The sequence below is a fragment of the Lactuca virosa genome, chromosome 2 (genome assembly GCF_052849685.1).
Source record: "Lactuca virosa cultivar CGN04683 chromosome 2, Lactuca_virosa_CGN04683_v6, whole genome shotgun sequence".
Lineage (NCBI taxonomy): Eukaryota > Viridiplantae > Streptophyta > Magnoliopsida > Asterales > Asteraceae > Lactuca > Lactuca virosa.
Genome location: NC_136427.1, coordinates 241,270,421 through 241,342,509, shown reverse-complemented (window position 1 = coordinate 241,342,509; position 72,089 = coordinate 241,270,421). Strand labels below are relative to the sequence as shown.

Genomic DNA, 72,089 nt, shown 5'->3' with positions numbered 1-72,089 from the left:
TTCGAGATATTCTATAACATGGGGTACAACGACATTCTCACTACTATCACCAAAGTTAAGAAGTCTCGCCTTCCTCCTCACTGGAATGGATTGTTTACTCTTCTATCGAAGAGTTTTTCTGAACGTGTTGCAGGTTCTGATGGTGCTAGCAAGAGTTTCATGACCATTCTCTATGGTCTGTATCACGGAATCAACCTTGACTATAGGTCGATTCTCTGGGCCCAGTTGATTCAAAGTCTAAACTCTTCATCTCGTCACACTGAGATATCTTGTGGGCGATTCTGGACGATCATCACACAACGAGCAATGGAGAAGTTCCAAGTTCTAGTTATGGCGGATTCCTTGAAGTCAGCGATTGCCACGTTTCACACCACCAAAATCATTATGGCTGATTTCACCAAATTTCCTTTTATTGGCTCCATTCCAGAGTCCGTGTATTCGTGTGTCTCAAAGGCCAGCAAACTAATCAGTGAGTACAAAAAGCTTCCAGCTTCTGGACCGAGACCATTGACCCTAGAGATGCAACAATCGCTCGATATTGCTGATAAACCAGCAAAAAGGGGCAAGAAAGGGGATTCGAGGAAGGAAATTCAAGAAGGGCCTTCTTCTAAGCCTGTCACTCCAAAGAAGCGAAAGGGTTCCACTGCAGACCCTTCGGCTCCAAAGAAGCGCAAAATGAAAAAGATGGCTACCAAGGTGAAAGCTCCATCTTCTAGTGATAGTGAATATGTTCCTTCAGATCAAGATGTTGAAGATGAACAAGAGCCGGAGCAAGATAATTCTGATGATTCGGTCCGAGAAGTCACTCCAGAGGTAATCTATACTAACACTGTTTCATCTCCACCTCCTTCTCCTCATCACACCACTGTTCCTATTTCAATCGCTCCATGTCCTCCACCAACTTCCACTCAAATTTCTACTTCAACACCTCTACCACCACCATTATTCACCGAAGCCACCACCACCACCACAACTTCTACTGTTCCTACACCTCCTGTCAATGCATCTGATGTGGGGGCACAAACTTCCGGTGTGTGAAACCCCTATTACCTCAAAACCTTTATCGCCAATCAACTCAGACGAATCAGATACTGTTCTCGGTGGAACTGATATGGATTTCGACTCTTTTCACTACAGTCCCTATATTGTTCAAAGTGATGATGATGATGATGATGCCCCTATCACCAAGAGGCATCTCAAGGAGTAAAATGAGAAGTTTGATACTTTTCTCGCTTTTTCATCTCAACCCTCCACTTCGGCTTATTATGATGCTGCTATACAAGCTTTAGTAGCCACTTTGGTTTAGCAGCATGATACTTCAATCGAAAAAGCAACAAAAGCCGTCGATGAATCCACTAAGACAACGACCGAAAAAGTCGATAAACTAATGGTCGATGCTAAGGCATTTTTACAGTCTCTTCAAGCCGAGTCACAACAGCATGTCAATACAGTGACTTCTTCTGTCGAGAAGCTTATTTCCTCTCTCCAAGCCGAACTAGTCAAGCTTGAAACTGTTCGGTCTGACATCCAAACTGATTAATCAGCCCTCACCAAGTCAATCAACTCTCTCTTGGATAAACTCTAAGCTGATCTGGATATGGAAAATAAAGTGATGGATGAGGTTACTCGTCAAGCCACTCTACTCAAAACTCAGTCTATCAAGCTCAACCAAGCACATAAAGAGATTGATGATCTAAAGACTGAACGTATAATTGTCAAAACCTATGTTGCTGATATTCACGCTCTTTTGGTTGATCTCCTCGATGCTCATGATATTGTTCTCACCACTACTATCAGGAGACGTTTGGCTGAAAATTGCGTCCTGCACTTGATCTTTTGAGCCGAATCGAAGGTGTTTCGGAGGCGGACGTCCCTCCAAAACAAGGGGGAGAAGCAAGTAAAGATCCACCAAAACAAACCTCCAAAAGTCAAACAACCGAAAATCCTCCACCTCCTCCTGTTAAACCAAGTGTCACCACATAACCGAAGGATAATGAAGCTTCGGGGTCAACTGTTCAAGATAAAGGAAATAAAGTTGTTGGTGAAAGTGGAGTCAAAGATGATGTGAATCAAGAGGAATTGTTAAAGCAAACTCGTGAAACCGAAGAGAGTGAAAGGAAAGCTAAAGCTGCCCATGACATTTTGGAACGAAGTAAATCACTTTTTCCATTATGGACATTGGAAAACCTTCTGAAGGAAGCGATTGAATCCCCGAGCACTCATTGGCTTGAACCAGTCATTTCCTTTGACTTGGTTAATTCTAAAGATGCGCAATTTGATATGCCAATCACCCGAAGGGCATTTGTCTTTCATTGTTTTGATCCAACTGCTGTTGTTCCCTCACCGGACCCGAAAGTTGATAGAGAGCTGATCGATTACTACCTTGCTTTCTCGCAACCGCAGGTACTCCTACTCGGCGAGTAGGTACTCCTGCTCGGCGAGTCCACGTATTAACCCGAAAAAATATATATGTTTTTACTATTCTGTAAATTAGAGTTTTAACCCTAATTGGTAAAACACATTCACAATTGCAACCACCAGCCGCTCGACGAGCAAATTCTCTCTCAAGCTTTCATCTCAATTTTCTTGTGATTTCTTTCAATTCCAACCAAAAGGTAACATTTTTCACTTATAATCTTGTTAAAGTTTCAACCCTTGGTATATTAATGACCATAATTTGTGCAAAATCGGATTTTGGAGTTTACTTCAATTCTAGGGTTTTGATTTTTGGTCAAATTAGGTTGTTATAGACGAATTTTTTTGTGGATTAATGCTTAATAGACATACCTAGAGAAATCCCTGGACTAATTTATGACTTTGGATGGATAATTTTGTCCGATTCAGAAGATCGACTCGCACAGTTCATGCGACTCGCCGAGTCTGTTCATGGACTCGACGAGTCCGTGTTGCAGGAGACCATTTTTTTTTGATATTTAACGTTTCTGTGTGTTTGTGGTGTTGTTTTGTCTTGTGTTATGTTGCAGGAAATGTCTAGACGAGGTCAGAGTTTAAGAGGAAGCGGTCATGGGGACATCCCATGGTTAAACTTCCCACAAATTACTTCAAAATCCTCATTAGCCCATGCTAAGAACAAGCTGGACACACTTAGGAGAAAGGAAATCTATGTGCCTAATGAGATCGATTGGAAGTGGATTGGCCAGGCGGGATTCGAGGAGGAATTGACCCCGTACTTGGTCAAGACCTTTGTGCACAATGGGGTGACAATCACTTGTGATGGATGGAACCGGCTGTTTAGAATCCAAGAACCAGTTTATCAAGAATTGTGTTGGTAATTTTTCTCTACCATCTCCTTCCGAGGTGGTAGTGATCACTACAATCCGGGTATCATTACTTTCTGTCTTGGAGGGGAATTACGCCAGTGCAGTATAGCCGAGCTCGCATGGAGGATAGGGATTTATGACCAACACATAATCATGTCTGAAAATTTCGAGTCCTTCCTTGGACACTGCCACAAAGACCTGCCTGAGGGAGTGGTTGCTGCTACTTGGTGGAACACGATCGCCAACCGGGTTCATATTCCTTCTTCTGCTCAAGAGGGAAGCATCCGTTCTTCCATTCACCGTTTGATCCACCGTCTTGTCGTGAGCACCATCAATATGCGAAAGGACGATGACAAAGTCCCGACCCTCGACATTTTCTACTTGTGGAGTATCATTACTCCCGACACGTTTTTCAATTTGCCTTATTGTTTGGCAAAATACTTGGCAGAAGGGGAAGTTAAAGAGAGGATCACCTCTAAAATTAATGGTGGGATGTTCGTGACCAAATTGGCTAGGACATATGGGATCTTGGAACAAAGGGTCGCGAATGTGTTGACAATGATTCCTACACCTCCTTTTAGCATTACAATGTATAAGAGGGCGAGGATTATCGAGGGTTATGGTGGTGGCCACATAGCTATCCACAATGATGATGCAGTTTTAGCGCCCGATGAACCGGGTCGGCGAGTCCGACCAAGGAACGAGCCAGTACGAGAAGACCCACCGGTAATTCCGGTGGATGACGAGCTGCCTATGGACTGGTACAATGCAGAGTTGAGGAGGTACCAGGATGATCTTGGTCGGAGCATGAACTACCATCATGGGTCATTTGTCCATTTGTTTGAACAATTGAATCTTGCACCAAGACCCGGGCCCGAATATCCTTATGTGCAAAGTTGGGAAGAGAGGGTGCGTCAAAGGAGAAATCAAGCCGGAGGTAGCGGAGTTGGAGGGGATGGAGATGAAGATGAAGATTGATATCTTTTGATTTTATTTGGTTTTGTTAAAGACAATTGTTTTTATTTGTTTTTATGTGTTTGGTTAATGTTTAAGCTTTAAGTAGTTAGGATTAAGTAGGACTTTTTATTGTTTTCCTTTCCTATCATTTTTGTTTTGTTTTTGATCTTTTCAGTTGAGGTTAAGGGATGCATGCAAGAGTCAAGAGTCAAAGCTAACCAAGTGAGAAATCGAGTCTAGGCGAGCGAGAAATCAAAGTTTCGAGTCACGATATGAGTCTGATTGAGAGAAAAGTTACTAAGTGATTACTTACTGAAGCAAAATGAGGGAAAATATTAGTCTAATATTCCCCACATACATCAGAAATGGACCTGGCTAGAATTCATTTTTTTCCACTCAGCGGTCTACTCGCCGAGTACACTTTATGGACTCGGCGAGTCCAAGTTAAAATCCACGACTTTTCTGCCAATTACGCTACAACTCGGCGAGTTCCCATACCTACTCAACGAGTTGCTCGTTCTTCTACTATCAAGCTGATGATTTGATGACATTTGCACGGCCATTGGTTATATTCTTTGAAGATCATTTTCCGAGCATTTTTCGAGACTTTTCCAGCATAATTGGAGCTATACCCCACAAGACGAATGACACCCAAGGCATGGACGAGCTGTTCCCATGTCTAAAGTTAATTGAAGATGGAGCTTCAAATGAAGAACATCAACCTCGCGACTACTATCCCAGGGGAGTTTGTTCCAATTCCCTCTTTACTTTTTCATTTTCTATATCATGCATAATATGCAATGAGGACATTGCATGAATTAAGTGTGGGGTAGGGGGTTGGTTACATTAGAATCCTAATTTAGGTATAATTTTGAAATTTTTGCATTAAAATTGCTAGGATTAATTTAGAAAATTTTGGTAAAGCAATTAGGATTCCATGCTAGTGTTATGTTTGATGATTACATGAAGACCCAAATGTTTAGTTGAGCCTATACACGTTCTAGTGCCTTTGTGGCCCCCTTTATTCTAGTGAAATCATGGGACAAAAACACAACCTCGCTTAGTTTGAGGGATGCAATATGTTTAGCATCGTGTACTTGAAATGTATCCAGGAAAATTAATATATTTAACCAATAAAGGTTGAAGTTGAGCGCCCCTGCTTAAGCATGTAGCTTTTGAGTGAAAAAAAGTGAGATACATGTAAAAAAAGAGAGAATTACAAGAAAAGTTGTAAAATTTTTGGAGCAATCAAAGTGAAGATCAAAAGATCAAAGTTCAAAAGTTGAAGATATAAAAAATCAAACAACAAGGTGGTGAATTCAAGAAATCAAAGATTAAATTATCAAAGAAATGAAGAATTCTAAAGAGCTCCATAGTGGTATCAAAAAGTTGTAATTGTCTAGATTATGTATGCTTGGGTTGCTCAACCAAAAATACCTTGAGGCTAAGAAAGTTTTATATGGATGGATTCAGAGGGATGCATAAAATGAGCATTGTTCAAAAGAAGTGGGCGAGTGTTTATGAGGATTGTAAGTATTTAGAATTAAGGGGGTCCTTAGGAAAAATTTTAGACACAAATGCATGCGTTGCGGTCTTAGCATAATGGCTGGGTTGGATTGGGATTGTTTTATGTGATGCTAGTATGTTTAAAATTCAGTTTTGCTTGGGGGCAAGAAAAAGTCAAGTGTGGGGTATTTTGATATGTGCATATTTAGCTATATATTTCGTTTAGAATTTTATTACTTTTTGGCTAATTTATTGCAATTTATGGACAAAAGGTACTTAATTATGTTTAAATTGTGTTTTCATTCTAAAAGATGTGCTCGGAAGCAAAAGGAAGCGGGAAATGCAATCGGGAACTCGGGAATTGAAGAAAGAAGAAAAAGAGTCCAAATCCTGAAGGACTCGGCGAGTTGGACGTCTACTCGATGAGTCCACAGGAATGTTCGCGAAGCAAATACGAAGTCCTTTCCGTACACGGATTCTTAAAAGGGGACTCGGCGAGTCGGTTATCTACTCGACGAGTAGCCCCTGTTTTCTGAAGTCTATAAATAGAAGCCAATTGTCGAAACAAGGGTGCTATCTAGAATCCTTGGGGATTATTTTGCGACTAAAGGTGTTGCTGGAGCTTTGGAGCTCGTGGAGAAAACCCTAACCTTCAATTTCAAGGAGATTAAAGGCAATTTTAGTTTACTCTTTACTTTATCTCTTATTTGAACCATGTTTAAATTATTAGATCTTGTTTGTCAGTTACTATCTGCTGTAATTATGAGCTAAACTTTATATCTTCTGTTTAGGGTAGATAAATTTATAACTATGGATTGATTTGTGGTTGGATTAATTGTTTATTGGTGAATTTTGTTTTATTAAGCTTGTTAAAGAACCTTATGCATTAACCACAACTATTTTCTATTAATTAACAAGTAATTAAGGTGAATTAACATCTCTTAATTGCTTATCTCATCTGATTTATATGAAAACATTGTTATGTGCCTAGGAATAGCGAACATGAAACTAGGGTTAACTAGAAAATGGGTAAATTAATGTGTGAGTTTGTGTGATAAACCATCAACAAGAGGTTAATTGAATTAGTAATTTGATTAGCTAATTACAAGTCTTATTTAACCCGAATAAATAAACTAGGAAATTCATTAGTTTAATCACTTGATCACTGCTTTAATTAATCTGTTTTCTAAGGATTGGTAATAGCGAATGTGAACCTAATCACTTTAATCGGTAGTCAATAACAATTAATCCATTGCACTTTCCATAAAATCAACCATAGGAGCAAATGAATCGAACCTAAACAGAAGCTTCCTTATTATTGAATTTAGTTGGTTTTTACTTGCTTTAGCTGTTAGTTACTTAATTTGCGTGTTAGTTAATTTGTTAAGTTTCTAGTCTTGCAAAACTAGAGAAAACCTTTTACTTTTATTACTTGTTTTAGTTAATTCTAGTCATTAGTTTAATTACCGTTCCCTGTGTTCGATACCCTGCTTATTCAACTATACCACCAATTGACAGGTCCAATACCTTTGTGTGTCTAAATTATATCTTAAAAGTAGGACTAAAACTAGTGCATTTATATACACATCAAGAGCTCATCCAACAGACCAGACAGAGATTGCAGACAACTCAGAGTCGATAGAAGAGTTATGCCGACCGGCATCGATCAGAGTTGGAGTTCCAGGTCGGCAATATAGTACTACTGAAGGTCTCACCCTGGAAGGGTATGATACGCTTAAAGAAGAGGGAAACCTTGGGTCCCCGATATATTGGACCGTTCCGTGTGATCGCCACATTTAATGTCCGTGTTTCTAGGCTAGGCATTAATATTTACATTATAGTCTAGGTTAACCTTTGTAACTCATTTTGAAGAAATGAAAAGGAATTATGTGAATATTATGTGAATTATGTGTTTTATGCTTAATTATTAAGGTTTAATTAATTAAGAATAAAAATGAGCATCAAAAATTAAATTTTAGATAAAGCCGATATCTATTAAGAAACTTGTAGTGGGCGTGACAAGGATTACGGATATATAAAAAATGCCGAAATCCGAGTTATAACGAAGAAGTTATGACCTGTCGAAGTTTCACGACAAAACCGGCACGGTGCCGAATGTCGTAAAAAGTGAGGTTTTGATAAACTACTTTTTAGCCTTAGTGATCTAAACGAAACTCGTAGTGTTCGTTAAACCGAGAGTAGGTATAAAAAGAACGCCTAAATCTGACTTCGTATGAGGAAGTTATGCTTTTTCGAAGTTTCAGCTTAGCAGTAGACAGCTAAAAACTCGAATTTTAGATTGAGTGATTTTTAGCCGACACAACCTAAACGAGAATCGAAGGTCTCGTAAATAGTAGCACAACGGTAAAAAGTCTGACGAAAACGGACGTCGGATGAAGAAGTTATGAATTTTTAACGGATTTCCTGTGTTAAAAATAATAATATAAAAATTAAAGCCAAAATTAGCCGGCGACGAAAGTTGTAGAGCGTAATTTTACCTACGCGTGCATATAAAGAACGTCAAAAACGGAGCTCGTATGCGAAAGTTATGGATTTTAGAAGTTTTGGCGCAAAAATCAAGAAAAATCCCGAAATCCGAGGAAAATCGCATGGACCTTAGCCGACCACGTCACCTCGCACGCGATGATGCCCGGTGTCCGACGCGCGTCGCCCTCTCCGCGCATCCGAGGTGCGGTCCTCTCCTGGTCTGACGCGTGGCCTTGCAATGGCGCCTTCCGAGCTCCGCCTCGTGCCCCTCTCGTCTGCGAGCCACCTGCCTTCCCCGTGTCAGCATGCGAACCGAGCCATGTGCTCCCCTTCGACCAAGGCTCTCCCCTATAAATAGTGCCTGCGAGCCTTCTCGGATAAATTTAGGAAATTCTCATTTTTCACCCCTTTTTCAATATTTTAGCCATTTCCACTTCCCACGAAGCCCTGGTATCGATTATAACCCCCGGAATACGTCCCGAAGTGCCCGAAGGCCCGGAAAATTTATCTTTTGGGTTTCGAAGCCCGACCCTCGCAGAGCCCGGTTTCTCAATAAAACTCCCGGTTTTATTAGAAACAATCGTTTTATGAAACGAATTGCTGCCCGATTTTCATTAAATCAAGTGAGTGTGTAGTTACTTTCACCTTACACATAGATATGAAGTATTTTATATAAAATACGTGCTGTGTGAATATATATTGTTTGTTTATTTGAGATGGGTGTTGAAGGAATGATTTATACAGTTTTTTAATTAATTTAAACTGTATATGTATTTTTATCTACGAAAAATGTTGGGTAAAACATGGGTAGATGAAATAGTGGGTGTGATGAAAGGTGAGTTGGATAAAGGAGATGATCAGTAATATTGATCATGAGTTGAGGGTGAGTAGTGAAATTTGAGAGAATCACTTACCCAAAATGTTGGCCCCCGTCATTCAGCAGAGTATGGATGACAACCATGGACTATTCTAGATGGTCTGTGGAACACTAACAGGCCCGCAACCTATAGGTGTAATGAACTATATGTTCATTTGTTGTACTCTAAAAACCCATTGACATGTATTGCAGGGGGGGAATACCTGTAAATAATACTGTCGATAAATGAGAGCTATGGACTTAGCACATGTTGAATAAACCTTGGCAGCTATGGACTTAGTGCCCGTTGTATAAACCCCGGTGACGAGGTGACTTTGTGTCTATTCCTTAGGATGAATCCTTAGGAAGGAGTGATAGTTGATTCTTAGGGTAAACCCTTAAGAAATAAATAAGATAATGGGGTTGGGGTAATTCGGTTGATTGATTGATGTTTAAGCATATTAAATTATGTATTGTGGGTTGAAAACCCTATATGCTCACCATGCTTCCAAGCCTAAACCACTCAGCTTTTTATATTACAGGTAGTGGACCCCAAGCATAGTCGGATGATGATGAGTGATTTTTGGATTATAGGCCAGTAGTTATAAATAACTGATGTAAGGCTTATAATGTCTTGTTTATGCTTTTGATCTGTATCGGAACATGACATCCCGAGGTTTTGATATAAAAGGAAATTATATATTTCTTAAAGAAAGGTTTTGACAAACTTTTATCATGTTTTGTTTTGGGGACCAATTCCGCAACATCTTTTAAAAAGATTTCTCTGATTTTATTTTAAAAAGCATAAATTAAATCGGTCTTTTCTGGCCGAGAAATTAGGGGATATCACACCACAGTAGGCAAGGTGGCCTACCGGTTGGCTTTGCCCAGTGAGATCAGTCAGATCCACACCACTTTCCATGTTTTTCAGTTGTAGAAGTGCGTGTTAGACGATGAGGCAGTGGTCCCTTTGGATCATATTCAGATCAATGAGCGCCTGAATTATATTGAGAGGCTGGTAGCGATAGTGGAGAGAAAGATGAAGGTCCTATGCTACAAGGAGATACCTTTGGTAAAGGTTCATTGGCAACATCAGAGAGGCTCCGAGTGAACCTGGGAGCCGGAGGCGGAGATGCGGGAGCATAATCTGAAGTTATTCGCAGCACCTGATTTCGAGGACGAATTGTAATTCAAGTGGGGGAGAATTGTAACATCCCGATGACGAGGTATTTTCAATTTTAACCCTAAGTATGAAGAGATATTGCATTTTGAACCTTGGGCTTGAGAAAGATTGCAAGAATGGACCATAGTGGCATTTTGGTGATTTCGACCAAGAGTTAGTACGTTGGGCGTACGTTGTGTATGATAGGCGTACTGGGGCAGACACTAGTACGTTGGGTGTACACTGCGTACGCAGGGATTATGTGGTAAGTCCTCAAACCCTAATTTTTAAGGTTTGGTCTATATATAAGCATCATTATCAACTCAATTCTCATTCCCTCATCAACCTCCATCTGAGAAAATGTCCCTCTAGCTAACCCTAAGTGAGAAGAGTGCATCTTGAGATTATCTTGGTGTTTTGTGTTATTCTTGAAGATAGAAGAAGGTGGTGGGAAGACCTTGGAGCTTGGAAGTAACTTGGATTTGAGATTCTCTCCTTGCTAGCAACCTCCAGGAGGTAAAAAAAGCTCATAACTTGATTATTTTATCTTGTAGATCTAGCCATTTCTTCATTTAGGGAATTTTTGGTCCCAATTATGATGATTCTTGAGCATGGCATGCTCTTAGTCGAATAAGTCATACTTTTAGACCTAATGAGGGGTCTTGAGTCATAAAAATGTGGTCTTGATGCTTAGTTTTTCCCCATGCATGCTCTAGAAGGTCTTAAGGTGTTAAGAAGTTGGGATTTTGTGTATTAAGAACTTAATGGGCATGCAAAGTCATAAAGTTGGAAACTTTATGACTCTTAGTGGTATTTTGGCATTGGATCTAAAATTTGGACATGAGAGCTTAATGCATTAAGCTTTTATTGAGGAAAAAAGATTCTGAGCGTATGACGTGCGTACCCCAGCATACGCCGTGCGTACGTGGTCAACTTCCCGACTCCGGTCAAAGCGCAAGTACGCCCTGCGTACCTTCGAAGTACGCCTCGCGTACGATCCCTGAGTTGACTCGGCTAGGTTGACTCAGTTGACTTGTTGATTTTGACCTGTTTTGACCAAGGGTATTTTGGGAAAAATGTTATTAAGTTAATTGGAAATGTTATGATATTTAGGAGTACCGTTGAGTCGGTTAATGGAGCACATATTTATTTCTACTACATTCAGACCGAGAGGTGAGTTTCCTCACTATTCTTGTGGATTGAAGGCACCAATGCCAGCCCCTTTAGTTATGTATCTGGGTATATAGGATGTTACTATACAGTAGTGATCTATAGATCTGTCTACTAGTATGTTAACTGGTTATATGATTATCTGTTTTTGGATACATGTTATTTGTTATGTATATGTCGACATGGTACTGTGGGACTGAGACTGTACTGCTTTGTGTTGTAAATCAACAGACCGTGTCATTCCAACCGAAAGGTTGTAGGACGGGGAATTGCAACCGAACGGTTATGGGCCGGGTTAATCCAACTTGGAGGTTGTGGACCCAGTCTGTATTGGAAATCCAACCGAAAGGATGTGGGCCAGGGGTAATCCGACCAGGAGGTTGTGGACCCATTATTTGTTTGATTATATGTTTGTATAGTGGTACTTTGGGGGAACTCACTAAGCTTTGGCTTATAGTTTTAGTTTATGGTTTCAGGTGTTGGATATAGTGTCTAAGTCCATAACTATATTTGGTATGTACTTGACACGACCCGGCATGGTCCATTTGGGTTGCATGGCATTGCAATACTTGGATAGACCAAAATGAGAGAAAGGACACTTAAGGTTTATTAATATATTATAAGTACTAATATATTAATAATATTATTTAATTAGTATTGATCAAAGAATTAATCTGGATATAATTAAGTGATCAAAAAGAGACTAATTAAATATATGGGGTTGATTGTGTAAATAATCTATTCTTGTATAGTGGGCTAATGATCCATGGTTTGTATGGATTGGGTTAAAACCCATAAGGTGCTCCATGGATAGTCCATGGAGGTTACAAACCCATGGATCATGGAATATGGAAAGCCATGACAATTAGGGTTTACATGGTGTAACCCTACTTGTGCCACAACTATATAAAGAACCCTATGCAAGCAAAATCGGACTACGACAAGCAAGTAAGAGGGCTAGCCGATTTTTGAGTATAATGAACTTCTCTCAAGGTTATTCCAAGTATTGTGGTGTTGTGTGAAGCATTTGAGGCATCACATTTGGGGTGCTAGGCTCACAAAGTCATCAAGGAATCCAAGCTACTAAAAGGTATGTTATTATACTTGAGTTTTGTATTAAAAGTTCCCCATAACATGCTAGTTAGGAAGTAAACCTTGGAAAATCAAATTTGCATGTATTTTAGAGAAAACATAGATCCATGGGGGGACTCGACGAGTCCATGTGAAAATTCATCCTACTCGTCGAGTAGGTTCTTGCACTCGACGAGTAGGAGCCCCTGAATGCAGTTTTTCGAGTTTTGCTGCTGGAAATAGACTAGAAACATTACCCTAAACTGTTTTGGTGTTTTAAAACTTGTTTTAGATGGTTTAATGCTTATGCTAATCCATTTACAATGGCTAATATCAAAATTCCATGTTTTATATGTGTTAATATGATTCTTTGTAAATCCCCAAACTGCTTGTGTATCAATCAGATCCGTTTGATGGTGTGGAATCCCAATCAAACGGATGATGCCAGATCTAATGAAGAAGAAGGAGAAGAAGAAGATGATGAATCTTGTATGAATTGATATGAATTAAGATCCAGATACAAGATTCACACACACACAAACACACACTAAAGCTCCTCTCTTCTCTCTCACTTTCTCTCTCTAGAACACCTTGGGTTTCACACACTTAAGCGCTCCACCTTTCTAAAATTATGCACTCCTCACCCTATATATAGTAGACATGGACCGTGAGGAGGCTTCTTGAAAAGATTCTTGAAAATTTCGCTTTCAGCTTGAGAATCTTCAGAGAGAATAGAGAACGAAACTTCCGGATCACTTCAGCAGGTACAAGATAGTAGCAAATTGATTGAGGAGGCTTCAATGCAATCTGTCACTTAATCTTCAATTACAGCTTGACCTTGCTTCTGGGGTTGAAGGATTGAATGTTGAAAGAATAATCTTCATTTCTTGCTTCTTCGAATGAGAATTCTTCGATGCCAACGGATGAAGCCTTGGCTCAGAAATTTTCGATTTAGTCTCCATGAGTCTCATCTACATCTGAATTCACTTTTCAAGACAAAACAAAACTAAAAAAAAACTTAGCACACAATATTTTTGGATTTTTTATATTTTCTGAAAATTAAAATAGAAACAAAAATATTTTTAGATTTTTTGATTTTTCTGAACAAAAAAATAAAAACAGAAATAACACTATTTTTGGATTTTTAATTTTCTGATTTTTGTTTGATTTTTGAATTTTTTTTAATTCTCCCCCTAAATTTGTGCATAGAGGAAAACTATGAACAAATATAACATAACAAAAATATTTGGGATCAAAGTTGTCAAGCAATCCAATATCGTTTATCAGCACATGCATGCATGTCTAGATCTGGTCAATCACCGGTATTGTGGTCCACTTAAACACAAAGGATGTTGACAATTTTTATAGATTATAGGTGACAAGTCATTGTGATATATATTCCTAAATGGACATTTAGCTGACGACGACCAAGGATATTGTTGTCCACTTAAATTAAGCAGCAAGATCTACAGATAACCTATTAAATGGTTCAATTTTAGATGTACTAGAACGTGTTTCCCACTTCCTGATATACCCCGGTAATCAAGAACTTCCAAAGAACTCCTTACTTTAGGTGAGTATTCAATCATTAAGAAAGAAGTCAGATATAGAAGTGCATATGTTGTATCCCAGGTCGGATGTCTTCCAATCACACCGAGGGAACAACATATGACTAACATAGATCGAGGGATTGAGAGGTAGAATGTTGCATATACTGTGTTCCAGGTCGGATCATTTCAATCACGCAGAGTAGACATCATATGACTAACAGATAGAAAGAATTGCATAGATAAAGAAGATGCATAGAAATAGAGTTGCATATGTTGCATTCCAGGTCGGATCTCTTCCAATCACGCAGAGGAAGCAACATATGATTGACAGATAGAAAGCAAGAAAATAATTTCCTACAGACCTACTTTATCAGAACCCCCCAGTTGCCCTATCAATACCGGAATTATGGACATGAGTCCATACATCAAGGAAATGTTCAGCCACTATTCTAGATAATTAACTTTTAGTGTATCTCGCAGGCTCCCATGTTTATCTCACTGCTCAGTCTACCCGAGCGTCGTATGGGCAGTCCAAATGAAACTATCTAAGTCTATATTTTCTAGTCCTTTCATGGTCAATCAATGTCTAGTCCTTTTGAATCCTTTGTGCCTACCAGCACATTGAATACAGAGTCTAGACAATTCGGCTTAAGTGCATTACACGCATCATAAATTGCCCTTTAGCACTTTACTTCATATCACTTCTCAAAACAATCTACTAAAGAAAGACATATAAGGAAATAAAAAAAATTGTCTTCAAAACGAATCAGTTTAAGATAAGCTCAGGAGTATAGAGAAGAAAACTCAAACCGTAAGTCACCGATTGAATTTGCATCCAGAAGGTCTGAGAACAACACGCATAATCTCAGAACAGATCCGAAAATTCTTCATGTCATTAAGCGCAAATCCCATGAGTGATCTGTGACATCCCCATTTTCACGGCCAGAAAAGACCGATTTTGTTTATGCTTGTTTGAAAATCAGAGTAACATTTTAAATAAAAGTGTTGCGGAAATTGTCCCAAAACAAAATATGATAAAGATTTATCAAAAGCATTTCCAAGGAAATGTATTTCATTAAAAGACTCGGGATGTCATGTTCGATACAGATCAAAAGCATAAACAGTACAACATAAGCCTTATTACATTATTTCATATCTACAGGCCTATATCCGTAATCCCTCATCCAAAACATCACATCTATGCTCGAGCGCCACTACCTGTAATACATGAAACTGAGTGGGTCAGGCTTGGGAGCCTGGTGAGCACATAGGGTTTTCAACCCACAATAAATAAGTTTATTAATTTCATCAATCAACAATAACCCGATTACCCGTTCCCGTTATCCTCACTTTACGTCCCTAAACACCTATCATAAGGGACCTAGCCTAAGGATCATCATCGGGATGGACACTACTGCCAAGGGGGTTCCTCAGCAATAAATGTCCTAAAGGCAACCATGAGGGGGATGGAGTACACCGGTGAACACATCGTTCACAAACACCTACAGGTTGCGAGCCTGCTAGCGTTCCACTGGACTGTCTAGAAGAGTTTGTGGCCGTCATCCATACTCCGCTAGATGACAGAATCAACAACAACAACATCGAGGTCTCTCATCATTTTATCACACATCGTCTTATTACATCTACCCATGTTTTACCCCAACATTTTTGTAGATATAAAATACATATACAATTTAAATCATGAAAAATGTGTATAAATCATTCATCCAACATAGACAGCAAGTATTCAGATAATATGCACACATAGCACGTAATTTATATAAAATACTTCATATCTATGTGTAAGATGAAAGTAACCATGCACTCACCTGATTAGGTGGTGACTCGGTACTTGAACAGCACTTCGTTATCTCAAAACAATTTTTCCTTGACCAAAACCTAGTATCAATACCACTAGAGTTTAGTTTTAATGTTAACCGCGACTAATTAATAGTCTAGCTATTATTATTATTATATAACCGTTAAATAACACTCAATATAACTCATAATAATAGCCCAAATAATTATTTTAAGGACCTAATAACATTACTATAATTATTTAAAAGTTATATTAAAAATTGTGTAGGCGTAGCTCACTTACAGCGGATTTTAAAGAAAACCGAGCTTTGCTCGGAGCAGCGTTTCCGAACCGAAAGACCCTTTTTCTCGGGACTCCGGGAGCCTCGGGGCTTCCTTAGAGTGCTAGGGATTTTTCCTAGGGCTTAAGGGGTTAAAATGGTTAGTGAGAGAAAGTAGAGAGAGAAAGGAATGAAGAAATGAGTGAAAAATCTGGAAACCCTCGCCCCCCTTTTATAGCCTGCGAGGCCTCGGACTACGCTGGGCGTAATCCTTGGCTACGCGGGGCGTAGTCTTCGGATAAGGCCTCCAGCTGGCTTCGCACGCGCCTACTCTCGGAAGTGGATAAGGCTGAGTACGCCGGGCGTACCCAACTTCGGATGCGGGGCGTAGAGCGAGGCTTCGTGGCGATCATCGGATGCGAGGCCGTGCTCCGCAAGCAACGGCTGAGATTTGGCCACGTCACCACCTCCTTGCAGATTTCGCAATTTTCCTTCCCGACTTCTAAAAATCATAACTTTTGCATACGAGCTCTTTTTTCGACGTTCTTTATATCCACGCGTAAGCGGGAACGTACTCTACAACTTTCGTTTACACTCCGTCGGCTAATTTTGAATTATTTTAAGAGTTATATTTTTAACAGGCCGGGACAGGATTGGTCCGTTAAAAATTCGTAACTTCTTCACCTGACATCCGTATTCGTCTGTCTTTTTATCGTTATGCTACTATTAACGAGATCTTCGATTCTCGTTTAGGTTGTGTCGGCTAAAAACCGCTCGATCTAATATTCGAACTTCGGGTTGTACACTGCTAAGCCGAAACTTAGAAAAATCATAACTTCCTCATACGAAGTCAGATTTGGGCGTTCTTTTTATGGACACTCTTGGTTTAACATTTTCTACGACTTTCGTGTAGATCGCTAAGGCTAAAACTCGCTCTATCGTAAATTCACTCTTTACGCTTCCCGGTATCGTGCCGGTTTCTTCACGAAACTTCGACGGGTCATAACTTCTTCGTTATAACTCGGATTTCGGCGTTCTTTATATCTCTGGAATACTTGTTTCGACTACTACAACTTTATGTAAAGATATCGGGCTTATCTCGTACTTTAATTTTGACGCTTATTTTTATTCTTTATTAATTATACATTTATAATTAAATAATAAGCATATAAATTCACATAATTCACAAAATACTCAAATATCTCATCTTTATTACATCAAAAGAGTGTTACAATAGTTGACCTAGACTATTACATCGTCTAAAATGCTTAGCCCTGAAACCTGGGCGTTACATGATCCCTTCCTTTCTTCCTTTCCCGCAACAGATACATACTCTCGAACAATGTTCTGAGTGTTGTACAGTTGAGAGATGCCTCCTATCTTGTGCCTGGAACAACCACTACCAACAAAACGAAGTCTGATGATATGCCTCCATAGCTGCTCCGACACAGAGCGGGATCAGTTGGTCTTTGGAACCCAGTCCATTTTGAAACTGGGTCGACCTTTGTCATCTTTGCAAGGAACTCTCTCCCATGACATATCATGTTTATCACAAACAGAAGATGAAGAAATATTAGACGCATTAGGTGATTTGGGAGATTGAACCTTTGGTACCCATCTGTAGTTGGGTTTAACCCATTTCTTTTTCGATCCGATGGGTGCCTCGGTACTTGATTTTGAACTTGAAGCCGATCGCTGAGATGAATTTGATCTGACTGATCTTGATTTCGCTGGAGCATCTCTTGGATTGGACTTCTTGTCCGGCATACCCTTCTTGTTGTTGGGAGTTGGATTCTTGGCCTTCGTGGCATTCCAGTCGCCATTGACTGAACGTGACCTTGAGGGGTTTCTTTTGGAAAATCTCCCTCTTGTCGCGTTCTGCCACCCTTGTGCATAGTAGGGAACATATGCGCGATTTGGACAATTTTTGGCAATGTGTCCAGGTGTTCCACAGTGAAAGCAAGTCTTTTTCTTCACTGGGAAATTGTTTCTTCCTGCCCCTGGTGGCGTATCCATGCCTTGTCTCTTATTGTTCCCACAAGCACAATTGCAACAGGTACTCTGTTTTACTGGAATTGGTGGCCTGTATTTCTCAACAGCAGGTTGATCAGAAGCAACTGAGTTCGAAGCAATAGATTCAGAGTTCAAGGAGACATTAGTCTGTTCAACAGTTTTCTCCTTGTTCTCATCTTCCGTTACTTTACCTGCACAAGAAGTAGAAGCATTAGAGTCGTTCAGCTCAACACTTTCTGGCACAACCACATCAAAATTATCAAAGATATCATCAAATATATCGAAAAAATTTAATTCATCAGACTTTGATACAATTTCATTATCAGACACACTCTCTTCAGCTGCTTGCTTGCAATGACTTAGAGGTTGATCTGCAGAAGAAGTAGAAACATTAGTACTCTCAACATTAATACTACCTCCTGACGCAAATCCATAATTGAGATGTGGCTCTCTGTCCATCTCTTCTTTAGTCAATGGTTTAAACTGATAATTATGATTAGAAGGAGGAGGCACTTTGTCATATCCTAAACCCTTTTGCTGATTCTCTTTGAATTTCAAATTAGATTCTATCATGGATGCAACTACTTCACTTGACACATCAAATTTACTAAAAGTAAAATCTGCATTTTCAAATTTGTTTTTCAATGTGTCAAGCTCAGCAGTTACCCCAGCAAGTTGGTCAGTCACATATCTATAATGTGCACTCTTAGTGCTATACTCTTCCTGAAGTTTTCTAAAGTCTTTGGTTTTTGCTTCTAATTCAGCCTTCAGGGGTTTCTGTCCTTTCCTAAGTTGATACCCTTCATATTTCAAGTCCTCGTTCTCTCTACGTAATAATTCTATATGCTCAAGTAAATTTTTGACATTATCAATGCATGTTTGAGAACAAGAAATTTCATTGACTTTAGTCTTTGAAGAACTCATTGTTTTTATAAATATGCCCTTTGACTAAAAACTCAAAAGTCAACCTTAAAAGTCAAATTTAAAAAATCAAACTTAAAAGTCAAACTTAAAAAGTCAAACCGAAAAGCTAAATTTGAAATTTGAAGGTTAAAAGAGAAAGTCAAAGTTTAAAGTCAAAGGTCAAACTTGAAAGTCAAAGTCAAAATTTAAGGAAAAAGTCAATTTAGAAATTTAAAAATAAAAGCTAAAATTTTTGGAAGAAAAAAAATTTAAAAATAAAAGAAATTTGAATTTTGGGCTAAAAGTGTCAAATTTGCGAAAATGAAGAAGTGCAGATACCATATTTGAATTAAGAAGCGAAGGGATTTATCATCTAGCAAACTGGATGAGTTGATTAAGGCGTGTGGCTGATGAATCAAGGGACTCGGGTTCGATCCCCGACACCCTCAATTTCGCTTAGCTTTTTTTTAATAAGACGCGTGCAGGAAAAGCTTGAAGTTGCTGAGCCGAATTCCCTAGCCGTCCACCGAGCCGCAATTCACTAAGCCGACCAAGCCGAGCCGCACACGTTCTGAGTCGTAAACTGCCGAGCCGCAAACGTCCGAGCCGCAACCGCCGCCGTAAACTCCGGCGACCGTAAACTCTGGCTGTAAACTCCGACGACCGTAAACACTGCTTCAGATCGCGAAAAAAACGACGTTTTTCACCACTTTTGCTCCAAAACTCGATCAAAAACTCGTTTTTATAAAAAACACGAAGAACAAACCCCCCTTATTTTGCCAAGATCTATCCAAAAACGCAAGAATCCTTCAAAAGTAAGATCAAATAAGCTCCAGATCTGACAAAATTGACTGATACAATCCAAGCTCTGATACCAATTGTAAGTCCCCAAACTGCTTGTGTATCAATCAGATCTGTTTGATGGTGCGGAATCTCAATCAAACGGATGATGCCAGATCTAATGAAGAAGAAGGAGAAGAAGAAGATGATGAATCTTGTATGAATTGATATGAATTAAGATCCAGATACAAGATTCACACACACACACTAACACACACTAAAGCTCCTCTCTTCTCTCTCACTTTCTCTCTCTAGAACACCTTGGGTTTCACACACTTAAGCTCTCTACCTTTCTACAATTATGCACTCCTCACCCTATATATAGTACACATGGGTCGTGAATGGGTTTACGGCCGTAAACCTGTTCACGACCGTAAACACAACCGTAAACACGTATACGGCCGTAAACACCAAGCTGTTTACGGTCCAAGACACAAAAATACATTTTCCTAGAAAAGTAAAGTATAAACCATATTTTTGACCCAACATTCTTGAAATTTTGATATGAATGTTCATGTTCTTATGAGTTTTAGAAGATCATAGGAATTATGTGTAACTTGCTTGTAGGTATGATTCTTGATCTTAATGGCAAATGATGGAGTCCATAACTTGTCCTCAAGTTATGGATAACCAAAAGTCACTTCTTTAAAATTGTCATTAAAGAATAAGAGGTTACATAAAGTGAAGAGTCTTCACTTTAATGAACCATTAAACTCATAAGTTATGATATGAAAAGTCTTGAATAGTTTCAATACTTGCCCTCAAGTTTTGGAATTTGTAAAGTCTTACACCCTAATACTTTAATTTCCAAATTGAACCTTAGAATTTTAAAAGTTTAAAATTCAACCCTTATACTATTATTATATTAAAAGTTTAAATATATAGATATGTATAAGAATAAGTCAGTCTTACCGTTAGTAGGCCTCATTCACGAAGCCGGTCTATAAGGGGGGTATAAGGTTGTTGCCTATAAAATGGCAGCTTAATGGGTGTCCACTCGCACCCACCGCTTCCTTGACTGGTAGAGGGTCGTTAGCCAAATGGGTAGGACAAGGACTTTAAATCCTCATTAAAAGTATAATGAAATTATAAAGTAACTATACTTTAATAATTCTCAATCTTAGTTACTTTAGAAAAATGTGAAATAGGTGCTAACCCATGAAATTACACTTTGTACCTTACCAAGTCGTTAGTGGAGCGCGTGTGGTTAACCAACACACTAACAAGGACTAGTAAGAGTGGCAAAGGGTAACTTAATTTTATCATAGATCGGTGGAGCGTGTGTGGTTAACCGGCACATCGATTAGGTGATAAAAGTTAAGGGCACCAAGTCAATTTGCATGGTTATTCACACCTTGCTTGTGATCCTCGGCATCCTAGTCACAAACTTGAGAGGGAATAATCGAGATTCAAACATGCCATTGAAAGTTCAATGTATCTCAAAAGATCTAGGAATTTCAAATCCAATAAAACTTAATAATCTATTTTGTTTTCGTTGTGGAAATTGGTAAATCGTCATTTACCTACCTTCAAATATTTTATAACTTGGATTACGACATCCCTCTTCCAACTATAAATAGTTTGTTGGGTCCTAGCCTTAATATTTCATTTGGGTGACTTATTAAGGACTCTTTATCTAATAAAACTTGTCTTTCTTTCTTTTCAGATGTCTTCCAACACTGCTACTGGATCAAACCCTACAGGCTCCTTTTCCCTAATGAACTTGTGTGGGAAAGTCACTTTTGATGGTTCCAATTTCAATGATGGATTAGGAACATCAGAATGATTACTCGCTACGAGGGCAAAGAGTATGTCCTCGATAAGGAGCTAAAGGTTATCGATGAGTCAACTGCTACTCCTGAGGAGATTGCTGAGTACACTACCCATGAGAAAGATGCCACTAAGGTGTCTTGCATCATGCTGGCCACAATGACAGCAGAACTCCAGAAATCCTATGAAGATTTCTATCCTTTTGAGATACACCAGGATCTGATGGATAGGTACCATCAGAGTGCTCGTCAGGAGAGGTATGAAATCATTTCCTCCATGATAACAGCTAGGATGAAAGAGGGAGAATCCCTCACCGGTCACTTGCAGAAAATGCAAAGGTTCGTAGACCGGTTATTGAAGCTTAATGTGGACTTCCCTGAGGACATGGCGATTGACATCATACTCCACTCCTTACCTCCAAGTTATGATCAGTTTCGTATGACTTATCATATGAACAAGGAGGAAGTCACACTAAGCAAGCTTCAAGGACTTTTAAGGACCGCTGAAAATGGCCTTAAAAGTAAATCAGTTGTTACTCCTACTCCTACTACTGCTCCTGTCTTGGCAATTGGTCAGGGAAAGGGGAAGAAGAGAAAGGCCCCTTCGAAGGGTACCAAGGGAAAGTCTCTTGATGGCTCCTCTTCAAGTGGAACCAAGAAAGGTTCCATTCCTCCTTCTTCAAACCCAAAGAAAGCACAATGCTTCTACTGCCAGGAAAAGGGGCACTGGAAGCGAAGCTGCCCCAAATACTTGCAGGATGTAAAGGATGGGAAAGTTAAACCCACCCATGCAGGTATTTACACAATATTGTCTAATAAATCATTGCATTCTAACTCTTGGGTGCTTGATATAGGTTGTGGTATTCACATTTGTACTGATTTGCAGGGCCTACAAAGAAGTGAGAAAGTGGAGCATGGGAAGATAAACGTAATCATGGGAAATAGGAAAGCATCACATGTTACCAAGATAGGAGTTTACTCTTTATTGCTTAATAATGGGTTAATGTTACATTTGAATAAATGTTGTTACTCGTCTGAAATGGCGAGAAATATTATTTCCTTTCATGGCTTGTACAAACAAGGGTTTTCCTTTTCATTTGATAATGATAATGGTGCTATTAATGTTTATTACAATGATGTATTTTACTTTAAAGCATTACCTTGTGATGGTGTATATGAAGTTGTGAATGTTGTAGATAATCTAGGAAATAATGTGTTGTGTATTGATTCTTCAAACAGTTTAGACAAAACATACTTGTGGCATTGTCGTCTTGGACATGTTAACAAGAAGCGCATGGGCCAACTCCAAAAGGCTGGAGTTTTGGAATCATTTGACCTAAAGTCGGATGATAGTTGCGAGTCTTGTTTACTTGGAAAAATGACGAAGTCACCCTTCACTGGTACTTGTGAGAGGGGTGAAGGTTTGTTGGACCTCATACACACTGATGTGTGTGGACCCTTCAAAACTGCCACAAGGGATGCTAATCAGTATTATGTGACTTTTACTGATGATTATAGTAGATATGGATTTATCTACTTAATCAAGCATAAGTCAGAAACCTTTGAAAAGTTCAAAGAGTTTAAGCAGGAAGTGGAGAATCAACTGGGCAGGAACATCAAGATGCTCCGATCCGATCGGGGAGGAGAGTATCTTAGTATCAGGTGATGCTTTCCTGTTGCCCATGACTAAGTTTATCTTCCCGTGCTCCACTTGCTCACTTCTTCTTAGTGCCTGCAAATCAGTACAAATGTGAATACCACAACCTGTATCAAGCACCCAAGAATTAGCATTAGATGAATTATTAGACAATATTGTGTAAATACCTGCATGGGTGGGTTTAACCTTCCCATCCTTTACATCTTGCAGATATTTAGGGCAGCTTCGCTTGAAGTGTCCCTTATCCTGGCAATAGAAGCACTGTGCTTCCTTTGGGTTTGAAGAAGGAGTAATGGGACCTTTCTTTGTCCCACTTGAAGAGGAACCATCAAGAGTCTTACCCTTGGTACCCTTCGAAGGGCTTTTCCTCTTCTTACCCTTTCCCTGCCCAATAGCCAGAACAGGGGCTGTTGAAGGAGTAGAAGTAGCAACCGCTTTACCCTTAAGGCCATTTTCAGCTGTCCTTAAGAGTCCTTGAAGTTTGCTAAGTGTGACTTCCTCCTTGTTCATATGATAAGTCATACGAAACTGATCATAACTTGGAGGTAAGGAATGGAGAATGATGTCAATCGCCATTTCCTCAGGAAAGTCAACATTTAGCTTCAGCAACCGGTCAACGAACCTTTGCATCTTCTGCAAGTGACCGGTGATGGGTTCACCATCCTTCATCCTTGCGGTTATCATGGAGGAGATGATTTCATACCTCTCCTGACGCGCGCTCTGATGGTACCTTTCCATCAGATCCAGGTGCATCTCATAGGGGTAGAAATCTTCATAGGATTTTTGAAGTTCAGGAGTCATGGTGGCCATCATGATGCATGCTACTTTAGTAGCATCCTTTTCATGTGCAACAAACTCCGCAAACTCTTCAGGAGTAGCAGTGGCTTCATTCACAACCTTAAGCTCCCTATCGAGGACATATTCTTTGTCCTCATAGCGGGTAATCATTCTGATGTTTCTGATCCACTCATTGAAATTGGATCCATCAAAGATGACCTTACCACACAAGTTCATAAGGGAAAAGGAGCCTGTTGGGTTTGAGCCAGAAACATTGTTGGAAGACATCTGAAAGGAAAGAAAGACAAGTTTCATTAGATTAGGAATCCTTAATAATTCACCCAACTGAAATATTAAGGCTAGGATCCAACAAACTATTTATAGTTGGAAGAGGGATGCCGTAATCCATATATAAAATATTTGAAGGTAGGTAAATGACGATTTACCAATTTCCACCATAAGAACGAAATATTTTATTATTAGGTTTTATTGGTTTTGAAACTCCTAGATCTTTTGAGATACATTGAACTTTTCAATGGCATGTTTGAATCTCGATTGTGCCCTCTCAAGTTTGTGACTGGGATGCCGAGGATCACAAACAAGGTGTGAATAACCATACAACTTGACTTGGTACCCTCAACAATATTACCTAATCGATGTGCCGGTTAACCACACACGCTCCACCGATCTATAATAAAGTCAAGTTACCCTTTGCCACTCTTACTAGTCCATGTTAGTGTGCCGGTTAACCACACACGCTCCACTAACGACTTGGTAAGGTACAAAGTGTAATTTTATGGGCTAGCACCAATTTCACATTTTCCTAAAGTAACTAAGATTGGGAATTTATAATGTATAGTTACTTTATAATTCATTATACTTTTAACGAGTATTTAAAGTCGTATCCTACCCGTTCGGCTAACGACCCTCCACCGATCAAGGAAGCGGTGGGTGAGAGTGGACACCCATTAAGTCACCATTTTATAGGCAACAACCTTATACCCCCCTTATAGACCGGCTTCGTGAATGAGGCCTACTAACGGTAAGAATAACATATTCTTATACATATCTATATAATAAAATTATAATAATAGTATAAGTGTTGATTTTTTAAACTTTTTAAAAATCTAAGGTTTAATTTGGAATTAAAGTATTAAAGTGTAAGATTTTTCAAATTCCAAAACTTGAGGGCAAGATTTGAAACTATTCCAAGTCTCTTCAATTTGTAACTTATGAGTTTTAATGGTTCATAAAAATGAAGACTCTTCATTTTATGAAACCTCTTTAGTTCTTTAATCACAATTTAAAGAAGTGACTTTTGGTTATCCATAACTTGAGGACAAGTTATGGACACCATCATTGCCATTAAGATCATGAATTAAACACACATGGAGGTTACACATAATTCCTATGATCTTCTAAACTCATATGAACACAAATTCATGTCAAGCAATTTCAAGAAGATCATATAAACATATACAATACTTGAAAATTGATAAAAGTCATGTAAAATGGGTTAACATAATCATTATCATTTTGAAAAACAGATTTTACAAGTCCAAAACAGATTGGGATAATGATCTTAATCCATTTCCAGCAACAAAACTCGAAAAAACTGCCCAACACGCTCCTACTCGTCGAGTGCATTATTCTACTCGTCGAGTAGGATGAATTTGTTCATGGACTCGGCGAGTCCTCCCCATGGACTCGGCGAGCCCAGTCGTCAGAGTGCAGAATTTTCGATTTTTAAGCAATTTTGCATCAAGTATATAGAAAACAATCCTAGGCTCTGATACCACTGATGGGTTTTGAGCATTCTAACACTTCCTATGTGTACATGCAACCCTAATAACCTTGAATCTATGTTTTCTCTATATACATGCAAATTTCTTTTCAAGGTTATTTCCTAACTAGCATGGCATGGGGATTACATAGAACATAAAACTAGTAGAAATACATACCTTGTTGTTGCTTGGATTCCTTCAAGACTTTGTGAGCCTAGCACCCCAAATGTTGTGCCTCAAATGCTTCACACAACACCACAAGACTTGGAATAACTTGAGAGAATGTCACTTAGCCTCAAAATCGGTTATGCCCTCTCTAGAAACACTTAGTGCACATTTTGCATGCTATAGGGTTTCTTTTATAGTGTGTCATAATTAGGAGTTACAAATGTAAACCCTAATTGTCATGACTCTTCATTTCTCATGACCCATGGGTTTGTAACTCCCATGGACTATCCATGGAGCTCCATATGGTTACAACCAAACCGATAAACCATGGATCATTAATCCACCATAAAAGAATTGATGATTGTCATAATCAACCCTATATATTTAATTAGTCTCATTTTGATCACCAAATTAATACTAGATTAATACTTGATCAATACTAATTAAATAATACTATTAGTAATATATTAGAACTTATAATATATTAATAATCATAAGTGCCTTATTCTCTCATTTAGTCTATCCAAGTATTGCAATGTCATGCAACCCAAATGGACCATGCCGGGTCGGGTCAAGTTCATACCAAATAAAGTTATGGACTTAGACACTATATCCAACAGTCTCCCACTTGGATAAGTCTAATAACTATATTTGCAAATATGACTTCAAAACCCGACTAGCAATCGTAGCTCTTTCAAAGTCTCTCGGAACTGAGATGATGATGATGATACGTCATTTAAGATAAGTGATCATATAATCCTCTGTTCTCATGATATCAGCCAGACAAACACATGGAACATGGTCTTACTTATTGTCCAGCATTTGTTTCTCGATCTCTGATTTGTTTCGACATAGAACTAAATTGAACACATCAATTAGGTTCTGACCGGGCCCGGTACATAAGTCAAAACCAAATCATCGAGGGACCCAGATATCGCTTCTATTTCTAGAAGGAACAGATAAACTTCGACTGATATGCTTGTACTAACTACTTGTTGAATTATTCACAAAGGCACGTTTTATGACATCGAGTTACCAATGCGTTTTCGTGCAATCAATGAATAACCAACTCATAGTTAACAACTCATATCTCTAGGTTTGAAGATTTATATGATATTACCGTCTCACGATCACTCGAGATAAATTCCATGAAGTGATGCAAGTGAGCGTGGGTTGGATCCAATACTCAGCCCTTATGAGTACTCATGAATGTTGTAGCAACCATTGCATTGTCCAAAGCACTTTTAGACAAATCATACAAGCCAAATTCATGACAGTCTTAAATCAATACTTACTTCCAAAGTTTGACTGACTGTGGATGATTTGAATAATAACATAATTATTCTGGAAGTAAAAACATGCAAAATTGAAACATAGTAAACAATCAACACAAGATAGTAACACCTTACTCATGACTAAGTTTATCTTCACGTGCTCCACTTGCTCACTTCTTCTTAGTGCCTGCAAATCAGTACAAATGTGAATACCACAACCTGTATCAAGCACCCAAGAATTAGCATTAGATGAATTATTAGACAATATTGTGTAAATACCTGCATGGGTGGGTTTAACCTTCCCATCCTTTACATCTTGCAGATATTTAGGGCAGCTTCGCTTGAAGTGTCCCTTATCCTGGCAATAGAAGCACTGTGCTTCCTTTGGGTTTGAAGAAGGAGTAATGGGACCTTTCTTTGTCCCACTTGAAGAGGAACCATCAAGAGTCTTACCCTTGGTACCCTTCGAAGGGCTTTTCCTCTTCTTACCCTTTCCCTGCCCAATAGCCAGAACAGGGGCTGTTGAAGGAGTAGAAGTAGCAACCGCTTTACCCTTAAGGCCATTTTCAGCTGTCCTTAAGAGTCCTTGAAGTTTGCTAAGTGTGACTTCCTCCTTGTTCATATGATAAGTCATACGAAACTGATCATAACTTGGAGGTAAGGAATGGAGAATGATGTCAATCGCCATTTCCTCAGGAAAGTCAACATTTAGCTTCAGCAACCGGTCAACGAACCTTTGCATCTTCTGCAAGTGACCGGTGATGGGTTCACCATCCTTCATCCTTGCGGTTATCATGGAGGAGATGATTTCATACCTCTCCTGACGCGCGCTCTGATGGTACCTTTCCATCAGATCCAGGTGCATCTCATAGGGGTAGAAATCTTCATAGGATTTTTGAAGTTCAGGAGTCATGGTGGCCATCATGATGCATGCTACTTTAGTAGCATCCTTTTCATGTGCAACAAACTCCGCAAACTCTTCAGGAGTAGCAGTGGCTTCATTCACAACCTTAAGCTCCCTATCGAGGACATATTCTTTGTCCTCATAGCGGGTAATCATTCTGATGTTTCTGATCCACTCATTGAAATTGGATCCATCAAAGATGACCTTACCACACAAGTTCATAAGGGAAAAGGAGCCTGTTGGGTTTGAGCCAGAAACATTGTTGGAAGACATCTGAAAGGAAAGAAAGACAAGTTTCATTAGATTAGGAATCCTTAATAATTCACCCAACTGAAATATTAAGGCTAGGATCCAACAAACTATTTATAGTTGGAAGAGGGATGCCGTAATCCATATATAAAATATTTGAAGGTAGGTAAATGACGATTTACCAATTTCCACCATAAGAACGAAATATTTTATTATTAGGTTTTATTGGTTTTGAAACTCCTAGATCTTTTGAGATACATTGAACTTTTCAATGGCATGTTTGAATCTCGATTGTGCCCTCTCAAGTTTGTGACTGGGATGCCGAGGATCACAAACAAGGTGTGAATAACCATACAACTTGACTTGGTACCCTCAACAATATTACCTAATCGATGTGCCGGTTAACCACACACGCTCCACCGATCTATAATAAAGTCAAGTTACCCTTTGCCACTCTTACTAGTCCATGTTAGTGTGCCGGTTAACCACACACGCTCCACTAACGACTTGGTAAGGTACAAAGTGTAATTTTATGGGCTAGCACCAATTTCACATTTTCCTAAAGTAACTAAGATTGGGAATTTATAATGTATAGTTACTTTATAATTCATTATACTTTTAACGAGTATTTAAAGTCGTATCCTACCCGTTCGGCTAACGACCCTCCACCGATCAAGGAAGCGGTGGGTGAGAGTGGACACCCATTAAGTCACCATTTTATAGGCAACAACCTTATACCCCCCTTATAGACCGGCTTCGTGAATGAGGCCTACTAACGGTAAGAATAACATATTCTTATACATATCTATATAATAAAATTATAATAATAGTATAAGTGTTGATTTTTTAAACTTTTTAAAAATCTAAGGTTTAATTTGGAATTAAAGTATTAAAGTGTAAGATTTTTCAAATTCCAAAACTTGAGGGCAAGATTTGAAACTATTCCAAGTCTCTTCAATTTGTAACTTATGAGTTTTAATGGTTCATAAAAATGAAGACTCTTCATTTTATGAAACCTCTTTAGTTCTTTAATCACAATTTAAAGAAGTGACTTTTGGTTATCCATAACTTGAGGACAAGTTATGGACACCATCATTGCCATTAAGATCATGAATTAAACACACATGGAGGTTACACATAATTCCTATGATCTTCTAAACTCATATGAACACAAATTCATGTCAAGCAATTTCAAGAAGATCATATAAACATATACAATACTTGAAAATTGATAAAAGTCATGTAAAATGGGTTAACATAATCATTATCATTTTGAAAAACAGATTTTACAAGTCCAAAACAGATTGGGATAATGATCTTAATCCATTTCCAGCAACAAAACTCGAAAAAACTGCCCAACATGCTCCTACTCGCCGAGTGCATTATTCTACTCGTCGAGTAGGATGAATTTGTTCATGGACTCGGCGAGTCCTCCCCATGGACTCGGCGAGTCCAGTCGTCAGAGTGCAGAATTTTCGATTTTTAAGCAATTTTGCATCAAGTATATAGAAAACAATCCTAGGCTCTGATACCACTGATGGGTTTTGAGCATTCTAACACTTCCTATGTGTACATGCAACCCTAATAACCTTGAATCTATGTTTTCTCTATATACATGCAAATTTCTTTTCAAGGTTATTTCCTAACTAGCATGCCATGGGGATTACATAGAACATAAAACTAGTAGAAATACATACCTTGTTGTTGCTTGGATTCCTTCAAGACTTTGTGAGCCTAGCACCCCAAATGTTGTGCCTCAAATGCTTCACACAACACCACAAGACTTGGAATAACTTGAGAGAATGTCACTTAGCCTCAAAATCGGTTATGCCCTCTCTAGAAACACTTAGTGCACATTTTGCATGCTATAGGGTTTCTTTTATAGTGTGTCATAATTAGGAGTTACAAATGTAAACCCTAATTGTCATGACTCTTCATTTCTCATGACCCATGGGTTTGTAACTCCCATGGACTATCCATGGAGCTCCATATGGTTACAACCAAACCGATAAACCATGGATCATTAATCCACCATAAAAGAATTGATGATTGTCATAATCAACCCTATATATTTAATTAGTCTCATTTTGATCACCAAATTAATACTAGATTAATACTTGATCAATACTAATTAAATAATACTATTAGTAATATATTAGAACTTATAATATATTAATAATCATAAGTGCCTTATTCTCTCATTTAGTCTATCCAAGTATTGCAATGTCATGCAACCCAAATGGACCATGCCGGGTCGGGTCAAGTTCATACCAAATAAAGTTATGGACTTAGACACTATATCCAACAGTCTCCCACTTGGATAAGTCTAATAACTATATTTGCAAATATGACTTCAAAACCCGACTAGCAATCGTAGCTCTTTCAAAGTCTCTCGGAACTGAGATGATGATGATGATACGTCATTTAAGATAAGTGATCATATAATCCTCTGTTCTCATGATATCAGCCAGACAAACACATGGAACATGGTCTTACTTATTGTCCAGCATTTGTTTCTCGATCTCTGATTTGTTTCGACATAGAACTAAATTGAACACATCAATTAGGTTCTGACCGGGCCCGGTACATAAGTCAAAACCAAATCATCGAGGGACCCAGATATCGCTTCTATTTCTAGAAGGAACAGATAAACTTCGACTGATATGCTTGTACTAACTACTTGTTGAATTATTCACAAAGGCACGTTTTATGACATCGAGTTACCAATGCGTTTTCGTGCAATCAATGAATAACCAACTCATAGTTAACAACTCATATCTCTAGGTTTGAAGATTTATATGATATTACCGTCTCACGATCACTCGAGATAAATTCCATGAAGTGATGCAAGTGAGCGTGGGTTGGATCCAATACTCAGCCCTTATGAGTACTCATGAATGTTGTAGCAACCATTGCATTGTCCAAAGCACTTTTAGACAAATCATACAAGCCAAATTCATGACAGTCTTAAATCAATACTTACTTCCAAAGTTTGACTGACTGTGGATGATTTGAATAATAACATAATTATTCTGGAAGTAAAAACATGCAAAATTGAAACATAGTAAACAATCAACACAAGATAGTAACACCTTACTCATGACTAAGTTTATCTTCACGTGCTCCACTTGCTCACTTCTTCTTAGTGCCTGCAAATCAGTACAAATGTGAATACCACAACCTGTATCAAGCACCCAAGAATTAGCATTAGATGAATTATTAGACAATATTGTGTAAATACCTGCATGGGTGGGTTTAACCTTCCCATCCTTTACATCTTGCAGATATTTAGGGCAGCTTCGCTTGAAGTGTCCCTTATCCTGGCAATAGAAGCACTGTGCTTCCTTTGGGTTTGAAGAAGGAGTAATGGGACCTTTCTTTGTCCCACTTGAAGAGGAACCATCAAGAGTCTTACCCTTGGTACCCTTCGAAGGGCTTTTCCTCTTCTTACCCTTTCCCTGCCCAATAGCCAGAACAGGGGCTGTTGAAGGAGTAGAAGTAGCAACCGCTTTACCCTTAAGGCCATTTTCAGCTGTCCTTAAGAGTCCTTGAAGTTTGCTAAGTGTGACTTCCTCCTTGTTCATATGATAAGTCATACGAAACTGATCATAACTTGGAGGTAAGGAATGGAGAATGATGTCAATCGCCATTTCCTCAGGAAAGTCAACATTTAGCTTCAGCAACCGGTCAACGAACCTTTGCATCTTCTGCAAGTGACCGGTGATGGGTTCACCATCCTTCATCCTTGCGGTTATCATGGAGGAGATGATTTCATACCTCTCCTGACGCGCGCTCTGATGGTACCTTTCCATCAGATCCAGGTGCATCTCATAGGGGTAGAAATCTTCATAGGATTTTTGAAGTTCAGGAGTCATGGTGGCCATCATGATGCATGCTACTTTAGTAGCATCCTTTTCATGTGCAACAAACTCCGCAAACTCTTCAGGAGTAGCAGTGGCTTCATTCACAACCTTAAGCTCCCTATCGAGGACATATTCTTTGTCCTCATAGCGGGTAATCATTCTGATGTTTCTGATCCACTCATTGAAATTGGATCCATCAAAGATGACCTTACCACACAAGTTCATAAGGGAAAAGGAGCCTGTTGGGTTTGAGCCAGAAACATTGTTGGAAGACATCTGAAAGGAAAGAAAGACAAGTTTCATTAGATTAGGAATCCTTAATAATTCACCCAACTGAAATATTAAGGCTAGGATCCAACAAACTATTTATAGTTGGAAGAGGGATGCCGTAATCCATATATAAAATATTTGAAGGTAGGTAAATGACGATTTACCAATTTCCACCATAAGAACGAAATATTTTATTATTAGGTTTTATTGGTTTTGAAACTCCTAGATCTTTTGAGATACATTGAACTTTTCAATGGCATGTTTGAATCTCGATTGTGCCCTCTCAAGTTTGTGACTGGGATGCCGAGGATCACAAACAAGGTGTGAATAACCATACAACTTGACTTGGTACCCTCAACAATATTACCTAATCGATGTGCCGGTTAACCACACACGCTCCACCGATCTATAATAAAGTCAAGTTACCCTTTGCCACTCTTACTAGTCCATGTTAGTGTGCCGGTTAACCACACACGCTCCACTAACGACTTGGTAAGGTACAAAGTGTAATTTTATGGGCTAGCACCAATTTCACATTTTCCTAAAGTAACTAAGATTGGGAATTTATAATGTATAGTTACTTTATAATTCATTATACTTTTAACGAGTATTTAAAGTCGTATCCTACCCGTTCGGCTAACGACCCTCCACCGATCAAGGAAGCGGTGGGTGAGAGTGGACACCCATTAAGTCACCATTTTATAGGCAACAACCTTATACCCCCCTTATAGACCGGCTTCGTGAATGAGGCCTACTAACGGTAAGAATAACATATTCTTATACATATCTATATAATAAAATTATAATAATAGTATAAGTGTTGATTTTTTAAACTTTTTAAAAATCTAAGGTTTAATTTGGAATTAAAGTATTAAAGTGTAAGATTTTTCAAATTCCAAAACTTGAGGGCAAGATTTGAAACTATTCCAAGTCTCTTCAATTTGTAACTTATGAGTTTTAATGGTTCATAAAAATGAAGACTCTTCATTTTATGAAACCTCTTTAGTTCTTTAATCACAATTTAAAGAAGTGACTTTTGGTTATCCATAACTTGAGGACAAGTTATGGACACCATCATTGCCATTAAGATCATGAATTAAACACACATGGAGGTTACATATAATTCCTATGATCTTCTAAACTCATATGAACACAAATTCATGTCAAGCAATTTCAAGAAGATCATATAAACATATACAATACTTGAAAATTGATAAAAGTCATGTAAAATGGGTTAACATAATCATTATCATTTTGAAAAACAGATTTTACAAGTCCAAAACAGATTGGGATAATGATCTTAATCCATTTCCAGCAACAAAACTCGAAAAAACTGCCCAGCATGCTCCTACTCGTCGAGTGCATTATTCTACTCGTCGAGTAGGATGAATTTGTTCATGGACTCGGCGAGTCCTCCCCATGGACTCGGCGAGTCCAGTCGTCAGAGTGCAGAATTTTCGATTTTTAAGCAATTTTGCATCAAGTATATAGAAAACAATCCTAGGCTCTGATACCACTGATGGGTTTTGAGCATTCTAACACTTCCTATGTGTACATGCAACCCTAATAACCTTGAATCTATGTTTTCTCTATATACATGCAAATTTCTTTTCAAGGTTATTTCCTAACTAGCATGGCATGGGGATTACATAGAACATAAAACTAGTAGAAATACATACCTTGTTGTTGCTTGGATTCCTTCAAGACTTTGTGAGCCTAGCACCCCAAATGTTGTGCCTCAAATGCTTCACACAACACCACAAGACTTGGAATAACTTGAGAGAATGTCACTTAGCCTCAAAATCGGTTATGCCCTCTCTAGAAACACTTAGTGCACATTTTGCATGCTATAGGGTTTCTTTTATAGTGTGTCATAATTAGGAGTTACAAATGTAAACCCTAATTGTCATGACTCTTCATTTCTCATGACCCATGGGTTTGTAACTCCCATGGACTATCCATGGAGCTCCATATGGTTACAACCAAACCCATAAACCATGGATCATTAATCCACCATAAAAGAATTGATGATTGTCATAATCAACCCTATATATTTAATTAGTCTCATTTTGATCACCAAATTAATACTAGATTAATACTTGATCAATACTAATTAAATAATACTATTAGTAATATATTAGAACTTATAATATATTAATAATCATAAGTGCCTTATTCTCTCATTTAGTCTATCCAAGTATTGCAATGTCATGCAACCCAAATGGACCATGTCGGGTCGGGTCAAGTTCATACCAAATAAAGTTATGGACTTAGACACTATATCCAACAGTCTCCCACTTGGATAAGTCTAATAACTATATTTGCAAATATGACTTCAAAACCCGACTAGCAATCGTAGCTCTTTCAAAGTCTCTCGGAACTGAGATGATGATGATGATACGTCATTTAAGATAAGTGATCATATAATCCTCTGTTCTCATGATATCAGCCAGACAAACACATGGAACATGGTCTTACTTATTGTCCAGCATTTGTTTCTCGATCTCTGATTTGTTTCGACATAGAACTAAATTGAACACATCAATTAGGTTCTGACCGGGCCCGGTACATAAGTCAAAACCAAATCATCGAGGGACCCAGATATCGCTTCTATTTCTAGAAGGAACAGATAAACTTCGACTGATATGCTTGTACTAACTACTTGTTGAATTATTCACAAAGGCACGTTTTATGACATCGAGTTACCAATGCGTTTTCGTGCAATCAATGAATAACCAACTCATAGTCAACAACTCATATCTCTAGGTTTGAAGATTTATATGATATTACCGTCTCACGATCACTCGAGATAAATTCCATGAAGTGATGCAAGTGAGCGTGGGTTGGATCCAATACTCAGCCCTTATGAGTACTCATGAATGTTGTAGCAACCATTGCATTGTCCAAAGCACTTTTAGACAAATCATACAAGCCAAATTCATGACAGTCTTAAATCAATACTTACTTCCAAAGTTTGACTGACTGTGGATGATTTGAATAATAACATAATTATTCTGGAAGTAAAAACATGCAAAATTGAAACATAGTAAACAATCAACACAAGATAGTAACACCTTACTCATGACTAAGTTTATCTTCACGTGCTCCACTTGCTCACTTCTTCTTAGTGCCTGCAAATCAGTACAAATGTGAATACCACAACCTGTATCAAGCACCCAAGAATTAGCATTAGATGAATTATTAGACAATATTGTGTAAATACCTGCATGGGTGGGTTTAACCTTCCCATCCTTTACATCTTGCAGATATTTAGGGCAGCTTCGCTTGAAGTGTCCCTTATCCTGGCAATAGAAGCACTGTGCTTCCTTTGGGTTTGAAGAAGGAGTAATGGGACCTTTCTTTGTCCCACTTGAAGAGGAACCATCAAGAGTCTTACCCTTGGTACCCTTCGAAGGGCTTTTCCTCTTCTTACCCTTTCCCTGCCCAATAGCCAGAACAGGGGCTGTTGAAGGAGTAGAAGTAGCAACCGCTTTACCCTTAAGGCCATTTTCAGCTGTCCTTAAGAGTCCTTGAAGTTTGCTAAGTGTGACTTCCTCCTTGTTCATATGATAAGTCATACGAAACTGATCATAACTTGGAGGTAAGGAATGGAGAATGATGTCAATCGCCATTTCCTCAGGAAAGTCAACATTTAGCTTCAGCAACCGGTCAACGAACCTTTGCATCTTCTGCAAGTGACCGGTGATGGGTTCACCATCCTTCATCCTTGCGGTTATCATGGAGGAGATGATTTCATACCTCTCCTGACGCGCGCTCTGATGGTACCTTTCCATCAGATCCAGGTGCATCTCATAGGGGTAGAAATCTTCATAGGATTTTTGAAGTTCAGGAGTCATGGTGGCCATCATGATGCATGCTACTTTAGTAGCATCCTTTTCATGTGCAACAAACTCCGCAAACTCTTCAGGAGTAGCAGTGGCTTCATTCACAACCTTAAGCTCCCTATCGAGGACATATTCTTTGTCCTCATAGCGGGTAATCATTCTGATGTTTCTGATCCACTCATTGAAATTGGATCCATCAAAGATGACCTTACCACACAAGTTCATAAGGGAAAAGGAGCCTGTTGGGTTTGAGCCAGAAACATTGTTGGAAGACATCTGAAAGGAAAGAAAGACAAGTTTCATTAGATTAGGAATCCTTAATAATTCACCCAACTGAAATATTAAGGCTAGGATCCAACAAACTATTTATAGTTGGAAGAGGGATGCCGTAATCCATATATAAAATATTTGAAGGTAGGTAAATGACGATTTACCAATTTCCACCATAAGAACGAAATATTTTATTATTAGGTTTTATTGGTTTTGAAACTCCTAGATCTTTTGAGATACATTGAACTTTTCAATGGCATGTTTGAATCTCGATTGTGCCCTCTCAAGTTTGTGACTGGGATGCCGAGGATCACAAACAAGGTGTGAATAACCATACAACTTGACTTGGTACCCTCAACAATATTACCTAATCGATGTGCCGGTTAACCACACACGCTCCACCGATCTATAATAAAGTCAAGTTACCCTTTGCCACTCTTACTAGTCCATGTTAGTGTGCCGGTTAACCACACACGCTCCACTAACGACTTGGTAAGGTACAAAGTGTAATTTTATGGGCTAGCACCAATTTCACATTTTCCTAAAGTAACTAAGATTGGGAATTTATAATGTATAGTTACTTTATAATTCATTATACTTTTAACGAGTATTTAAAGTCGTATCCTACCCGTTCGGCTAACGACCCTCCACCGATCAAGGAAGCGGTGGGTGAGAGTGGACACCCATTAAGTCACCATTTTATAGGCAACAACCTTATACCCCCCTTATAGACCGGCTTCGTGAATGAGGCCTACTAACGGTAAGAATAACATATTCTTATACATATCTATATAATAAAATTATAATAATAGTATAAGTGTTGATTTTTTAAACTTTTTAAAAATCTAAGGTTTAATTTGGAATTAAAGTATTAAAGTGTAAGATTTTTCAAATTCCAAAACTTGAGGGCAAGATTTGAAACTATTCCAAGTCTCTTCAATTTGTAACTTATGAGTTTTAATGGTTCATAAAAATGAAGACTCTTCATTTTATGAAACCTCTTTAGTTCTTTAATCACAATTTAAAGAAGTGACTTTTGGTTATCCATAACTTGAGGACAAGTTATGGACACCATCATTGCCATTAAGATCATGAATTAAACACACATGGAGGTTACACATAATTCCTATGATCTTCTAAACTCATATGAACACAAATTCATGTCAAGCAATTTCAAGAAGATCATATAAACATATACAATACTTGAAAATTGATAAAAGTCATGTAAAATGGGTTAACATAATCATTATCATTTTGAAAAACAGATTTTACAAGTCCAAAACAGATTGGGATAATGATCTTAATCCATTTCCAGCAACAAAACTCGAAAAAACTGCCCAGCATGCTCCTACTCGTCGAGTGCATTATTCTACTCGTCGAGTAGGATGAATTTGTTCATGGACTCGGCGAGTCCTCCCCATGGACTCGGCGAGTCCAGTCGTCAGAGTGCAGAATTTTCGATTTTTAAGCAATTTTGCATCAAGTATATAGAAAACAATCCTAGGCTCTGATACCACTGATGGGTTTTGAGCATTCTAACACTTCCTATGTGTACATGCAACCCTAATAACCTTGAATCTATGTTTTCTCTATATACATGCAAATTTCTTTTCAAGGTTATTTCCTAACTAGCATGGCATGGGGATTACATAGAACATAAAACTAGTAGAAATACATACCTTGTTGTTGCTTGGATTCCTTCAAGACTTTGTGAGCCTAGCACCCCAAATGTTGTGCCTCAAATGCTTCACGCAACACCACAAGACTTGGAATAACTTGAGAGAATGTCACTTAGCCTCAAAATCGGTTATGCCCTCTCTAGAAACACTTAGTGCACATTTTGCATGCTATAGGGTTTCTTTTATAGTGTGTCATAATTAGGAGTTACAAATGTAAACCCTAATTGTCATGACTCTTCATTTCTCATGACCCATGGGTTTGTAACTCCCATGGACTATCCATGGAGCTCCATATGGTTACAACCAAACCCATAAACCATGGATCATTAATCCACCATAAAAGAATTGATGATTGTCATAATCAACCCTATATATTTAATTAGTCTCATTTTGATCACCAAATTAATACTAGATTAATACTTGATCAATACTAATTAAATAATACTATTATTAATATATTAGAACTTATAATATATTAATAATCATAAGTGCCTTATTCTCTCATTTAGTCTATCCAAGTATTGCAATGTCATGCAACCCAAATGGAACATGTGGGGTCGGGTCAAGTTCATACCAAATAAAGTTATGGACTTAGACACTATATCCAACAAAAGATCCTTTGGTTATCTCTTCTACGGACCTAGTGAGAATGTGGTATTTGTAGCTAGAAGAGGAGTCTTTCATGAGAGAGAGTTCATAAGCCAAGGAGACAGTGGAAGGCAAATTGACCTTGAAGAAATTAAAGAGTCAAGTGGTGAAGGAACCTCAAACCTTAGTAATCAACCTGAGGAGGAAACTTCTGTTGATCCGACTGACGAGCCCATACCTCTGAGGCATTCCACGAGAGTTAGGAATGCACCTGAGCATTACTATGGTTTCCATATTACTGCGGAAGGTGATACGCTTATCAGTGATAGTACACTGGTAAGTCTGGATGAACCTAACAGCTACACAGAAGCCATGGCAGGCCCTAAGGCTGCTAAATGGAAAGAGGCTATGGACAGCGAGATACGGTCCATGTATGACAATCAAGTTTGGAACTTGGTTGACAATGTACCAGGTCGTAAGACAGTCGGGTGCAAATGGATCTTCAAGAAGAAGACCGACATGGATGGTAATGTACACACTTATAAGGCGCGACTGGTTGCAAAGGGCTATTCTCAAACTCCGGGAGTTGATTATGATGAGACCTTTTCACCAGTAGCAAAGATTAAGTCTATTAGGGTTATGTCAGCCATTGTTGCATTTTATGACTATGAAATATGGCAAATGGATGTCAAAACCACTTTCCTTAATGGAAAGTTGGCTGAGGATGTTTACATGAGTCAGCCAGAGGGTTTTGTCAGTACAGAGTACCCTAATAAGGTGTGTAAGCTTGAGAAATCCATCTATGGATTGAAACAAGCACCTCGCAGATGGAATCTTTGTTTCGATGAGAAATTCAAAGAGTTTGGATTTTCGAGGAATAAGGATGAGTCTTGTGTATATGTTAGGGCTAGTGGGAGTATAGTTAGCTTTTTGGTGTTGTATGTGGATGACATACTACTCATAGGAAATGACATCCCAACCTTGCAGGAGGTTAAGTCCTGGCTTGGGAAGTGTTTCGCTACGAAGGACCTTGGGGAAGTTGCCTATATCCTAGGGATAAGGATATTGAGAGACAGGAGTAAGAGAATAATTGGACTTAGTCAGAGTAGTTACTTGGATAAGGTACTGAAGAGGTTCAGTATGCAGGATTCCAAGAAAGGGGAATTACCGATTCAGAGTAATGCCAAACTGAGTAAGACTCAGAGTCCGAGTACAGAGGCTGAGATAGCTGAGATGAGTCATGTGCCATATGCTTCCGATGTGGGCTCAGTCATGTATGATATGACTTGTACTCGCCTTGATGTGGTCTTTGCTTTGAGCATGGTCAATAGATATCAAGGGAACCCTGGCAAGGCTCACTGGACTGTGGTAAAGAACATTCTCAAGTATCTGCGAAGGACTAAGGATTGGGTCCTTACCCTTGGTGGCAGTGATGACTTGAGAGTGGTAGGGTATAGCGATGCTAGCTTTCAGACTGATAGGGATAATTTCCGCTCTCAGTCCGACTAGGTCTTTATCCTAAATGGAGGAGCAATTACTTGGAAAAGTTCCAAGCAGGAGACGGTAGCTGATTCAACTTGCGAATCAGAGTATATAGCAGCAAGTGAGGCAGCAAAGGAGGCAATATGGCTAAAGAACTTCATTGGAGAACTTGGAGTTATACCAGCTATAAAAGAGCCAATGGAAATTTTCTGTGACAACGAAAGTGCGGTTGCCTTAGCTAAGGAACCAAGGGATCACGGGAGATCCAGACACATTGACAGAAAATACCATTTCATTAGACATCGAATAGAAGAAGGAATCCTCGTGGCAAAGAGGGTATCATCAGATGAGAACCCAGCAGATCCCCTCACGAAGGGACTGAGTAGGGTTAAGCATTTACAGCATGCAAGGCGCATCGGGCTGAAGGATGATATTAGTTTTAATAATTAGATAGGCTTTGAAACTTGTAAAATGTAATTGATATTTGATGATTAAATAAAAGTTGTTGTTTATTTATGAGTAAAGTGTTACTATCTTATGTTAATCGTTTACTATTGTTTCAATTTTGCATGTTTTGACTTCCAGAATAATTATATTATTCAAACTCTCCACAGTCAGTCATACTTTAGAAGTAGGTATTGAATTAAGACTGTCATGAATTGGGTTTGTAGATTGTTTAAGGTGTATTAGACATAGCAATGGTTGTTGCAACATTCATGAGTGCTCATAAGTTCTGAGTATTGGACTCAACCCACACTCACTTGTATCACTTCATGGAATTTATCTCGAGTGATCGTGAGACGGTAATATCATATAAATCTTCAAACCTAGAGATATGAGTTGTTGACTATGAGTTGGTTATATATTGATTGTACAAAAACGCATTGGTAACTCGATGTTATCAAACGTGCTTTTGTGCATAATTCAATAAGTAGTCAGTACAAGCATATGAGTCGAAGTTTATATGTTCCTTCTAGGATTAGAAGCGATATCTGGGCCCCTCGATGATTTTGTTTTGACCTATGTACCGGGCCCGGTCAGAACATAATTGATGTGTTCAATTTAGTTCTATGTCAAACGGATCAGAGATCGAGAAACAAATGTTGGACAATAAGTAAGACCATGTTCCATGTATTTGTCCGGCTGATATCTTGAGAGCAGAGGATTATATGATCACTTATCTTAAATGGCATATCATCATCATCATCATCTTAGTTCCAAGAGACTTTGAAAGAGCTACGATTGCTAGTCGGATTCTGAAGTCATATCTGCAACTATAGTTATTAGACTTATCCAAGTGGGAGACTGTTGGATATAGTGTCTAAGTCCATAACTATATTTGGTATGTACTTGACCCGACCCGGCATGGTCCATTTGGGTTGCATAGCATTGCAATACTTGGATAGACCAAAATAAGAGAAAGGACACTTAAGGTTTATTAATATATTATAAGTACTAATATATTAATAATATTATTTAATTAGTATTGATCAAAGAATTAATTTGGAATTAATTAAGTGATCAAAAAGAGACTAATTAAATATATGGGGTTGATTGTGTAAATAATCTATTCTTTTATAGTGGGCTAATGATCCATGGTTTGTATGGATTGGGTTAAAACCCATAAGGTGCTCCATGGATAGTCCATGGAGGTTACAAACCCATGGATCATGGAATATGGAAAGCCATGACAATTAGGGTTTACATGGTGTAACCCTACTTGTGCCACAACTATATAAAGAACCCTATGCAAGCAAAATCGGACTACGAAAAGCAAGTAAAAGGGCTAGCCGATTTTTGAGTATAGTGAACTTCTCTCAAGGTTATTCCAAGTATTGTGGTGTTGTGTGAAGCATTTGAGGCATCACATTTGGGGTGCTAGGCTCACAAAGTCATCAAGGAATCCAAACTACTAAAAGGTATGTTATTCTACTTGAGTTTTGAATTACAAGTTCCCCATAACATGCTAGTTAGGAAGTAAACCTTGGAAAATCAAATTTGCATGTATTTTAGAGAAAAACATAGATCTAAAGTTTCTAGGGTTGCATGTACACCATAGGAGTGTTAGAATGCTAAAAACCCAACATCAGGTACTTCCTAGGATCGTGCGAAGGCGAAGGCGTGATCATACACAACTTCCTGTTTTATGTATCTGGGTCTTGGGGAAAACTCTAATTTGAAATAATGCTTTTGAAACAATGGCTTGTTTTGTAAACAATGCCGATGAATAGTTGATTTTGAAAATTTTAAATTTATTTTGATTTTTGAGTGTTATAAGTTGGTATTAGAGACTTGGTTTGAGAGAATTAGATGACCATTCATGTGAATCCATACTCAAACTAGGGAACTGGAAAAGTTTTGAAAATGATTTAAAAAAAACATGTTTTCAAAAGTAAATAAGGAAGGATGTGATATGTACGATCAGCCAGAGTAAGAAAGTATACCCCAAATTACCCACACTATCATTTACTCTTATGTGATGATAGAACAACATGCTAGTGATAGGCTAGGGATCTTCAAGAATTGCATGATAGAACTGCCTGATAATTGATGTCTGATAGCCTAAGGTTTCTTTCTTATATGGAATTGACATCATTACTGTAGTTGCTTAGTGTATGCATCATAGTTGTACATAACCAAGAGTTTATAGTCTGAGAATGTTTGATTTGGCCTTATTTCCTATTCCTTGTCTTCTTGTGGGCTTAGGGTAGAATCAGATATTCGACTGTCTATAGGATCCAATGTTATGTATGATTAGCATACACGAGTGCTGCAAGGCTGATGGAAGTTTCATGGATGAGTTATGCGGGGTCAGTCAGCCAGTTGAGGAATATATAGCCTTTCTCTAGGAAGTGAGAATAGGATGTATGCGTATTATAATGTGTGCTGTTAGGGTCATTGTGATGATCTTTTGAGACAAATACGGGTAGGTGCGGAAGGTAGTATGGGCCCGTACTATTGGAAGCATGGGACCCGTATGCATAGCAAGGAAGTCACAACCCCTAGGGTTTTGTTGTTTGGAATAGCTCATATGGTATGATATGCGCCTCATATGATATTTTCTAGTTTATTTTCAGTATCATGGTCACGAGGAGATTCGAGTCAGGAGGTGGATCGAGTGGCCAGGATAGGCCAGGGCTGATTGAGGATCAGGTTAGGGAGACGGTTCATGCTGAGGTTATTTCTATTATCCGGTGGCAGATATCGAAGTTGTTTGGGTCTATCAAGACCATCATGATAGAGTTGTTTGATGACTGATACGCTGCACTTTCTGAGGTTGTTGTTGCTACAGCTACCGCGGAAGGTATGGTTTCTGAAGTTTGCACTGATGGGTTTTCAATTCATAGAAGTATATAGATGGAGTTGATTTGTGGTTGTAGTTATGAGAGTTCCTGGTATGAGTGGTTCTCTCTGGACGTTGGGTCTTACAGTTCAGATCGGGGCCGTGAAAGAATTGTCCAAATTGTTGGGTATGTCTGAAGAATTATAAGGAGTGACTTCGAGGACGAAGTCCGATTTAAGTGGGGGAGAATTGTAACATCTCTATTTCCAGGAATTTTCATTTTCACAATTGGTATGAGAATTCAAATTGATCCTAAATGGTATTTTTGTAATTTCAGGTCGAAGGCTAGTACATTGGGCGTACACCACGTACGCAGGGCGTACATTCGAGGTTCTCAAACCCTTAATTTTAGGGTTTGGACCATATGCAAACATCTTTATGGCCTCCAACCTCATCTCTCACCCGCCTCCAACATCTCTATTTGATTTTAGCAAACCCTAGCCACTTGTTTGAGCATTTTTGACCTTGTGGGTGTGTTTTGGTGGTCTTGAAGGAGAAAAAATGAAGTAGAACCACCTTGGAAACTTGAAGGAGCTTTGGATCTGGGATCTTCACTTCTCTAGCAACCTCTAAGAGGTATAAAGCTTTAAAATTGGCTTGTATTTCCTTAGATCTTGCTAAGTTCTTGATTCATGAGCATTTTGGTCCCAAGACTTAACATTTTAGAGTATGGCATGCTCTATTCCATTCTAGCTGTCCTTTCAGATGTTTTGACGGGTTTAGAAGCATAAAAATAGGGTTTTGGCTCTTAATCCTTCTCCATGCATGTGTTTGATTGTATTAATGGGTTAAGAGGATGGGGTTTCTAGCATTTAGCACTTATAGGTCATGCAAGACCATAAAGTTGGAAACTTTATGGTCAAGGATGATATTTGGGACTTGGATCTGCATTTTGGTCAAAATAGCTTAAGTGTTAAGCACTTAATTCATTACGTGATCGTCCAACTACGTATGTTGGGCGTACTAATTGGTATGCTGCGCGTACGCATGCTAAGCCCCCAACTCCTCGGACAGTGAGTACGCCATGCGAACATCCGAAGTATGCCACGCATACGAGGTCTGGGTCGACTCGGCTGGGTTGACTCGGCTGATTTTGTTGATTTTGACCAAGGGTATTTTGGTAAAATATTATTAATTTAGAATGGGAAATGTTTTGATTATTAGGAGTCGGGTAGAGCCGGTTGTCGGAGAAGAGATTCATTCAGACTGTATTCGGACTGAGAGGTGAGTTTTCCTCACTGTACTTATGGATCGAAGGCACCAAGGCCGACCTATTGGATTATATATCTTGATTTGTTGTATGTTCTTATGTGGAGATATGTGGTTACTGGTTATGTGATTAGACTGGTAGATCTGTAGGACTACATGTGTTTGTTGTTATTGATTATCGATATGTTATGGTTTAATGGGTTGAGGCGGACCAACTGATACTGAAGGACAAGATACCCAGGGCGGTTCAAATAGACTAAAGGCCTGTGAAGCGGTCCAGTCAGGACGAGGCCCAGAGAGCGATCCAGATAGGTTGAAGGCACGGTGAGGCGGTCCAGTCATGTTAAAGGCTCTGTACGCATGTTGTTGTTTGTTATGTTATGTGGTGGTACTTTAGAGGAACTCACTAAGCGTTGGCTTATAGTTTTAGTTATTGTTTTAGGTACTTCTGAGGACCATGGCAAGGCAAAGGCGTGGTCGAGGACATCCTTCTGTTTTATGTTATCTGGATTTTAGGACACTCTGATTACTGAAAAACACTATTGAAATAATGGTTTCGTAACATTATAAATTGAATTGTTGTTTTTGAAAAGTTAAAATTTGTTGTGATTTTTGAGATGTTACAATAGTAGAAGAGATACCGGCGACCACCCGAAACTTCCCCTTTCCGGCCACCGACGTTGGTGTTGTTGTCGATTTCCTCCTCCAAAGTAAGTGTTTCCTTCCTCATTTCTTCCTTTTCTTTCTATTTTAATGTTGATTTCCATAAGCATTTGTGATTAATTGCATTTTTTTCTCAAAAAGCTTTTTCCTTTTCAGCCACCGCCACTACTGCCGGTTGTTGCTGTCACCGGCGTCAACTACCACCACCACTACACCAACTACTGATTCCTGGCCACCACATGTTCTATTTACTGATTTTGGATATTAATTGCAAAAATATGTGTGTTTGCTGTATATATGGTATATACGTGTATTTGTTATATGTATATGTGAATTTGGTGTATGTGTGTGAAAATTTGTGTATTTGGTATAAATAATATGTTATTATGTATGTATGTGAAAATATGTGTTTTAGGTATAAGTAGGATGTTATTGTTTATTTGATGTATGTAGTTGTAATGTATGTGTATTTGGTGTATATGTGGTACGTGTATGTGAAAGTATATGTATTTGATGTTATTATGTATGTATATGAAAATATGTGTTTTTGGTATAAGTAGGATGCTATTGTTATATATATATATATATATATATATATATATATATATATATATATATATATATATATATATATATATATATATATCAGTGTTGTAAAAATCGGCCTAGGCGGCCGATTAATCGGCGCCTAAGCGCTAGGCGGACTGTAACCGACCACGTTTATGTGTAATCGCTCAAGGTAATCGGGGCTGGTCAACGCCAGTCAAACTCGGAGGTAATCGGATCTAGGCGGTTTATTTGGTCAACTTCGGTCAACGGATTTTCAAAAAAGATTAGGGGCAAAATTGTAAAAACTGAAAACTTTTTGCTAGGGTTCGTTCTCACTTCGCTTGTTCCCACTTCACTCGTTCCCGTCCCTGTGAACAAGTTTTCTATGGTTTCTCTCTCGACTCAAAGCTGAAATCGGAGAAGTGGAAGCTTGCCCTCACCGTCGCCTCTTACAGTCGAAATCTGTGAACTTCGCCATCGTGGCTGTTAGAGCCGCATTTGTCTTCCGTGTTCCGACATCAGTCCGCCTAATCTACACAGGTTAGTTTTTCAAACTCGATTTATGCTTTCAAATTTCAATTTTATCTATTGTCCTCGATTTAAGTTGTTAATCAACTGATTTGTGATGAACTGATGATGAAGTATATACTCGATTTTTCTGTTAAACATTGAAGACGCAAGTTTGTTCACAAATCGAACCTGTTAATGTGATTGAGTTTACCTGTTGCTTCACATAGAGCTGAGATTGAGTTTACAAAACAGTTTCTTTGTGCTAAAAAATCATTAACAGTGAGTTTGGAAATGTGATTGAGTTTACTATTTACAGAACTTGTTTACAGAGCCTGATATGAATATGGTGTTACTCAATAGTCAATATTATATGAAGTGATGATAAAATGTCAAAATGATATGATACAGATTTTGTTTATTTGAGTGAACATTTTTAATGTGCTAAAAATCCTGGTCTTACTTCAAAAAATTCTAGAGAAATAGCTCGATCTCCCTTCATGAAGATTACTCCCAAAACTTAAATAAATATGTTATTTTAAACTCTCTATTAAAGCTTGGTAGGAGTAAATGCCAAATGGTGATATATGAATAAGATTTATAGTTTCATAAATAACAGCAACTTTTTTTTATACCTTTATGTTATAGATATTTTTAATGTGTTAATGTATTTTTTTTATAACAGTTGACAATCAATGGCATCTAATGCATCGACTACATCTGTTGGATCAACCGCCACTGGTGCACATAAGCGTAATTCAGATGATGTTGGTTGGGAATATGGTGTCATCCCGGATAAAAGCAACATGGATAGATTGAAATGTACCTTGTGTGGAAAATTGTTTGGTGGGGGGGGGGATTTTTAGGATGAAACAACATATTGCTCATGTGATGGGGAATGTATCTTCATGTTCAAAGTCTATAAAAGATGATCAATTGAAATGTCTAAATTATCTTAACGAAGGGAAGTTGAAAAAGAAAGCTAAAAAAGTTCATATTGAAGACTTAAGGGTAGAGGCGAGACAAGAATTGCATGATAGCGAGGATGAAGTAGAAAATTCTTTGGGGTCGAAGGCACCAAATGTTATAGGCCCCATGGATAACTTCGCAAACATAATAAACCCCGAAGAAGTTGTGAAGGCGGGAAAGGGAAAAAATATTGATCTTAACAATATTGTCCGGAAAGAAGGAATATTAGCGGTCCATAAATTTATTAGTAGGTGGGCATATGAGAGTGCGATTCCTTTTCATGCCTTTGAAAGGGATAGTTTCAAAATGATGTTGGAGGTTATTGGCCAATTTGGAATCGGGCTTCCATGTCCTACTAGATATGCTTTGAGTAACCCACTTCTAAAGCTTGAAGTTGAAAGAACAAAAAATTTGTTGAAAAAAAACGAAAAAGAATGGAAAGAAGATGGATGCTCGATTATGACGGATGCTTGGTCAGATCGAAAGAGGAGAAACATTATGAATTTATGTGTTAATTCGAAGATGGGTACCGTTTTTTTATCTTCAAAAGAATGTTCTGGTGAAGCACATACAAGCCAACACATATATGAGTATGTGGAATCTTGTATTCAACAAGTTGGTCCCGAGAATGTTGTTCAAGTTGTGACCGATAATGCCACGAATAATATGGGGGCGGCGAAGTTGCTAAAAGAGAAAAGACCATCTATTTTTTGGACATCATGTGCAACACATTCCATTAACCTCATGCTTGAAGGTATTTACAATATTTTATTTATTTATTGTATTTATTATTTTATTTGTTGAGTACTTTATGTAGTTTAAAAATGTTTAATTATATATTATAATTTGTTATTTAATCGTGTTTATTTTTCAAGGTATCAGAGCACTCCCAAGGTTTAAGAAAATCCCAGATCAAGCAAAGAAACTAACCATATTCATTTACGCTCACCACAAAACCTTGGCGATGATGAGAAGTTACACCAACAAAAGGGAAATTATCCGACCGGGAGTCACGAGATTTGCTTCTGCCTTTCTAACATTACAAAGTTTGTCCGAAAAAAAGGAGCAACTAAGACATATGTTCTCTAGCAACAAATGGGAGGAATGTAAATTTTTCGGTAATCCTAAAGGGATTGCCTCATATAAAACGGTGACAAGTGTCCAACTTTGGTCCGGTGTGACACAATGTTTGAAAGTGTTCTCTCCTTTGGTGAAATTCCTTCGAATGGTTGATGCGGATTGGAAGCCCTCAATGGGTTTTGTTTACGGGGAGATTAAAGTTGCAAAAGAAGAAATTATCAAATCTTTGGGTGGTAACGAGAAACACTACAAGCCTATTATAGACATCATAAACACAAAGATGAAAGGTCGACTAGATTCAACTTTACATTTGACATCTTATCTTTTGAATCTGTATTACCATTATAATGATGCAAAACTCCAATTTGATCCCTATGTAATGGATGCGGTTCTCGATTTTTTTGATACATTAATTTTTGGAGATTTAGAGATGCAAAGGCAAGCCGTAACTATTGACTTGCCAAAGTACAAGAAAAAAGTTGATAGATTTGGTTTCGATCTTGCAATTAAACATTGTAAGGTGAATGATGCCGACTTTGATCCGGGTAATTCGTTTTCCTTTTAGTTATCTATTTATCTATTTTATAAAATTTTGATATTTATCGATTAATAATGTGTTTTTGTTTCAAAATCGTAGCTAGTTGGTAGGGACTATTTGGTGGCACAACTCCTCATTTGAAAAAGATTGCAATGAGGATTCTTTCTTTAACTAGTAGTTCATTGGGTTGTGAAAGGAATTGGAGCACTTTTGAAGGGGTTAGTAATATAAAACATTAAATTTATATTTTATAAAATTTAAATATTAAGCATGTTTAAACTCTTTGTGGTGTTTAAATTTGTAGGTACAGACAAAGAAACGAAATAGATTGGAGACAAGCAAATTGAACAATCTTGTTTATGTTCAATTCAATGCTAATTTAATGGAGAAAAACAAAAAGAGAAAAGATAGAAACATGGAAGTGCTATTATCAAATCATTCTCTCTCCGCTCAAGAATGGATTGTTGATTGCGATTATTGTGATGTAGCTGAAGTAGACCCCAAAACGGTTGATGAAGCTCTTGAAACCGATGTTAGTCAAGCACCTCGAGAAAGTCCAAAAACGAGGGAACTTTTCGATGAAGATTTCGAGTTCGAGAGTGAGGAGAAAGTGTTAGAAGAAGATGAATATGAGTCGGATGGGGTTCAAATAATGGAAGTATGTGGTGAAGATTAGAAGAAAATTGTTGTGCTTGTTAAACTTATTTTAAACTTTTATGGACTTGTTGGATATGATTTTGTGTGCTTGTTAAACTTATTATTAAACTTTTGTGTTTATTTTGGATGATAAATGGTTGTGCTTGTTAAATTTATTAAGTTATTATTAAACTTTTATGCTTATTTACTTATAATCTTAGTATTAAAGTTAGATTTATAATTTTTTGAATTATTTTTTTAATAATTTAATGGTCCCCGATTAATCCTCGTCTAACCGATTAATCCCTAGACCCCAGTCCACCGCCTAGCTAACGTCTAGCATTTTCTGCAACCTTGATATATATATATATATATATATATATATATATATATATATATATATATATATATATATATATATATATATATATATATATATATATAATATGTGTATTTGGTGTATATGTGGTATGTGTATGTGAAAGTATGTGAATTTGATGTTATTATATATGTATGTATGTGAAAGCATGTGTTTTTGGTATATGTAGGATGCTATTGTGTATTTGATATATGTATTGAGAATGCTATTATTATAGGATCATATTATATATATATATATATATATATATATATATATATATATATATATATATATATATATATATATATATAAAGTAAGATGCTATTATTGAGAATGCTATTTAAAAAAACAACATGGATTGTAAAAAAACAAATAAAGTAGGATGCTATTATTAGCAATGAGAAAATAAAGTAAACCACTACAATAGAAAACAACATAATATAATTGTTAAAAATACAATGTTATAATTGGAAAAAAGAAGTTATATATAACAAAAATATAAAAAGTACAATGCTCAAATAGAAAAAAAAATGTAATACATACAAATTAATATGCTATTATTGAGAATGCTATTTTTTATAAAAAAAAAAAACAATGTGGATTGTAAAAAAAAATAAAAATAAAGTAGGATGATATTATTAGCAATGAAAAAATAAAGCAAACCACTACAATAGAAAACAACATAATATAATTGTTTAAAATACAATGTTATAATTGAAAAAAAGAACAAAAATAAAATGTTATAAATAATAAAAATATAAAAAGGTACAATGCTCAAATAGAAAAAAAAAACAATGTAATACATATAAATTAAGATGCTATTATTGAGAATACTTATTTTTATAAAAAAACAACGTGGATTGTAAAAAAAAAACAAATAAAGTTGGATGCTATTATTAGTAATAATAACATAAAGTAAACCACTACAATAGAAAACAACATAATATAATTGTTAAAAATACAATGCTATAATTGAAAAAAAAACAAAAAAAAAATGTTATAAAGTATAATGCTCAAATAGAAAAAACAATGTAACACACATAAAGAAAGATGCTATTGTTGAAAATGCTATTTTTTATATAAAAAATAATGTGGATTGTAAAAAAAACAAATAAAGTAGGATGCTATTAGAAGCCTACCCTTGTAAATACGCTATCTGTTTCCGAATTGTTGTCCCCGTTTCAGGGGATACTTTTTCAATCATCTACTTTATGAATACTCTATCTGATTTTTATTTTCCGTATAGTAAAATCTAAACCTGAAATTATGTTTCAACAACATCATGTGTATTGATAAAATTTGGACTAGTAATCCACATCGAAACTATCCCGAGTTCCAAGTAGGACTCAAAGCGTTTATCGAGAAGTCCAAGTCACACATTGATAGTAATGGTAAAATCAGATGTGTATGTCAAAAATGTGATAACTGTTACTTCAAGTACCCGAAAACAGTGGAACGTCATATATTTATAAATGGTTTCAGTAGGTCGTACACGACTTGGATCTATCATGGTGAATCTTGAATTCTTCCAGTCGTCTTGCCAATTAACAAAATGGCTGATTTAATTGATGATGTGATGTGAGAGTCGAGAGAAAATGATGGCAATATTGATGAATCAACCTCGAATACAGGGGGTAGCGGTGTGGATGATCATTTTGCATAGTTGTTAGAAGAAGTGGAAACTAAATTGTATCCTGGTTGCACTTTTTCTTCCATTGAGTTTTTAGCAAAGTTAATGCATATCAAGGTGAACAACAAATGGATCACCCGAAAATGTTGACAATGTCGACGTAGTGCAAAATATCTCTTCATCCAATGCTCCATTTTTTATCGATTTCAGCATGTACTTTCAAAACATTCCTGGAGTCGTTGATGTAGAGAGTGCAACCGAAGTTAGAGTCAATGATGTTTGTGATTGCGAGACTGATTATGATGAGACCGATTCTGATTATGATATCGAAGAAGACACTGAAGGATTGTATCAGTATATCTTATAATTTTATAGGAAATGGTGTCGATATGGCTCTTGTTTTTGTACACCATAGCTGTTGTTATGGGCCGTAGACATGGGGGTGATGGAGCTGAGGACCCACCTTTCCCAGGCGGTAGAGGTGTTGGTCATCATGAGCAGGATGGTAAGTCTTACTATAAATTTTTATTTACTATTTTTATTTAGTTATTATAAAATACCGTTTCTAATAATTTTTAATTATATTTATAGCCGTGCCACACATGAGAGTCTGAGGAAAAGCGAAAAACATTAAGCTCGAAAAAGCACTCTTACATAATAAGTGCAAACCGATTGACATGGACTATGATAGGGATATGACATATGATCCCGTAGGAGAATCGAAGGACATGTTTGCACGCGAAGTTGGGAAAATAATGTGGCGGATGGTCCCTTTTGATAAATGGACTTGGAAAAAGTTTCCCCTGCAATAAAGGATACAATAAAACAACATTCAGGGGTAAATTATTTATGTAATAATATTTTATATGGTTAATTATGAATGGTTTTTACTTGGCTAACTTTTTTTTGTAGGCAAAGTTTGATTTGTATGGGATATCCAGAGATCTAGACGCTGCTATGTTGTTAGAGAGTTTTGAAGCGGTTTTGTTAAAAGGTTATCAAGAGTGTAAAGTTGATGCAAAAGAAATTTTTTTTTGCAAGTTAGAGGGTATGAGGATATCCCGAGAGCATTAGCCAACCCCCCACGTGATATGGATGTTGATAATTGTAGCAAGTCGTCGAGTATTTTCAAACGATTGAACACATAGCTGCTTCAGAGGGAACAAAACAAGTCCGTGAAATGCAAACGATCGTGAACTGTGGGGTTCTAGCTCGTATAGCAGCACTTGTTATAAGAAGGTAACGTATGATATTTGTAATTATTTATTTAAAATATAATCTAATTTTTAATGTTAAATACAACCTGAAGAGAGTGGAAACGTTTCACAATGCTCATATCGATAGGAATGGTGTATTTGTTAGTGTCGAGGCAGAACAACAATACGTAAGTATTTAATTATAATTTTATCATATAATTAAGTGTTTATTTATACTTAATTGTTAATCGCTTCTGGAAAACACGAAATCGGTTAGTGGAAGAGCTCTTAGAACAAACGCAAGGGCCAGAAGGTGAAAGAGGGTTAACACCCGCTCAAGAAAGAGCTACTTTCGAGAGAGTATTAAGTGAACGACGTGGTCATATCAGAGGTATCAGCTGAAAACCTTCTGCTATCCCACTGATTGTACAACCAAGGCAACCACCACCACAGTTAACACAACCACCACAAGTAAAACAAGATTATTTAATTTCAGTAAATGCATGTTTATTTGGTAATTTTGGTTTGTGGTGATTATTTGCTAAAAGCTTTGGTAATTGGTTATTTGTCCCAAGTGCAAGAAATAATAATGTAGTTTGGTTTTTTGTTCCTAGTTTAAAAATAGCAATGTACTTTGGTATCAATAAATGCATGTTGATTTGGTAATTGTGTTTTTATCCCAAGTGTAAGAAATAGCAATGTACTTTTGGTATTTCTTGTATTCAAGTGCAAGAAATAGCAATGTACTTTGGTATTTCTTGTATTTAAGGTTCTTTAGCACAAAAAGAATAGATTATTTACTTTCAAAGTCTCATGTATCTATATAATGATCAATAAATGCATGTTGATTTGTAATTGTGTTTGTAATTGTGTTTATGTTTTAAGTGCAAGAAATAGCAATGTACTTTGATTTTTTTGTCTGTAATTTAAAATTAGCAATGTACTTTAGCATCAATAAATGCATGTTAATTTGGTAATTGTGTTTATGTTTTAAGTGCAAGAATAGCAATTTACTTTGGTTTTTTGACTCTTGTTTAAAATAACAATGTACTTTGGCATCAAAAAATGCATGTTGATTTGGTTTGATAATTTAGCTTATAAGTTTATATATGTTGTTATTTATTATGTAGTTGGAAAATCTTCGGGCAATGCTCAACGGCTTAGGCCGTTTGGGGTAATATTGTAAAATCACAGAAAAAAATATGGTTCCTACTTGCTTGGCCGCGGAATTGCGAACGGCTTAGGCCATTTGGGGGGACGTTGCTGCGGAATGAAGGTCGGAACACGAAAAATCGAATGATTGAAGAAAGATTGTTGTTACAGATGGTGAGGCGATCCCGAAAAGTGCAAGAACTAGGCGAGGATGTGTTATCCGATGACTATGGAACTCATGTAAATGTTTATCCTCCTTTTGAAATTGTATGAAACCCTAATGGACAATAAACACGTCGTATTTGATTTATAAATGTGTTATTGAATCAATTATATGTTGTTTAGGGTGTATCCTAGTTTAATTGATAAGAACAATTAGGAAAACCCGATTTTTGCCATGGTTAGCTGAAAAACAGTTCCTCAGAGGCGTGTGGATGAAGAACAGATCCGTAGAGGACCTTTCTACGGATCCACAAAGGCCTCTGCGGAATAGCGTTTTTTTTAAATTGTTTTTTTTACGATTTTGAGTACCATTATCTTTCTTGAATCAATTATATGTTCCACTAAAGTCATAAAACTCATTTTTTTCATAACACTCTACACATAGACAATAAAAAAATGACTTCTAGTGATTAAAACATTTAGAAAAACGAAAAAAATGGTTTCTGGTCGGTAAAAGTCATAAAAACCGATAACATAAAAAAACGCTTTAAAAACGTCATTAATTAGTTAAAAACCGCTCCACCAACCATTTCCGTAGAGGTGTTGATACGTTCCGCAAATGTGTCTCTGCGGAACTGTCGGAATCATTTATATTCTTTCAGCTACCATTTTCTCAGAGATATCAATGTTCCGCAGAGCGTAACGCATTTCCACAGAGCCATCTTCTGCGGAAGTATGTACCCCACCAATTTTTTTGTTTTTTCCCTCTGACCTCATTTCTCATTGTTGTTCACATCCTTACAAGGCTTCCACCGTAGAACTGTAGTAGTCATAATCATTTTACAAATTTTAGGTTTTTCATGGTCAAATTCTTGGCATACACCTCAATTAAACCAAACTTAAAACTAAACGCCCAAGTAATACAACAAGTTGGACGATTAGCGTAGTTTACACTTTATTCTATATAGTGTAATTCCATACGAGTTCAACACGTGTTGAAATCGGAATAACAGTCGACTGGATTGCCGCCTTGCTGTGACGAATTTGGAATTACGGATGTGAGAGCTTATCCTGTTCGTCTCGATTTTCCAACAACACCTTCTACTCAATCTTATCCTCCATCATAATTTCTTTCACTGCGTTCTTTCAAACTCTCGTGATCAACACTAAAAGATGAGAGACCAAGATGATCGAACTCGGGTTTTGTACCAGCTCTGTTCAATGATCATCAACATCCTCGGTTCACCTCCTCTTCCTATCCCATTCCCCACCTCCTTCGTCGGCGCCACCGTAGCTTCCTCTTCGTCGTCATCGTCGGCCCCTTCTCCACAGCGACCACAGGTGTCTCCTACTGGATTTGCTGCACTATTTATCTCGATTTCCTTCGCGTTGATGCTGTTTGGATCCGCGATTTTCGTTATCGGGGTCATGTTGATGCCTTTGGTGATTGCTTTGGTAATGCTGTTCTACTTGGCCGGAATCGTTTCCAATTTGACTTACTTGGTCGCCGCCGTTCTCCGTCCATCTACGAGGATTGTTTCAGGTTTAGTTCGCTATTGACACATTTAATGGTTCCTTATGCGGCATGGAGATTATCATGAAGCTGAGAACGTTAAGTAACTAGTCCAGATCTAGCACATTAGTTAAGTTACTAGTTACAATTGTGTTAATTAATACAAGTATGAAATGAGCAGCCATGGAGATTTAATGATCGAATAACATCTTCCTTTTCCCATTCGAAGTATGATAACATGTGTAATCTATTGTGCTTTCTTCCAAACCGCATTACTTATCATAACATATTAACACACCACTGTTTCATAATCCATACACACATGATTATATACATTCCAAATAGCCATAGAATAATTGGAAAAAGAGTGAATTAATACTTTGAAAAGACCAAAAGGTCAAATAAGATAAGTAAGAACTACATTATATATCTGCTAGCCTATGTTGATGCTGATACCAACTGCAATGAGTAAGATAGTGATCATTCCAAAGAAGATGATTGTGTGGACACAAATGGAAACCCCACTCGTCTGGAAGTTATTAAACTCAACTGCACGCCCTTTACCCGGAAGCTGAAACAGCAAACCGGGCGACAACAGCACAAACAGCAACACCCCTATTAGAACAGGTGCCCAATCTGCCATTTAATAATTTTCTTTTTGTATAGATTTAAGCCAAACCATGTACATGGTATACATGATATATAAATGGAAACCTTAGCCATATGGCATATGACAAAAAAACTAGGTGACAAAGGACACATACAAATTTCGCCTGTGAAGCATCGTATACGTCGTTCTTCGTATTAACATTTGTCTGACTATGAATATTTAAGCCGGCAGATGGCATAGAATATGTAGATAGTAGACTATATAAACTTACTTGCTTTTTCTATTTAGTGCAATTTGTCAGCTTTCCAATTTATAAATTATATATTGTTTTCCTGTTCAACTATATATTTAACATCATGTGCTCATCGGACATGACATAAAATAATGAGAATGTATCGTGCCTATATAGTGATCTCTTTATTTCAAGATCCACGAGTAAAGCAAACAGGATATATATATATATCTCAATATGGCGCTTCGTAAGCCATCTAGCTTTACACCTACATCGAGTGCTTCCTTTTTTCGTAATCTTTTCTTTGCACAAATGACAACGATTAATCTCTAACCACAATAAAAAGGCAGATGAAAAGAAACACTCTTGGGATCAATAATTGTAAAAAGAACAAAAAAGAAGGTTGTAAGATAAAGCAAAAGCCCATGGCCTCCACTAGAGAAAGAAAATAAAAAACATACCTTCCCTCCAATCCTTCATTTCCACTATTTTTTGTTTTCCTTTTGAAGTTTAGCATCCCCTCCCTGCCTTCATCACCAAGTAAGTTGGTTAATTCCCTCTACTTATAATTTGCAACTCCTACATTCTCTCACTTAACCTGAAAGGAGGCTCACTCACTCACTCACTCGTTAAACTCAGTGCCATATTTTTTTATATCAAATTAAGATGCATACAGATTGGGGTCCAGCTGCTGTTGCAGTGGTGATGTTTGTATTGTTGTCCCCGGGGTTGCTATTTCAATTGCCAGCGAGGACAAGAGTGATAGAATTTGGTAATATGTACACCAGTGGCATATCGATTCTAGTTCATGCGATTTTGTACTTTTGTATTTACACCATCTTGGTTGTAGCTATTGGTATTCACATTCGTACTTGATTGATGATTCTCGCTCCTTTTTATATGCTCCAAGGCTTCTTTCCGTTTGTTATATACATTTTGTTCTTGTTGGATATGGCCTATGGGATTTACCTAAATTTTTGGTATCTCATATGTTGTGCACTTTATGGGATGCTTTTAGGCATGTAATAACCTATTTCAATGTTTTTTTTTACCATGTTGATGTTTAGAAAATGAATTTTGTTGATTCTATCCATTAGTTTGAGATGTTTTCAACTGTGGATATATGTTTGTTTATATCCCATGCATCATGAATTTATTTGTTGGCAGTTTGTTGAAGGGGTATTTATCGTTTAGCTGAACCAAGAGATCCTTGATCATTTGTTTTAATTTTTCTTTTAAATGTGTCGAGTATTTTTCACCTTAAAAAGTCTATATTACAAGGGGAGCACAAACCGATTGGGCTCGATCTCCAGGCTTTTTCAGAATTGTCTGGACTATTGGGCTCTTCAATGTTTTGGGCAGGGCCAACCTCAACTGAGTTTTAGTTGCGCGTACATCTTACACTTTACACTACTATTTAACATTCTATTTTTAAATCTAGTGCCGAACAACACTTGAGTTTTATCTATTAGGTGATGAACACTTTTTTTCAACTACACAATTTTAGTATTTACCCAAAAACAGAGGTCTGGTGAATAAAACCAAAGTAATTGAAAGTCTGAAAGTTTTAAATTACAATTAGTAGTAGGGATAAGCACAGGTAGGCACCTAATTATCTGTAATCCGAGCTGAGTTCTGTGAATGTTAGAACCGCGTTTGAAACTCTTTCCTAAAACAAATTATTTGATTTTTTTAGTTTTTTTGATGGTTTCGATTTTCAAAATAAATCAATTAACTATTTTAAATTAAATATATGAACTACAAAAATTAGGCATCACAAAATTGTTCAATTTATCTTTAAGTTTACGGAGGTGATAAAGAATGATAGGCTTTCTATGTAGTGAACTTCTTGTTGAAATAATAATGTATGATGCTTAAAACGTAATTATATTATATACCACTTTGCAAGTTGCAACGTTGATGGAAGTTTCTATTGACTATGACAACTCTTCTACTTTTACGAAAATTATATATTTCACCTTTCTATTTTTTTTAAAATACTTTATAAAATAATATTTTTCATTATTTTATATTTTAAAATGTCACTTTGAGCCAATTCAATTTGTACTTTGTAAAATGTGATTTTCACGTCTTTCAATTTCTAAATTTTTGTGTTTATCCCTCGTAGTATGTATATGTCGGTATAAATTCAAAATGGTCACGTTTAGACGTAATTTATAACTTTCGTTTGCTATTTTTAGAAACAAAAAACTTACACGGCTTTTTCATTTACGTGTCGATATAAATTTGAGTTTGTCCACGTTTCGACATTTTTTTTATGTTTTTGTTCTTATTTTTATGTATGTTTCCTTCGTATAATTCATATCACATATAATACAATTTTTATTTTTTGAACTTCCGTTCCTTAACTTTAAAAAAAAAATATTACTTACTTATTTCTATATATATGTCGGTATAAATTCAAGTTTTTATAGATTTCGATATAAATTTTGTGTATGTTTCTGTGCTCATTTTGTATACGTTTCTTATTTATGAGTTCAACCACATATAATACATTTTCATTCAATATTTGAGTAAGTCATAGAATGTTTCTGTGCTTATTTTGGGTCTTGAGGAAGTGTTTACCTTGTGGGCCAAGGTTTGGGTAGAGTTCATTTTAGGACAAGAGTATGTGAGAGGTAGAATGGTCTTTTACCCCAATGGGGACTTATGGTTAAGTTATGAGAATCCCAAACTTATCTAATTTGTATGATGATCAGTAGCTGAGGGAGTCGAGAGATCAGCAGTTCGGGGATCTGCCAACTAGCAGCCAGAGGTTTATTCGCGGAATTCTGCAATCAGCTTGTGAGGTGAGTTTTCTCATGTAGGAACAGGTCGAAGGCACCAATGCCGGCCAGTTTATGTATGTTAGTATGTTCCGGACTAAGGTCCGATTTCGGGCGTTACCCGATGAATGTTTGTATGCTTGATGTCTTCATGATTCTTGCATGTGCTTGTTTTATATGTTTCTGGACTTCGGTCCGATGTCAGGGAAAGCCCGAGGAATGTTTGTATGCTTCCGAATTTAGGTCTGATGTCGGGCGGGGCCCGAGGAATGTTTATATGTATGTTTCCGAACTACGGTTCGATGTCGGGTGGTACCCGGTGAAGGAATGCATGTTTAGTTATACTTGTCGTCTTTGTGATACTTGTATGTGCCTGGTAGGGAGGTGAGTGTGGGTAGGGTCACGTATCTCACCACTAGTTGAGAGTGGACGAAGTTCCATATCTCATCATTAGCAGAGTAGGGGCGGGGCCCACGATAGGCAAGGCCTTAAGACTAGAATATATAGTATTGTGTATGATTATTTATGTACTAGCATGATTATATGTTATTGTTTGTATGAGTATAGCAGGCGGGGCCCAGAGACAGGCGGGGCCTGGTAGAAACAGATCTGTACACCGAGCGAGGCTCGATGTCAGGCGGGGCCTGATGTCGGACTCTGTCTGACGCCGGGCGGGGCCCGAGGAAGGGGCGGGGGCCCAGTTTATGTGATTATGTGTATGGTATGTGGTAGTTTGGGGAGACTCACTAAGCTTCGTGCTTATAGTTTTCAGTTTTGGTTTCAGGTACTTCCAGTAGCAAGAGGAAGAGCTTGAGATGATTGCAGTGCACACACCATTTGTTAGCCTGGGATGTTTATACTCTGATATATTTGACAGTTGTTTATGATATTTTTAGGATACACGACTTATGATTTTTATATGATGATGATAACTATGGGTTTCTTAATGATTTAAAATGAAATTTTTGGACTGTATTTTTGGGATGTTTCATTGAGGGTTCAAGTTCCTTTGTGGAAAAATGTGTAGAAATGAGAGTATGATTTGATGGGATGTGTGTGTGTGTGTGTTTGACATTCAAAAATAAATAATAATATGGGTGTTAGTTTATTACGTCTAATGTTTTTGGATAGAACCGATTCAATCAAACTATGCATTAGATATCATATATATTTTCAGACTGATCTATTTCAACTAACCAAACCTATTTAACTGAAATTAAGATATTATAGACGTGTTTGACAAAACTAGCTGATAGCTAGAAGTTGATAGGTGGTATCTAGTAGTCGATAGTTTGTAGTTGATAATTGGTAGTTGGTAGCTAGTAGCCAATAACTAAAATATCTAACGTTCATTTTGTGCATAAGTGTTCGACAAAAATAAATTTTAGCTTTTAAAGATGTAAATTTTATAAAAATCAAATCCAAAAGCTCCTAAAAGCTACTTAAAGTAGCTTTGGATTAAGAATTTTTGTTTAAAATAAAACTAGAAACTCTTACTGTCGAAGAAGCTTTTTTTTCCATAGTTTTTTTTGTTAAACGTTAAATGCTCTAAAAAACTTTGTGCCAAACATGCAATATTGTAATTTGATGGATGTTAATTAGATGGTAGTTTGATATTTATTACATAAATCTAATTTATGATAAATGGATTGGATTGGTGCAATTTGTATTGGATCAAAGAATGCAACTCAAGATTTCACTGATGAATTTTGGATATGGACACAAGATAAGATAATATTCGTTCGGAGTTTCATGTCCACAAGTCATGCCCACACACAAGTTCGGTGACTTTGGTCTATGCAATCCAATATTTGTAACTCCTTGCACGCACATATGTGTTAGAGCAAAACCATACATAGAAGTTTGTAAACTCATTACACATTTATGCTTATAAACCCACTAAGGATTTGCTCCTTCTCATAAGTTGGGCTCATTCCCACAATCACTTTTATTTGCTAACTTTATTTCAAAATACTTATTTTTGAACATCAATATTTATTCACATATTATCCGTTTTTAACACAACATATATCGTTTCGAAGTTCTTACGGAGGAGAACATAACCCAATAAAGTTAATAATATATACAATATTATATTATATTTAAAAGTATCCAAAGTTTAATAAAAATAAGTAAGTTTTATTAAATTTTCCAACAATTATAACTATATGTACGATTTATGGGACGCTTTTAATCAGATTATCAATTTAGGGTATTGATATTTCCACCTACCTTTTTTATTCATCTATTTGGAAAAGAAAATATTTTAACTTTTATACCTACTAGTTGTGAGACTCATGTATTACATGGGTTAATTTAAAGAAAAAAAAAAGTTAAATATGAATGTCTAAATATTTCAGAACTTTGAATTTATAAAAAAATAAGAAAAATAATGAATTTTTAAAATTGAAATACTTTTTATCTTTTAAATTAAAAAAAATAATTTAAATAAATAAACAAAAGAAACTAATGAACTTTAATTTGGAAATTGTTAAATTAGAAGGTAAGCCATTAATAAAATTGATATCTATTTATTACTACATTTATTGTAATTATTATATTAAAATATTATGTGAAATTTAATAAATTAGGAAAACTCATAAAATAACATGTGGAATAAAAATTAATTTAAAATAACAACAAAATGACATTTGTCAAATTGAATGAGAGTGTGACAAGTAATAAAAAAAAACTTTCATTTATTAGAGTAAATTTGAAGGAAACTGGAAAAGAATAATGATGATGGGTATAAAAAGTTTTTTTTTTAAATGGATGGATAAAAACTAAAATGGAATATCACAATGCACCACAATAAATTGGTATTAAACATTTATTTGTAAAGGTAAATATTTGAAAAAAAATGTTATAAATTATGGACAAGGAGATTCGTACAAAAATTAAAATCTATCAAGTCGTTAGCTAGGCAAAACATGACATACACGTAATTAAAGCAATGGATGGGTTATGGGTTCATGCGCATCATACACTAAAAGCTCCAAAATGGCAAAATCGATGAGACAAACATGACATACAAGTAAAGAAAAAACACGAACAGCTAGATCCACAACAAGTCAACAAAAGGCAGGTTTTGATTGATAGGAAGTTAAAAACACATATATAGGCTAATTAATTAACACATAACACTATCCGTTAATGATCGATCAAAACCTGATACGACAATGAAGATCAGTTGCGTAGCTTTAACTAGGCCCTAGGGATCCAGATAGATCTGAGATCAGCCAGTGTAGATATGGATATGGAGGACGAGGACAAGAATGGTGTAGATGGCGAAGAAGATGAGAGTGTGAACGGCGATAGCCTTGCCGTTGGTCCTCATGCTCCCGAACTCCAGCTGCTTGGCGTTTCCGGGTAACTGAAAAAGGAGTCCGGGTTGCAACAATATGAAGAGTACTACACCCACAAGTATTGGTCCCCAGTCTGCCATTAATTTCTTCGGACTCCAGATGATGTTGAAGAAACGGAATTAGGGAAAGGGAAAAAGGGGCAAATTGAAGAAGACGTTGTGAGCGGGGTGTGAACAGGTTTAAAGCGAGCATGTAAAAGTGTGTGTGTGTACGTGTAAACGTGTGTGCACGTGGACGTCTTTTCCCACAAATGCAAAACAACGCTTTCGTTTCGTTTGCGAGTATTTGCGATTTTACTCGGGTACCAATATTAGCCAACAGTTTTGTGTTTATTTTACTAAAATTAATTAAAACTAATGTGATAAGTACAATAAGAATAATATAATATAATTTATAATTTGTAATTTAATATAACTTACAATACTGATTTTTAAATTATATTTTATAATACTATTTTTTCTATCTTATTAACGTCCCAAACTATAATATGTTAGTTTTTTTTTTTTTTGTTAATTGTGAAAAAAATATTCAGTTATAATAGTGAAGAGATATTGTATTTGAATGTTATAGAATATTAAAGTTCAGTACTATGATAAGAAAAAAAATGTAACTAGTTATATCATTGTCTAGTTCGTCCAAACCCTAAATTACAACCTCAAAACTACAACTATACGCCTTAGGGTTAACAATTTACGCAAATCAATACTATGTCGTTTATATAACATCCATTATTAGGGTTATAAACGAACATAACGTTCGGCGAACTATTCGTGAAACATTCGACGGGAAGTTCTGTAACGTCCGGATCTTGAGGTACTTTATGTTTTTTATTTTTGGCATTTTAGGGTTGCCACGACGTGGCGATGAAAATTGGAACACATGTTTCAATTAAGGCGCCACGGCGTAGCAGTATATGGCCACGGCGTGACAGCTGGCTGATGGAAAATCCTATTTTTTCTGGGTTTGCTCCATATTTAAAAGAATGAGGATGCTAGGGTTTGCTCACCCTCAGCCTCCTAAATATCTGAAGAAACCATAATCCCCTTCATCCATTGTTGAAGCCCTTTTTAGTGTTCTTGGAAGTTCTTGAAGGTAGAAGGAAGAAAAAGTGAGCTAAGATTCAGCAAGCAAGTCTTTATTCTTCGTCATAGCATTCTTCTGGACCTTAGTAAGTGTCCAAAACTCAATTTTTATCATGTTAGGTTGCTAGATCTTGAGTTTTGTCCCTTAATCTTCATGTTCTTGTTAGTTGGAGTGGTGAGATCTCATAAAGTTTGCAACTTTATGAATCTCTAGAACATTTGGTATGATTGTTGATTTGGATCTGAAGTATAGCTGGGTTTTTGAGCCACGCATGAGATTTTTATCAAAAACCCTTATTTTGACTCACTATGGCTTCAAGACATGCATTGGACATGCATGTCTATAAAGCACCAACTTTTATGTTAGTTTTGGTGTTTTAAACTGTAACGCCCCGATTCTCAGTTATTGATTTAAATAAGAATTTCGGTGATTCCAAGATCTACTCGACGAGTTGGTCGCCCTACTTGTCGAGTAGCAGCGGGTTGGTCCATGTAGTTTAGTGACCTACTCGCCGAGTCCAAGAAGGGACTCGACGAGTAGGAGCTGGCAGATGAAACCCTAAATCCCGGGGTTTTGCACCCTATTTAAGGAATCATAAGCCTCCTTCAGCCTCTTTACGGTCCCTTGAGAGTCCAGAAAACCCTAATCCGTGTGGTGCTTCATTCTTGTGTGTTTTAAGCTTTGGAAAGTGGATCTTTGAAAGAAGAACTTGGAGGACAAGAGGCTAGAAGCAAGGAAAGTGTGGGGGATCAGAAATCTACCTCAGATAGCATCATTTGAAGGTATCAAGTCGTCACCTTTACCTCATTTCTTTCTAGATCTCATTTGAGTGAGGTTTAGGGTTGTTTTGGCTTGGTTATGATGATATTGTGGTGTATGAGCTAGATCTGAAGTTGCAACTTCAGATCTGGACCCTTCTTGGGTTCTAGGTTCATAAAGTTTCGAGCTTGGTCATGTTTGAAGCCTTCCTTGAGTGTAAAAACTCCATTGTAAGCTTGGATTTGTCATTAAGAGCCTTTAGATCCATGCATGCACGTAAAGTTTGCAACTTTACGTGATAAACATGCCTTGGGAAACTGGATCTACAATTTGGAGCCTTAGCATGGCTTAAGATCGTCTATATGAATAAAGGACTGAAGAGACTCAGCGAGTTGTATGAACGACTCGACGAGTCCAATGAAGATTGTCGTAGACTCGGCGAGTTGTATGTACGACTCGGCGAGTCCGATGAAGGTTGTCGTGGGCTCGGCGAGTCAGTCGAGTGAATCGGCGAGTCGGCGAGGGTTTTCCCAACCTTTAGACACGCATTAACTCGGCGAGATATAAGGACTTGACGAGTCGGTGAATTGCACTCGACGAGTCGAGTCAAAATGGACTGTTGACCTTGACTGTGGACTTTGACTTTTACCAAGGGTTGACCAGTTGACCTTTGGGGGCATTTTGGTAATTTGGAAATTTATGGAAAAAGGGTTTTATGGTAACTATAGGTGGTGGAGTTCGTGTTGGTGATTCGAGAGTTTGAGCCTATCATTTTCAGTGCGACATTGTGAGGTGAGTTATCCTCACTATACTAAGGGGTCTAAGGCACCAAGGCCGGCCCATTGGATATGTTATCCTAGCAGTGGTTATGTTGATTATGAGGTAGTGTTGCATGCTAGTGGTTATGCCAGTTAGGTAGATATGTAGGACTATCGGTGATGTTATATGGTTATTGCATGCTCAGTAGTTATGTTACATGATTTATATGCTATGTGGGATGGGTTGAGGTTGTACTGCTCCGTACGGTAACCAACAAACCCTAGGAGCATTCCAGATACGGGCTAAGGGAGACTCGTACTGTGGGCTCGATGGCAATGCAGATGTGAGCTGTGGGCCCGGAAGGCAATCCAGACTCACAGTGTGGGACCAGGGGTAATCCAGTCTGTAAAGTTGTGGACCCATTATATGTTGTTCAGTTTGTTATGTTATGATGTTGCTGACATGGTTATGTGGACTGTATGTGTATCGGTATTTTGGGGGTAACTCACTAAGCTTTCGGGCTTACAGTTTCAGTTTATTGTTTCAGGTACATCAGGGGATCGTGGCAAGGCAAAGGCGTGATCGTACAGCTCCTCATGTTTTGTTTATGTTTCTGGGAAAACTCTGATATTATACATTTTGGAAACCAGATTGTAATGTTTTGTTGATTTTGAAATGTTTTTAAAAAGTTTAAATTGGCTTGAATTTTTCGGATGTTACAAGTTGGTATCAGAGCCTTGGTTTGAGTGAATTGGAGGAACATGCGTGTGAATCCAGTCTCAAATCAAGGAAAGGTTTTCAAAATGATTTCTAAAATGGTTTTCAAAATAAGTAAATGAGGATGCAGGATGTACGATCAGCCGGAGCCAGTAAGTAGACCCCAAAATACCATACAGTTATTTGATTATGTGATATGTTAGAACATCATGCTAGAGATAGGTTAGGGATCTTCAGGGATTGCATGATATAATTGCCTGATTATATGATGCCTGGTAGCCTAGGGTTTTCCTTATATGAGACTGACATCATTACTGTAGTTGCTTAGTGTATGCATCACGGTTATACATAATTAAGATCTTATAGCCTGAGAATGTTTGGCTCGACCTTATGTTCTGTTCTTATTGATTAGGGCTTAGGGTAGGATCAGATATTCGAAAGTCTATAGGGTCCAGCGTTATGTATGGCTAGCATACACTAGTGCTGCAGGGTTGGTGGAAGTTTCATGGATGGGTGGGTTGTGTGAGGCTGGGAGGCCAGTTATGAGATATTTAGCATTCCTCTAGGAGTGAGGATTGAGCGCTCGCCATGTTGTGTGTTCAGTTAGGGCGTTGTGGTGATACTTGAGACAAATATGGGTAGGTGTGGAAGGTAGTATGGGCCCGTACTACTGAAAGCACAGGACCCATACGCGTACCAAGGAAGTCACAACCCCTAGGGTTAGTCGGGAGTTGGCTCCCAGTTATTTATGTGGATTATCTGATATCATGTGGTATGTTTCAGAATGGTGATGAAGAGATGCTTTGTGGTTGGATCCGGTTCGGGATCAGGATCAGGAGACAAAGGCCAGGAGGAGCCAACAGCACCTGAGCTGGTGGTGCAGATGGGTATAGAGGAGTTGGATGCCAGGATTCGAGAGATCCTGCATGATGAGGTTGTTGCTGCGTTCCGGGCACAGCTGCCGGAGATGTTCGGGTCGATTAAGACCGCCATGGTTGAGTACTTTGATGAGTGCTACGCAGCCCTTGCAGAGACAGCTGCCGCAGCAGCTGCATCAGCTATATCCGCGGCAGGGGGAGGAGCTAGTAGGGGCTTCCAGTACAGGGACTTCGATAACACGAAGCCCCCTACTTTTGATGGGACGTAGGATCCCATCAAGGCTATGAGGTGGATCTCAGATGTGGAGGGGTGTTTCTTTACCTGCTCGTGTCCTACTGACCATAAGGTCATGTGTGCTCTGAACCTGCTAAGGTCCGTGGCCAAGGACTGGTGGAGACTTGTGAAGGGGTCGTACACTGATGATCAGAGAGCTGTTGTTACTTGGGAGCAGTTCAGGGATATGTTCCGCGCCTGATACATTCCACGGGTCGAACGGGAACGGTTGTCACAGGAGTTTCTGAGTTTGAGACAGGATGGGGAGTCGGTGACGGAGATCGCCCGTATGTTCACTGAGAGGGCGATGTTTTGCCCGGAGTTTGCTTCCGAGCAGGCCCAGATGACCCGTTATCTGAGCATGCTCAAGACGGATATCCGTCAGTTTGTGCCTACCCAGCAATGTGATACTCTTCTAGAGTTACAGGAGGCCGCTAGACGGCGAGAGTTGGAGATTGAGCTGCAGTTGAGAGAGCAGCGGCAGGCCCCGGCACAGTCTCAGTCGGCGCCGAAGCGGTTTAAGACCGCTGATACTAGGACCGGGGGTCAGCAGAGCCGCACTTGTGGGAAGTGTGGCAAGGGTCATTCTGGTGTGTGTCGAGCTGGTAGTGGGTGCCACAGGTGTGGCAAGGAGGGGCATTACGCTAAGGGTTGTCGGCACGCAGTCCCAATTCAGGGTATGAGGTTATGTTATCACTGCGATCAGGTTGGCCACATAAAGGCGAACTGTCCGTTACTTGTCGCTAAGCCGGTGCAGGCTCCCGCGCCAGCTACATTGAGGATTTCTGATGGGAGACCAGTAAAGGCAGAGCCTCCGAAGGCTCAGGGGCATGCCTTCCAGCTTACGGCCGAGGAGGCCAAGGCAGCGTCGAATGTGGTTGCCGGTACATTTCTAGTGAACTCCTTACCTGCATTGGTTTTATTTGACTCGGGGGCGAGTCGGTCTTTTGTATCTCAGACATTTAGTAGGGAGTTCAGAGTGCCAGTAGGCGAGCTAGAGTGTCCGTTTCGAGTCTCTATCGCCAATGAACACAGGGTTTCTGCTTCTTCGGTCTACCGAGGATGTGAGATGGAGATCTTCGAGATACCTTTTCCGATAGACTTGATTCCGATTCCCATGAGGGATGTATATGTGATTGTGGGGATGGACTGGCTCAGTCGATTCGGTGCCATGATTGATTGTGAGGGTCAGCGGGTAGTGGTTCGAACCCTAAGTGGGGGAGAACTGATCGTATATGGGGAGGGCACCAGAGTGGGATCAGGGTTCTGTTCAGCCACCAAAGCTCGACAGTACATTCAGCACGGTTGTGCGGGTTACCTAGCGTATGTAGTGGATATGTGGGTTAGTGATCAGATTTCGGTTTCATAGGTTCCAGTGGTTAGGGAGTTTGTCGACGTGTTTCCGGAGGAGTTACCAGGGATACCTCCGGAGAGACAGGTCGAGTTCCGGATCGACCTGGTGCCGGGTGCGGCTCCTATTGCTAAGGCGTCGGACCATTTGGCACCACCCGAGATGCAGGAGCTGTCTTCACAGCTGCAGGAACTGTTGAGCAAACAGTTCATTCGACCTAGCAGTTCTCCATGGGGAGCACCGATCCTCTTTGTGACGAAGAAGGATGGATCGCACCGGATGTGCATTGACTATAGGGAGTTGAACATGTTAACGGTGAAGAATCGTTATCCACTCCCGAGGATAAACGATCTCTTTGATCAGTTACAGGGTGCATCTTGGTTCTCCAAGATTGACTTGAGATCAGGATATCACCAGGTCCGGGTTAGAGAGGAGGACATAGAGAAGACTGCGTTTCGGACTCGTTATGGTCACTACGAGTTCGTGGTGATACCGTTCGGGCTCACCAACGCGCCAACAGTATTCATGGACCTGATGAATCGGGTTTGCAAACCGATTCTTGATCGCTCGGTCATCGTGTTCATAGATGATATCTTGGTGTATTCCAAGACCCGAGAGCAGCACGAGGAGCATCTCAGGGAACTATTGGTAGTTCTGAGACGAGAGCGGCTATATGCCAAGTTCTCGAAGTGTGAGTTTTTGTTATGGGAGGTCCAGTTCCTTGGACACCTCGTTAACCAGGAGGGGATTTTGGTCGATCCGGCGAAAATCGAGGCGGTCATGCAGTGGGAGGTTCCGAAATCTCCCTCGGACATCAGGAGCTTTTTAGGATTAGCGGGATAATACCGGAGATTCATTTAGGATTTCTCCAAGATTGTAGTACCCCTCACTCGTCTGACAAGGAAGGGGGTGGATTTCCGGTGGGGCCCTGAGCAGCAGAGGGCATTTGAGACCCTCTGACAACGGTTGTGTGAGGCTCCAGTTTTGACACTCCCGGAAGGAGTTGAGGACTTCGTGGTGTTCTGTGATGCATCCATCACATGTCTAGGGGCAGTCCTCATGCAGAGGGGACGAGTGATAGCTTATGCATCTCGGCAGTTGAAGCCGCACGAGACGCGATACCCTACGCATGATTTGGAGCTGGGAGCGGTGGTGTTCGCTCTCAAGATATGGAGGCATTACCTTTATGGGGTCCGTTGTACTATATACACGGATCACAAGAGCTTGAGGCATATCATGGATCAGCCGAACCTGAACATGAGACAGCGCAGGTGGCTGGATGTAGTCAAGGACTACGACTGCGAGATCCTTTACCACCCTGGTAAAGCGAATGTGGTTGCGGATGCTTTGAGCCGCAAGTCAGCTGGGTCTTCCACCCCAGCGGTATGTGTGAGGATAGCAGTGGATTATCCGATTATGAGTTTGATCAAAGATGCCCAGGTTGAGGGCATGCGACCAAAGAATTGGATGTTGGAGAGGATCAAGGGTGAGAATACCCGGTTCATGCAGGATAGTCGGGTCTGGGTTCTGATGTCTGGTGGGGTCAGGCAGACGGTCATGGAGGAGGCTCATAAGTCTCATTTTTCTATTCACCCGGGGGCCACCAAGATGTATAGAGACCTGAGTTTGAGCTACTGGTGGCCATGTATGAAGCGAGAAATCGTTTGGTATGTCGAGAGGTGCTTGACCTGCAGGATGGTCAAGGCCGAACATCAGAGGCCACATGGTAAGCTGTAGCCTCTAGAGATTCCCATGTGGAAATAGGAACAGATCACGATGGATTTCATTACCAAGTTGCCGAGGACGACAAAGGGATTTGATGCTATATGGGTCATCGTGGATCTATTGACCAAGAGTGCCCATTTCTTGGCGATTCGGGAGAGTGTGTCGGCCGAGAAGTTGGCCAACACGTACGTTTGCGAGATCGTGTCTCGCCATGGGGTTCCCTTTTCCATTGTCTCCGATCGGGATGTCAGGTTTACCTCCTGTTTCTGGCAGAAGTTCCACGAGGAGTTGGGCACGCGGTTGCACTTCAGCACAACATTCCATCCGCAGACTGACGGTCAGAGCGAGCGGACCATTCAGACCCTCGAGGATATGTTGAGGGCGTGTGCCATTGATTTCGGTGGGAGCTAGGATTCCCACCTACCCCTTGCGGAGTTCGCCTACAACAACAGCTATCATTCTAGCATTGGCCCCCCGCCTTTCGAGCTGTTGTATGGACGGAGATATCGCATCCCAGTTTGTTGGGGTGAAGTCTGACACAGGGTGATGGGACGGATGGAGGTAGTGTTGCAGACTACCAAGAAGATTTAGTAGATTAGGCAGCGATTGCATACCGCTCAGAGTCGGCAGAAGAGTTACGCCGACAGGCGTCGATCTGAGTTAGAATTTCAGGTGGGTGATATGGTTCTCCAGAAGGTCTCACCCTGGAAGGGTGTGATCCGCTTCCGGAAGAGGGGGAAATTGGGTCCCCGTTACATTGGAGCGTTCAGGATCATTACCAGGGTTGGTAAGGTGGCTTACAGGCTAGAGCTACCGGAGGAGCTTAGTCGGATCCACAACATTTTCCACGTTTCGCAATTGCGAAAGTGCATTATGGATCAGGAGGCAGTGTTATCACTGGATGATATTCAGGTTGATGAACGCCTGAATTATATGGAGAGGCATGTGGCCATACTGGAAAGGAAGATGAAAGTTCTGAGGAACAAGGAGATACCCTTGGTGAAGTGTACAGTGGGAGCATCGTAGGGGTCCGAGTGGACGTGGGAGCCACAGGCAGAGATGTGGGAGCACTATCCGGAACTGTTCGCCGCGGCAGACTTCGAGGACGAAGTCTAGTTCAAGTGGGGGAGAATTATAACGTCCCGATTCTCAGGTATTGATTTAAATAAGAATTTCGGTGATTCCAAGATCAACTCGACGAGTTGGTCGCCCTACTCGTCGAGTAGCAGCGGGTTGGTCCACGTAGTTTAGTGACCTACTCGCCGAGTCTAAGAAGGGACTCGACGAGTAGGAGCTGGCAGATGAAACTGTTGGGTTATGAGCATTCTAACACTCCTAAGTGTACATGCAACCCTAAATACCTTGGATCTATGTTTTCTCTATTATACATACAATTATGAACATCCAAGGTATTATCCTAATCTAGCATACAAAATAATAAATATAACAAGATAGAATACATACCTCTTTGATGTAGAATGTCTTCATGAAGCTTGAGTGCCTAGTGCCCCAAGTGTGACACCTCAAATGGTTCACACAACACCAAATACACTTGGAATAACTTGAGAGAAACTTGAACACTCCTTGAA

General features: G+C 38.4%; 4 protein-coding genes across 4 annotated transcripts; 3 read left to right on the top strand and 1 right to left on the bottom strand.

The window, feature by feature from the left end:
* Positions 1 to 47,591: 47,591 nt before the first annotated feature.
* Positions 47,592 to 49,338, top strand: LOC145158347 (uncharacterized). The gene is made up of 2 exons (XM_079077257.1): positions 47,592 to 48,447; positions 48,569 to 49,338. The coding sequence occupies exons 1-2, from the start codon at positions 47,592 to 47,594 to the stop codon at positions 49,336 to 49,338; spliced, it is 1,626 nt and encodes a 541-aa protein (XP_078933383.1).
* Positions 49,339 to 55,621: 6,283 nt separating this feature from the next.
* Positions 55,622 to 56,008, top strand: LOC145158346 (uncharacterized). The gene has a single exon (XM_079077256.1). The coding sequence runs from the start codon at positions 55,622 to 55,624 to the stop codon at positions 56,006 to 56,008; it is 387 nt and encodes a 128-aa protein (XP_078933382.1).
* Positions 56,009 to 56,217: 209 nt separating this feature from the next.
* On the bottom strand, positions 56,218 to 56,824 carry LOC145160625 (uncharacterized). Its single transcript, XM_079079903.1, has one exon. It carries the CDS (start codon positions 56,602 to 56,604, stop codon positions 56,395 to 56,397), a length of 210 nt encoding a protein of 69 aa, XP_078936029.1. The 5' UTR covers positions 56,605 to 56,824; the 3' UTR covers positions 56,218 to 56,394.
* Positions 56,825 to 57,275: 451 nt separating this feature from the next.
* On the top strand, positions 57,276 to 57,894 carry LOC145160624 (uncharacterized). Its single transcript, XM_079079902.1, has one exon. It carries the CDS (start codon positions 57,470 to 57,472, stop codon positions 57,677 to 57,679), a length of 210 nt encoding a protein of 69 aa, XP_078936028.1. The 5' UTR covers positions 57,276 to 57,469; the 3' UTR covers positions 57,680 to 57,894.
* The last annotated feature ends 14,195 nt before the right edge of the window (positions 57,895 to 72,089 follow it).

Bases quoted from the DNA above. Each gene is read 5' to 3' on its own strand.
- LOC145158347 (XM_079077257.1), top strand. From the start codon at position 47,592: ATGAAACAACATATTGCTCATGTGATGGGGAATGTATCTTCATGTTCA. The intron at 48,448-48,568 runs GTATTTACAATA...TTATTTTTCAAG, and splicing joins CATTAACCTCATGCTTGAAG to GTATCAGAGCACTCCCAAGG.
- LOC145158346 (XM_079077256.1), top strand. From the start codon at position 55,622: ATGAGAGACCAAGATGATCGAACTCGGGTTTTGTACCAGCTCTGTTCA.
- LOC145160625 (XM_079079903.1), bottom strand. From the start codon at position 56,604: ATGGCAGATTGGGCACCTGTTCTAATAGGGGTGTTGCTGTTTGTGCTG.
- LOC145160624 (XM_079079902.1), top strand. From the start codon at position 57,470: ATGCATACAGATTGGGGTCCAGCTGCTGTTGCAGTGGTGATGTTTGTA.